A 65484-nucleotide genomic window follows, 5' to 3' on the forward strand; every position below is an offset into this window, starting at 1 on the left:
TTCCTGATGGAATCGGCGAGTCCCATAGTGGACTCGGCAAGTAGGGTCGACTCGGCGAGTCCATTGGGGTACTCGGCGAGTCCTAGCGTCAGAAAGAGCAAATATCGGGATTTCTTGCGGTTTATCTTTGAGATACATGCCTTTATCATATTAGATCAATATAAATCCGATTTTATGATATATATATATATATATATATATATATATATATATATATATATATATATATATATATATATATATATGAGTATATTCTTAATCTAATTGAAGATATTTATCAATTAATAAAATATTTATTTCCTTATGTGATAATTGATTAATTATTTTAATTAAATTGGTAAATTGTTTTGCAAGAAATTATTAAATAAATCAAATATGGATAATTATGTGATTAAATGTTAATTTGGATTATTTGTTATTTGATCCTCCATGTTTTGAAAAGTTTAAAACTTGCCCTCAAGTTTTGAAATTTATTTTTTGTGATTAAAAGTTTAATTTAGACAATTTAAATTTCAAACCCTAGAATTTTACAAGTTTAAAAATTCAACCCTATACTAATATAATATTACAAGATTAATATATATATATATATATATATATATATATATATATATATATATATATGTATATATATATGTATAATTAAAATGCTAGTCTTACCGTTAGTAGGCCTCATTCACGAAGCCGGTCTATAAGGTGGGTATAAGGATGCTGCCTATAAAATGGCGCTTAATGGGTATACATTCACACCCACCGCTTGCTTGATCGGTGGAGGGTCGTTAGCCGAACGGGTAGGATAGGGCAACTTCATCTCTTTATTAAAAGTATAATATGAAATACAAAGTAACTACATGTTTTTCAAAAATTCCCAATCTTAGTTACTTTAGGAAAAGTGAATTGATGCAATCCCATGAAATTACACTTTGCACCCTTGCTAAGATGTTAGTGGAGCGTGTGTGGTTTACCAGCACACTAATTGGTTCTAAGCAAAGGTAGCAAAGGGTGATTTATTGTTTATCATAGTTCGATGGAGCGTGTGTGGTTTACCGGCACATCGAATAGGTGATTGTTACAATGAAGGCACCATGTGAATTTGCATGGTAATTCACACCCACTTTGTGATCCTCGGTATCCCAGTCACAAAAGAGAGGGGCATATCGAGATTTAAACATGTCATTGAAAAGTTTCAATGAATCTCATCCAAACCTAGGAATTCTCAATACATTTAGAACTAAAAGTTATGTTTTCATGGTGGAGAATTAGTGAATCGTCATTCACTTACCTTCAAATTGTTTGCATGTTAGATTACGGCATCCCTTTTCTAATATGTAAATATCGTTGTTGGATCCTAGCCCTAATTTTCTTATTGGGTGATAATTAGGGATTCAAAATTCTAATCTATCTTTGTCCTTTCTATTTGTAGATGTCGAACACGAGCAACGCTGCTGCTAGTTCATTCACATTAATGAGCCTTTGTCAAAAGGTGACTTTCGATGGGACGAAATTTAGCGAATGGATAAGATACATTCGCACAATTGCTCGCTACGAGGACAAGGAGTATGTCCTCGATGAGAAGCTTGAGAAGATCAACCCAGAAATCGCTACTCCGGCTGAAATGACTGCTTTTGAGACTCATGAACGTGATGCAACGAAGGTTCATTGCATCATGATAGCCACAATGAACGCCGAATTCCAAAAGTCCTATGAGGACATGTATCCGTACGAAATGCACCAAGACTTGTTGGAGAGATACCACCAAAACGCGAGGCAGGAGCATTACGAGATTTTCACTAACATGATTTCCGCCAAAAAGGGTCATGGAGAATCTCTTACCATGCACCTGCAAAAGATGCAAAGGTATGTCGATCGTCTTCGCAAGTTGAATGTTGACTTTGGGGAAAACTTGGCGATCGACATTGTGCTTCACTCTTTGCCTTCGTGTTACAATCAATTTAGGATGACCTACCACATGAACAAAGAAGAGGTCACCCTAAGAAGCTCCAAGGTCTCCTTAAAGTTGCTGAAAGCAACCTCAAGGACAAGTCTGTTGCACCCACTCCCAATCCACCCGTTGCTCCTGTTTTGGCCATTGGGCAAGGAAGAGGAAAGAAGAGGAAGGCTCCGTCTAAGAGCCACCGCAAGGGAAAGTCCCGAGATGGTTCCCCTTCTAGTGAGACCAAAGTTGATCCCGCTAAGCCAAACCCTAACTCAAAGGAGGCAGAGTGCCATCATTGCCATAAAATAGGGCATTGGAAGAGAAGCTGCCCAGACTACCTGCAAGCCATCAGGGAAGGAAAGATCAAGCCATATTTCGCAGGTATATACACAATTAAATCTAACGATTCATCTCATTCTATTTCTTGGGACCTTGATACCGGTTGTGGTTACCATACTTGTTCTGAATTGTAGGGACTAAGAAGAAATAGGGATGTGGAGCATGGAAGAATAAATCTAATCATGGGGAACAGAAGATCGTCGCCTGTGACCAAGATTGGAGTGTATTCTTTAGTGCTTAGGAATGGTTTATGTTTAGATTTGAACAATTGTTGCTATTCTCCAGAAATGGCAAGAAACATCATTTCATTTCATGGTTTGTTTAGACAAGGTTTTAGATTTTCTTTTAATAATGAGAATGGTTCTATTCTTGCTTATCTAAATGGTGTCTTATATTTTGAAGCAATACCGTGTAATGGAATTTATGAAACTGTTAGGATTGTAGATAACTTCGGAAATGATGTTTTATGCATGGATTCTTCCAATGGTATGGATAGAGCATCCTTGTGGCATTGTTGTCTTGGACATGTCAACAAGAAGCGCATAGCCCAACTCCAAAAGGATGGAGTGTTGGAGTCATTCGACCTTAGGGGAGATGACACATGCGAGTCTTGTTTGCTTGGAAAGATGACTAAGTCACCCTTCACTAGTACATGTGAAAGGGGTGAGGGTCTATTGGACCTCATACATACCGATGTATGTGGACCGTTTAGATCAACCACAAAGGATGGGAACCGCTTCTATGTGACTTTTACCGATGACTATAGTAGATATGGGTATATCTACTTAATCAAGCAAAAGTCAGAAACGTTTGAAAAGTTCAAAGAGTTCAAGAATGAAGTGGAGAATCAATTGGGCAGGAAAATCAAGATGCTTCAATCCGATCGAGGAGGAGAGTACCTAAGTCTTGAATTCCACGACTATCTCAAGGAGTGTGGAATAGTTTCACAATTGACGCCACCTAGGACACCGCAGATGAATGGTGTGGCAAAAAGGCGTAATCGAACCTTGTTGGACATGGTTCGCTCTATGATGAGTCGTGCTTCACTACCTATCTCTTTTTGGGGGTATGCCTTAGAGACTGCCGCCCACATCCTTAACCGAGTCCCTACTAAGAAGGTTGCCAAAACACCTCACGAGATGTAGACATGGAAAGCTCCCTCGTTAGCACATATCAAGGTTTGGGGTTGCGAGGCTTTCGTAAGACGAGATACTCACGACAAGCTCAAACCTCGTAGTGAGCGATGTATTTTCATCGACTACCCGCAGAAATCCTTTGGATATCTCTTCTATAGGCCGAAGGACACTGTTGTCTTCGTTGCGAGGAGAGGAGTTTTCCGAGAGTGAGAACTCATAAGCCAAGGAGACAGTGGGAGGCAAATCGAGCTTGAAGAGATTCAAGAGTCGGTAGATGAAGGAACCTCTACCGCTGGCACTCAACCCGAGGAGGAAACTCCGGTTGAACCGATTGACGAGTCATTACCTCTTAGACGTTCCGAAAGAGTTAGAGTTCAACCCCAGTTTTATGGTTTTCATATTACTACCGAAGGGGAAACATATATTAGTGATGGTACACTAATAAATCTAGATGAACCTAATAGCTATAAGGAAGCCATGGCAGGCCCGGAGTTTGTGAAATGGAAAGAGGCAATGGACAGCGAGATCCAGTCCATGTATGACAACCAAGTTTGGAATTTGGTTGATAATGTGCCCGGACGTAACACTGTTGGGTGCAAATGGATCTTCAAGAAGAAGACCGACGTGGATGCAAACGTACACACATATAAGGCGCGATTGGTTGCGAAGGGCTTTACTCAAACTCCCGAAGTTGACTATGATGAGACCTTCTCACCAGTTGCGAAGATTAAGTCTATTAGAGTGATGCTAGCTATTGTCGCATTTCATGATTATGAGATTTGGAAAATGGATGTTAAAACCGCTTTCCTTAATGGGAAGTTGGCTAAGGATGTTTACATGGCTCAGCCATAAAGTTTTGTCGATCCGAAGCATCCGAATAGAGTGTGTAAGCTTGAGAAGTCCATTTATGGACTTAAGCAAGCGTCTCGCAGATGGAATCTTTGCTTCGACGAGAAAGTCAAAGAGTTTGGATTTGTACGAAGCGAAGATGAATCGTGTGTATATGTCAAAGTCAGTGGGAGTATAGTAAGCTTCCTCGTTCTGTATGTCGACGACATACTACTCATAGGAAACGACGTGCCGACTCGGGAAGTGCTTCGCTGTGAAGGACCTCGGAGAGGCTTCCTATATTTTGGGAATAAGGATAGTGAGAGAACGAAGTAAGAGACTAATAGGAATTAGTCAGAACACTTACTTGGATAAAGTACTGAAACGTTTTAGTATGGAGAATTCGAAGAAGGGAGAATTACCGATACAAAGTAATGCCAAATTGAGTAAGACTCAAAGTCCGAGTACCGAAGCTGAAATAGCAAAAATGAGTCGAGTACCATGCGCTTCCACAGTTGGCTCAATCATGTATGCTATGACTTGTACTCGCCCTGATGTAGCCTTTGCTTTGAGCATGGTTAGTAGATATCAAGGGAACCCTGGCAGAGCCTATTGGATTGGAGTCAAGAATATCCTTAAGTACCTTCGGAGGACGAAGGAATGGTTCTTAGTCCTCGGAGGGAGTGATGACTTGAAGGTGCGAGGGTATAGTGACGCCAGCTTTCAGACCGACAGGGACAACTACCGTTCGCAGTCGGGCTGGGTCTTTACCCTGAATGGAGGGGCAGTAACTTGGAAAAGTTCCTAGAAGGAAACCGTAGTTGATTCAACGTGTGAATCAGAGTACATTGCAGCGAGCGAAGCGTCGAAGGAGGCAATATGGTTGAAGAACCTCATCGGTGATCTTGGAGTTGTAACTGCCATAAAGGAGCCCATGGAGATTTTCTGTGATAATGAAGGAGCGATTGCCTTGACCAAGGAACCGAGGGATCATGGTAGATCTCGACATATCGACAAAAAATATCACTTTATTAGACATCGTGTAGAAGAAGGACAACTCGTGGTGAAGAGGATATCATCAGAAGATAACCCAGCAGATCCGCTTACGAAGGGACTGAGTAGGGTTAAGCACTTGCAGCATGCTAGGAGTATTGGGCTGAAGGATGATATTAGTATAGATTAGATAGTATTAGAAACGTGTAATAGATAAATGTAATTAACATTTGATGATTAAATAAAAGAGTATTATTTATGAGTAATGTTACTGTCTTATGTTAATTGTTTAACTATTTTTTCACTTTACATGTTTTGACTTCCAGAATAATTGAGTTTATTAAGAATAATCGAATTATTCAAATTGTCCACAATCGTTCATATGTTGGAAGTAGATATGAATGAAGATTTTCATGAACTGGTGTGTAGATTGTCTAAATGGTATTAGACATAGCAAAATTTTGCTGCAACGTTCATGAGTGCTTATGAACTAGTTTTGAGCATTGGAACAAACCCGCACTTGCTGGAATCACCTTATGGAATGTGATAAAAAGGGTGATCGCAAGACGATAATATCATATGATCTTAAAACCAAGATATATGGTTTATTATTTGTTAATTGGTTGTACATTGATAGTGCGAAACCGCATCAGTAACTTGATGTTATAAAACGCATTGTTGTGTATGATTGATTAATGAATAAGTAAATGCATATAAGTCGAAATTTATCTGTTACTTTTATCCTAAGAGGTTAAAAGCGATATCTCGGCCGCTCGATGATTTGATTTGACTTATGTGTCAGGCCCGGTCAGAACTGAATTGATGTGTTCAATTGAGTTCTATGTCAAATAAATCGGAGATCGAGAAACCAAATGCTAGACAAATTAGTTCCATAGAATTGTCAGCATGATATCTAAACAGAGGACTGTACGATCCCTTATCTAAAGGACAAGATTGATTAGATCAGAGTTTAACAGCGTCTTTGAGAGCTACGATTGCTAATCGGATTATACTTGTATATATAGTTACTAGACTTATCCAAGTGGGAGACTGTTGGAATTGTGTCTAAGGCTGCAACTATATTAGGCAAGTATTTGACCCGGTTGTGCATGGTCCTTTTGGGATGCCTTCACCATAGCAACTTGACAAGATGATTTATTATGAGAGAAGAAATATTATTAATATATTATAAGAATAATATAAGGAATAATAATATTATTATTTGATTAATATAAGTCATAAATTAATTAGGAATTATTTTGGTGACTTGAAGAGATTAATTAAATAAAGGGGCATAAACTGTCAATTGATTGATAGTTATACTTTGGGCTATAAATCCCTTATGGATAATGGTGGACGATTTCTAGGGCTTAGGATAGGCTTAGATTTCGTCCAAGGCTTATCAATTAAGGTATTGGATTGCTTAGGGCCTAAGTTATCCAATTAGGGTTTAAGGGTGAAACCCTAGGAGCCTTACAAGTATAAATAGACCCCAAGAGTTAAGGGAATCGGAACTTGTGCTTTGGAAAGAAACCCTGGCCGATTTTCACTTCCCTCTCCTCTCTCTCTCAAATCATCCTCTTGCTAGTTGGTGTTTGTAAGCCATTAGAGGAGTGACAATTGTGACTCTAAAGCTCCAAGGACAAGAAGATCAAGCAAGTGATTCAAGGTAAACTTCTAATTCTGATTTCTTATGTTATTATGCTCTATTAGTCATTAGAAGTCTTGGATTCAATGCATGTTTAATTAGAGAAACCTAGATCCAAGCATTAGGGTTTGCATGTGCACATAGGAATGTTCATATGGCTAAAACCCATCAAAAACGTACTCGGAAAAACATTATACATAACATGATACCATATTCGCGTAAACATAGTTAAGGATCTAGTGAGACATGTCGGTTGACACCTCTAGAGTGTATGATCGTAGCCTGTAGTTATAACCAGAGTCTTCTGGAGGGAGAGCGAGAGTTTGTGTATAGATCTATACGGGGTGACACCCCACACCTAAGTTGTTCACTACAGCTAGACTAGGCCGGTCTAGGGTGACAAACCTTACCTTAATCAAGTCGGCGCCTAAAAACGCCATGACAGGCGAATTCGTCATAATCAAGTATGGCTAAAACGGCTCATCTAAAGATCCTCTCCAACATAATTTTATGGAACACTTATAAAATCTTGTTGATACGAAAACACTTTTATAAACATAAAATATAGGATTTTCTGGGGAAATACACAGCTAAACAATATTTTTTTCTTACAACAGAAAATACAGGATTTTTATCCGGATTACATTTTTTATATACATTCCAAAAACAGAAAACACACATGCATTAATACTTAATTTGACACATTACTTTCAAACTATTTTACAGAAAATATCAGATTTTTTCGCGTTTTACAAACAATACAAAACTTTTCATTCAAACATGCTTATGAACTCACCAACATTATATATGTTGACATTTTCAAAATAACTTGTATTCTCAGTGAATCGTTAAGTGGAAAGGTCAACAAGAAATGTGGAATTTGTTATATTTTGTTATCATGATACATTGAATATTTTGGCATGTAATTTATGATACTATACTTGATGTAAAAAATGTTGGTTGTATTTTGATATGTATGATGATGGTGTTGTCTTGCTTCAATTATATACATTGTGATGATATTATAAGATGAAGGCACGCATAAGCCCCCAGATGTTTTCTGCCGTCTGGTTCGGGGGTGTGACACTAACCACAAATGTGAACACCATCCCAAGGTGTTAGTAATGACTAGTGGTGGAACACTTTCGTAGTCATTTGTGTTGGGAAGCACGGATCACCACAGCCAATCAGTTTTGAAGTAGGTATTGAGGCAAGACTGTCATGAATCTGTCTGTAGATTGTCTAAGTGTTAGACATAGCACAAGTTTGTTGTAGTATTCATGAGTACTCCTGTAATAATATTTGAGTATTGGATTCAACCCACGCTCATCTGAATCACTTCATGGATTTTATCACGAGTGATTGTGAGACGATAATGTCTTATATTCTTGAAACAGAGACATATGAGTTGTAGTTTGCAAGTCGGTCGCACATTAATGATGGGTAAACACACCAGTAACTTGGGGTTATAAAATGTATTGTTGTGTGTGATTTGATGAGTAAATAGAGCAAGCATATGAGTCAAAGTTTATCCGTTCCTTTTACCCTAAGAGGGATAAAACCGATATATGTGGTCCCCTCGATGATTTGGTGATGTCACCCTAAGCGCTTGACCAAGCCTGGACTGATTTGATTTGTTCAATTACTTGGTCGTCATAAATCAGAAATCGGGAAACAACACATGGACATAGAGAATGATTATAATCCATGTCTTATGTCCATACGATATCTAGAATGGAGGACTATATGATCCCTTATCTAATGGATGCATCATTGACTAGGTCAAAGTTCGACAATGGCTTTTGAGAGTTATGATTGCTAGTCGAGTTTTGAATTCGTACTTGTAGTTATAGTTATTAGATTTATCCAAGTGGGAGACTGTTGGATTAGGTGTCTAAGCCCATAACTATAATTGGTATGTACTTGACCCGAGAGTAGTATGGTCCATTTCGGGTTGCCTTCACCAGAACAATTTGACAGGATGGATATTTGAGAAACAGGTTATCTGTGATTTATTAATATATTATAAGTGTAATATATTAATTGAGAAATAATATTATTTAATTAATATTGGTCAAGAATTAATTTGGAATTAATTTAGTGATAAAAAGAGATTAATTAAGTTAAGGGGACCGATTAAGTAAATCAGTACTACATATAGTTTGGGCCAATGATCCATGATTGATTAGTGATGGACTAAGTTTATGTGAGAGTCCATGAAGTGTTTGTCCATAAGGCTTATCATATGGAATATTAGATTAAAGGCCCAAGGAATAAATTAGGGTTTACAAGTTGAAACCCTAGAAATTCCACACTATAAAAGTAACCCCTTAGATCCAAATTTGACACCCTAAGGATTATAAGAGAACCCTAGCCGATTTTGGTGGTTCTAGCCTCTCTCTCTCTCTCAAAGTCCTCCATTTTTTCATGGTGTTTGTGACTTGTTTGAGGCATCACACTTGAGGTGTTAAGCTCTGGAAAGGCCAACAACTACAAGCTACAAATAAGAGGTATTCTTTTAACTATTTTTATGATTCATGTACCAAATTTGTATGCTAGATAGGTTTCATGCTTTAGATAATTTTTTGTTGCATGTATAACTAAAGAAAACTTAGATCCAAAGCATTAGGGTTGTATGTATAACACCGTAAATCTTCAAACAAATTTTTCATTTGAAAATCTCATAATTCTCATTAACACAATTCACAAAAACCAAGTATCAATTTATCAAAACACATATCCATAATTGTTAAATAAAAATCCAAGATCCTCAAAACGTAACTCCATGTCGTGTATACAATCAAGTCGGTGCCTTCCCACGATCCTGAAAAGTACCTGAAACACATATCACACAACATGGTAAGCACGAAGCTTAGTGAGTTCCCTAAAAAGCCATATGCACAAATAGTTAGCCTCTCATGGCTATGTCTCGAGAAGGACCCTCTGGTCATGTGTCTCAGTGAAGACCCTCCGGTCCCACAGCTTGGATCGGACCCTCCAGTCCTAGTATTTCAGTGAGGACCATCCGGTCTCACAACTCGGTTTGGACCCTCCGGTCCTAACTCAATAGAAGCACATAACAACATACCGCATAAATCACAAAGACATAATACATAATATCACAATACTCAACACAAGCACACAAGACCCTCCGGTCACACAAATTACCACTCAAGGTAAGTATAGTGAGAAGACTCACCTCACAGAGTAAAGAAAAATATCCCGCACTCGAGTTGTTGGTCAAATCTCCGCCCCTCCATGGCCTCCAACATCCACAGTTGACCAAAACCTTAAATTCAACAAGAGTCAACAGTCAAAACTGATCCAACTCTAAAAGTCAACGGAAATCCACACTCAAGTCAACAGTCCATGTTGACTCAACCCGCCGAGTACAGCTCATGAACTCTTCGAGTCCCTCAGAACTCAGTAAATCAAGAAAACCTGGTTCTACTCGTCGAGTCCATGCAGCGTCCAAAAGATCAGGAAAACCCCTACTCGTCGAGTTGTCTCATCAACTCGTCGATTTCATTCTGAATCCAAATACGAGTAAAACCCTCTCAACTCGTTGAGTTGTCTCATCAACTCGCCGAGTCTGTCGTGCGTCCAAACCATCGGGTAAACCCTAACCGACTCGTAGAGTCATCTCATTGACTCGTCGAGTCCTTTTAGACTATTTTCTCATTTAGACGATTTTGGACAGAGATAAGGACTAATACTCTGGATCTAACCTCCTAAGACTGATTCGTCACGTAAAGCTGCAACCTTTACATTCATGCATGGCATATAGGGCTCAAGATGCCAAAACAAGCTCCATAAAGGTCTTTGTGCTTAGAGACTTGCCCAAAGCTTGATAAAGCTTGAATCTTTGGGCTCATAGGGACTCATATAGCTCAGATCTGTAGTCTCAACTTCCATGACCAGCTCAACAACTCCAAACCAAAAGATAGATGGGATAAAGCCCTAAAACTCTCTGGAAAGAGATCTAACAAAAGGAATGATCAAGGAGATAGCTTTTTACCTCCAGTTGAAAGCTAGTACCGAAAGAACATTGGATTCAAAGCTTTTTCTCATTCCAAACCTTCTTGCACTTGAACCCTCTTCGAAAAAAATGCACGTGAACACAAGATCTTCAACCTTTCTCTCTCTCACAACGACTACAGCTCATCTAGGGTTTCTCTCTGTGTGTCTAAATGGTCAGGGAGGCGAAAATGAGGGCTTAAGAGCCTTTAAACAGGGTGCACACCCTAAAATTTGGGTTTTCTCAATACATGCTCAACTCGTCGAGTCCAACCTATCAACTCGACGAGTAGGCTTCATGACCCGCGTGGCCAGCTCAGCCCCTACACGACGAGTCGGGACCAACCAACTCGTCGAGTAGGTCCTCCAAAGTGCATTATAACTCTTAATTTCTCATCTAAGATTCGGGGTGTTATAATATGTGCACCATAGGAGTGTTATAGTACTTAAAACCCAAAAACTTACTCCTTCTCCATGATTGTTGTAGTTAACATCAACTCCACCTCTATTAACTTTGCTTCCTAACCCTAATATTACTTATATCTCCTATTTGCACAAGTATCTTTACTTTGAGTTGTATGTCACCTGATCAAATAACTCTAAGATTTATCTATGTCTATGTGCCTCTCTGATATGCATGCCTGACTTATGATTTGAATTTTATCAGTGATCTGGGGTGCAGTCACGAGAAACAGTTCCAATGACTAGGTTGTTACTAGCTACTTCTTCAATAAGTGTAATGCTCGTAGATCCGGGCTAGTATTATGGGTTATATGAGTATTGTTTAACGTTTATATAATAGTAATAATAGCTAGACTATTAATTACTCTCGACGAATAATAGACTAAATTCTAGTGGTAATAATACTAGGTTCCGTCGAAGGAAATTATTTTTAAGAAGCGAAGCGCTGTCTGAGTTCGGAATCACCACCTTTTCTAGTGAGTGCATGGTCCCTTTCGTCTTACACATAGATATGAAGTATATTATATAAATTACGTGTTATGTGTGCATATTATCTATATACTTGCTATCTATGCTGGATGAACGATTTTATACAAGTTTTATATGATTTAAACTGTATATGTATTTATATCTACGTAATATGTTGGGTAAAACATGGGTAGATGAAATATGAGTTGGATGATGAGTTGAGAGAATGAGAGGTTATATAGACAATGAGGTAAGGGTGAGAGGTGGACGATGTGAGAAGCCTTGTTCCTAAATGTTGGCCCCGTCATCTAGCAGAGTATGGATGACAACCACGGACTATTCTAGACAGTCCAGTGGAACACTAGCAGGCTCGCAACCTGTAGGTGTTGTGAATGATGTGTTCACCGGTGTACTCTAGAAACCCATTGACATGTATTGCGAGTGGACTCTCGAAAACGATATTGTCAATAAACGAGATAACCCTAGCAGCTGTGCTCGAAGGACAATAGTGGCAGCTGCGCCTCACATAGAATGTCACAATTCTGGCAGCTGCGCCTAAGCGATAGAACTAGTAGCTGTGTCATTGACAACGATGGACTTCGTACCTATTCCTTAGGAATGAATTAATGAAAAATAGATGATTCTTAGGGTAGATCCTTAAGAGTAAAGAAGATAATGGGGATGGGTAATTGGCTTAACTGTTTGATGATTAAACATAATAATTATATTATTGTGGGTTGAAAACCCTATGTACTCACCAGGTTTCCCAACCTGACCCACTCAGTTTTTTTATATCACGGGTGTTGATATGAAGTCACATTACACTGAGAGATTAAGGAGATATAAATCACTAGTGATAATGAATGTAAGTTTTGTTTATGCTTATGTTTCTGTATTGACGATGACATCACAAATGTTTTAAAATGAATAAAAATATTTTTCTTCGGAAATGCCCTGATAACGTATTTATCATGTTTCACTGGGAACAAATTCCGCACATTTTTATTAAAAAGAGGTACTCTGATTTTATAAAGCATAAACAAAATCGGTCTTTTCTGGCCGTGAAAATGGGGATGTCTCAGTTGGTATCAAAGCATTAGTTTAAGCGAACTAGGAATATGGATTTATTTCTAGACTTAAACTTAGAATGTTAAGATATGATTGTGAGGAGTGTGTCTTAGGTAATACACCTGAATAGACACAAGCACTAGCTTATTTAGGGAAAATGTCTAACATGCTTTTATGTTCTAAATGATTTATGATGCTTTATGATGCTAAATGTATAATCGGATCTATGGTCTGTTTTCGACCAGATATGGAAACTTTATGTGTTCAGATTTCTAAACGTTTAATTACGGTATTAGAACTGGCATGTACCTTTTCGGAGTAATAGGGAGATTTACACGTCGATCGTAAATAAAATATTTCCTATCTTAATTCTCGTCGCTACACACCGAACGTCCGACTTGGTGTATAGATCGACATGGTGAGCACTCGAAGCGGAATTGGAAGTGGAAACCCACAGCCCAAACCACAAGTGACTGAGCATGCACCAGAAGTAGTAGCTGCACCTGGGCCAATCACGATGGCAGGGGTACAGGCAATGGTGCGGATAATGTTGGATCAACAGATGGAAAAAACAAGGCGTTTACTTCAACAAAGTAAAAACGAACTTACTGTGCCAGTACACTAGGCACCTACTCTTAAGGCAGCCATCTGGGTTGAGGTTGGCAAGAAGAGGAAATTTGAGGGAACTTCAAGGTCCAACAAGAACAACATGGTCTTACAGTCTGGAGGAGGAAGAGGTGAAGCAAAATGGTGTTACAAGTATGGAAGGAAACACAATAGGGGATGCCATAAGGAAGTGACCTGCTTCAAATGCGGGAATACTAGTCACTATGCCCCCAAGTGCTCAACCAAGGAGGAAGTTTGCCTTAAGTGTAATGGAAAGGGACACTTCAAGAGAGATTGTCCGATAAGGGCTACGACGCCAAATGTGCCGCTGAAACACTATGAGGGATGCGACGAAGAAGTGACTTGTTACAGGTGTGGAAGAATCGATCACTATTCCAAGGACTGTACACATAGGGATAAAGTATGTTACAAATGCAGAGACAAGGGGCACATGTCTAGGGACTACCCGAAGAAAAATGAAATTGCGAGACCGAATGTGCCGCCAAAGCCGAAGGAAAGAGCATTCCATAGGATCCTTGGCGAAGCTACTGACAATGCAAGGTTTCAGGAGTGAAGGATTGATATCCAAAGATCGAGTTATGAAGTAGCCATAGTAGCGTAGGGGTAGCCTATTAGAGGCATAGTCTAGGGTGAACTTGAACACCTATGTAATCGTTTCAAGAAATAATATAAAACCTTTGTTTTGTTATCTGATGTGTTGAATGATTGTGTGATTTTTTTGCATGGTGACTTGGATAAACTGCGAGACAATACTTGGGACGAGTATGAGTAGGTGTGAACGGTAGTAGAGGCCTATACTACCGGAAGCACAGGACTCACGCTTGGATCAGGGTAAGTCACAAGGTTACCAACAAGCTAGTAATTGATACCGTTTTATTCAAATATGTCGTTACCATCATTTCATTAATGACTAAGAGGATGATTGTTATTCCGACCCTAGTGGTCATATCGAATTGAGTCTGACTATGATAAGTATGTTACGTAGTTCAGATAACCAAGTTTGTTGTAGCATCTAACTTAATCCAGAAGATTGAAATAAAAGATAATCAAAGCGATCGGTAGAGGTATCGCGATAGTTGCTTGTGTTGGATTAGTGTCTTAGGCTGTAACTATATTTGGTAAGTACTTGACCCGATTGTGCATGGTCCTTTTGGGTTGCCTTCACCATAGCAACTTGATAGGGTGATTTAGAGAGAAGAGATATTATTATTAATGTATTATAAGAATAATATGTTAGAGAAATAATAATATTATTTGATTAATATAAGTCATAAATTAATTAGGAATTAATTTGGTGACTTAAAGAGATTAATTGAATAAAAGGGTATAAACTGTCAAATGTGTGAAAGTTGTATTTTGAGCTGATAACCCTTAGGGATATGGGTTGGACGATTTTAGGGATGTGGATCACCTAGAAATCGTCCAAGGCCTTATCTAGAAGAGGATTTGGATTGCTTTGAGGCTAAGTTATCCAATTAGGGTTTTAGGGTGAAACCCTAGGAGCTCACAATATAAATAGACCCATAGGGTTGAGGAAATCGGCCAGCATTGCTATTGGAGTAACCCTAGAGCCAATTTCCCTTTTCCTCCTCTCTCTCAAGTCATCTTCTTGCTAGTTGGTGTTTGTAAGCCATTAGAGGGGTGACATTTGTGACTCTAAGCTCCAAGAAGAAGAAGGTTTCAAGCAAGTAACTCAAGGTATTATTCTAGATCTGTTTTCATATTTTTTAATTGTTTGTTTACATTAGATCTAGCCATGAAAGTCTTGGATGTGTTGCATGTTCAATTAGTGAAACCTAGATCCAAGCTATAGGGTTGTATGTGCACATAGGGAAAGTTCTTATGTCCAAAACCCATCAGTGGTATCAGAGCCATAATTGGTTTCAATTGAATATGATGCTTAACTGTTTTGCTTGTTGAAAATCGTTTTTTCTTGCCCTCTGTCAACCCAAATCGGCGAGTCAGTGATTGGACTCGGCGAGTTGGCCCTACTCGGCGAGTCCAAGGTTTGACTCGGCGAGTCCGAGCGTCAGACACAGGATAATTCGGGATTTTGTTGCTGTTTTGTCTTGGATTGATACCTAAATCGTTTTATTATGTAAAAATCCGAATTTTAACTTAATTTAATGATTATCCTTGACATAAATATAGATAATTTCAAATCTTTTAAATATTGATTATTTATATGATAAATATTGGACTATTTAAGATTACTTGGTAATTATCTAATGACTAAAATCCAATTAGGTCAAATATAGATAACTATGAAATTAATTGTTTAATTTGAATTATTTGTTATTTGATCCCTATTGTTTTGAAAAGTTCAATTTCTATCCCGAAGTTTTGAAATTTGAATTTTGTGATTAATAGTTTAATTTAGAAGAATTTAAATTTCAATCCCTAGAGTTTTACAAGTTTAAAATTCAACCCTATACTATTATATTATTAAAAGCTTAATATATATATATATATATATATATATATATATATATATATATATATATATAAAAGTAAAATTAAAATGCTAGTCTTACCGCTAGTAGGCCTCATTCACGAAGCCGGTCTATAAGGTGGGTATAAGGTTGCTGCCTATAAAATGGCGCTTAATGGGTGTACACTCACACCCACTGCTTGCTTGACCGGTGGAGGGTCGTTAGCCGAACGGGAAGGCTAGGGCAACTCTCTCTCCTCATTAATAAGTATAATGAACATATAAAGTAACTAAACTATTTTATAAAATTCTCAATCTTAGTTACTTTAGGAAAAGTGAATTGATGCAATCCATGAAATTGCACTTTGCACCCTTGCTAAAAAGTTAGTGGAGCGTGTGTGGTTTACCGGCACACTAATTGGTTCTAAGCAAAGGTGGCAAAGGGTGATTCATTGTTTATCATAGTTCGATGGAGCGTGTGTGGTTTACCGGCACATCGAATAGATGATTGTAACAATGAAGGCACCATGTAGATTTGGATGGTAATTCACACCCGCTTTGTGATCCTCGGTATCACAGTCACAAACTAGAGGGGCATATCGAGATTTAAACATGCCATTGAAAGGTTCAATGAATCTCTAAAATCTAGGAATTCTCAATAAAACTTAAGGTTATGTTTTCGTGGTGAAGAATTAGTGAATCGTCATTCACTTACCTCCAAATTATTTGCATGATTGAATTACGGCATCCCTTTTCTAATATGTGAATAATGTTGTTGGGTCCTAGCCCTAATTTTTCATTTTGGGTGTTTAAATAGGGATCCAATTCTAATCAAACTTTGTCCTTTCTATTTGTAGATGTCAAACGCAAACAACGCTGCTGCTAACTCATTCACGTTAATGAGTCTTTGCCAAAAGGTGACCTTCGATGGTACGAACTTTAGCGAATGGATAAGATACATTCGCACCATTGCACGCTACGAGGACAAAGAGTATGTCCTCGATGAAAAGCTCGAGAAGGTCAACCCGGAAATCGCTACTCCTGAAGAAATGGTTGTCTTTGAGACACACGAACGTGATGGAACGAAAGTACATTGCATCATGATAGCCACTATGAACCAAGAATTCCAAAAGTCCTATGAGGACATGTATCCGTATGAAATGCATCAAGACTTGATGGAGAGGTACCACCAAAGCGCGAGGCAAGAGCGCTACGAGATCATCACCAACATGATCACCACTAAGATGGGAAATGGAGAATCATTGACTGTGCACTTGCAAAAGATGCAACGATATGTTGATCATCTTCGCAAGTTAAATGTTAAGTTTGGGGAGGATTTGGCCGTCAACATCGTCCTTCATTCCTTGCTTCATGCTACAACCAATTTAGGATGACCTACCACATGAACAAGGAAGAGGTCGCCCTAAGTAAACTCCAAGGACTCCTTAGGACTGCTGAGAGCAACCTAAAGGACAAGTCTGTTGCACCATCTCCCGCACCAACCGATGCTCCTGTTTTGGCTATAGGGCAGGGAAGGGGCAAGAAGAGGAAGGCTCCGTCAAAGAGCCACCGCAAGGGAAAGTTCCAAGATTTTTCCTCCTCTAGTGGGACCAAAGTCGATCCTGCTAATCCCAACCCTAACCCGAAGGAGGCAGAGTGCCATCATTGCCACAAAATAGGGCATTGGAAGAGAAGCTGCCCGAAATATCTGAAAGCCATCAAGGATGGAAAGATCAAGCCATCTTTTGCAGGTATATACACAATTAAATCTAGTAATTCATCTCACACTATTTCTTGGGTTCTTGATACAGGATGTGGTTACCATATTTGTTCTGATTTGCAGGGACTAAGAAGAGATAGAGATGTGGAGCAAGGAAGAATATATCTAATCATGGGAAACAGAAGATCGTCGCCTGTCACCAAGATTGGAGTGTATTCTTTAGTGCTTAGTAATGGATTAGGTCTAGATTTAAATAATTGTTGCTACTCGCCTGATATGGCAAGAAACATCATTTCATTTCATGGTTTGTTTAGACAAGGATTTAGATATTTGTTTGATAATATGAATGGTTCTATTTATGCTTATCTAAATGGTGTTTTATACTTTGAAGCAATGCCTTGTAATGGAATTTATGAGACTGTTATGGTTGTAGATAACCTAGGAAATGTGTTGTGTATAGATTCTTCCAATAGTATGGATAAAGCATCTTTGTGGCATTGTCGTCTTGGACATGTCAACAAGAAGTGCATAGCCCAACTCCAAAAGGATGGAGTGTTGGAGTCATTCGACCTTAGGGAAGATGACACGTGTGAATCTTGTTTACTTAGAAAGATGACCAAGTCACCCTTCACTGGTACTTGTGAGAGGGGTGAGGGTTTATTGGATCTCATACATACCGATGTATGTGGGCCTTTTAGATCCACCACAAAGGATGGAAACCGCTTCTACGTGACTTTCACCGATGATTATAGTAGATATGGGTATATTTACTTAATCAAACACAATTCTGAAATGTTTGAAAAGTTCAAAGAGTTCAAGAATGAAGTGGAGAATCAATTGGGCAGGAAAATCAAGATGCTTCGATCCGATAGAGGAGGAGAGTACCTAAGTCTTGAATTCCATGACTATCTCAAGGAATATGGAATAGTTTCACAATTGATACCACCTAGGACACCGCAGTTAAATGGTATGGCAGAAAGGCACAATCGAACCTTGTTGGACATGGTTCGTTCTATGATGAGTCGTGCTTCACTACCTATCTCATTTTGGGGGTATGCCTTAGAGACTGCCGCCCATATCCTTAACCGAGTCCCTACAACGAAGGTTGCCAAAACACCTCACGAGATGTGGACAGGGAAAGCTCCCTCGTTGGCACATATCAAGGTTTGGGGTTGTGAAGTTTTCGTAAGACGAGAAACTCATGACAAGCACGAACCTCGTAGTGAGCGATGTATTTTCATCGGCTACCCGCAGAAATCCTTCAGATATCTCTTCTATAGACCAAGTGACAATGTTCTCTTCGTTGCGAGGAGAGGGGTTTTCCGAGAGAGAGAACTCAAAAGCCAAGGAGACAGTGGGAGGAAAATCGATCTTGAAGAGATTCAAGAGTCGAGTGATAAAGGAACCTCTACCGCTGGCGCTCAACCCGAGGAGGAAACTCCGGTTGAATCAATTGACGAATCATTACCTCTTAGACGTTCCGAAAGAGTTAGAGTTCAACCCCAGTTTTTGTTGGATTAGTGTCTAAGTCCATAACTATTTTGGTATGTACTTGACCCGATGGTGCATGGTCCTTTTGGGTTGCCTTCACCAAAGCAACTTGATAGGATGAATTATGGAGAGAAAGGATTAAATATGATTTATTAATATATTATGAGAATAATATATTAAAGGAGAAATCATATTGTTTAATTAATATTAGTCAAGAATTAATAAGAATTAAGTTTGTGACTAAAAGACATTAATTAAACTTAAGGGACTAGAACTGTCAATTATGTGATAGTTGAATATTGAGCTAATGGACTCCATATTAAAGGAGTGGACGAATTCTATGGGGAAACCCATTAGAAATCATCCTAGGCCTTTAAGAAAGGAGTCCATGGGTTGCTTAGGGCCTAAGCATCCGTATTAGGGTTTCCTTGTTAGATAATCCTAATAGCCTCTCTATTTAAAAGGACCCTTATGGCTCAAAAACGTGGTGAACTTGTTGATTAGGGTTTCCACACGTTTTGGGCAGCCTCCTTCTCTTCTCTTCTTCATCCTCTTACTATTGGTGTTTGTGAACCATTAGGGGAGTGACATTTGTGACTCTAAGCTTTCTAAAGTCATTACACGGAGGATTTGAGATTGTTATTGCTACATAACAATCAAGGTAATATCTTAAAACCCATTCTTAAGTTAATTAGATTAATTGTATGCTAGATCTAGGGTTTAAAGTCTTAGATGAATTGCATGTACAATAGAGAAGCCTAGATCCAAGCATTAGGGTTTGCATGAGCACATAGGATGTTCTTATGGCTAAAACCCATCAGTGGAATCAGAGCCTTGATTGGTTTCTATTGTATTGATGTCTTGTATGTTTGTTCAAGTTGCAAAATCGATTTTTAGCCCATCTGCTTGATGAACTCGGCAAGTCCCATTGTGGACTCGGTGAGTAGGCCCCTACTCGGCAAGTCCATAGGGGTACTCGGCGAGTTCGAGCGTCAGAAAGAGGGGATTTCGGGATTTCTTGTTGTTTTACTCAAAGATACTTGCCTTAACTGTTATGGGTCATTAAAATTCGAATTTTAATCATATTTTGAGTGTATCCTTGATCAAACAAAAGATAATACCAATTGATTAGATAATAACTTCCTTATTTGATTAAAGTTTGATTATTTGTATTAATTGGGTAACTTATCTTGCAAGAAATTAATTTTAGGTCAAATTAGATAATAATTAGATTAATTGTTTAATTTAAGTTATTTGCTATTTGATCCTTGTGTTTTGAAAAGTTTCAAAACTTGCCCTCAAGTTTTGGAATTTAAATTTTGATTAAAAGGTTTGATTTTGAAATATTTAAATTCTAAACCCTAATGTTTTGAAATGTTTCAAAACTTGCCCTCAAGTTTTCGAATTTAAAAGTTGATTAAAAGTTTAATTTAGGAATATTAAATTCTAAAACCCTAGTATTGTCTTGAAAAGTTCAAATCACACCCTTATGGTTTTATTAATTAATTAAGGTGTATAATAAAGAGGTTTAATAAATCCATAAAGTTTTGGTTTACAATATAATTGAATTAAAAGTATAATGTTGAATTTGACCACCTACTATTTTAAAAGTGTAAAATACACCCTATATTATATATAACATTAAAAGTCTAACATTATATATATGTATGAGTAAAAGTCTGTCTTACCGTTAGTAGGCCTCATTCACGAAGCTGGTCTATAAGGGGTGTTTAAGGAAAGTGCCTATAAAATGGCGATTGAATGGGTATCCACTCTTACCCACCGCACTCTTAACTAGTGGAGGGTCGTTAGCCGAACAGGTAGGATATGACAGAAACCTTCCATTATAAGTATAATGAAGTACAAAAGTAACTAAATGTTTTACAAATTCTCAATCTTAGTTACTTTAGGCAAAAGTGAATCGATGAAATTCCATGAAATTACACTTTGTGCCCTTACAAAGACGTTAGTGGAGCGTGTGTGGTTAACCGGCACACTAAATAGTTCTAAGCAAAGGTAGCAAAGGGTGACTCAATGTTTGTCATAGTTCGGTGGAGCGTGTGTTGTTAACCGGAACATCGAATAGGTGACTGTAACATGTGGGGGCACCATGTAAGTTTGCATGGTTATTCACACCCGCTTTGTGATCCTCGGTATCTCAGTCACAAACTAAAGGGGCATATCGAGATTTAAACATGCCATTGAAAAGTTCAATGAATCTCAAAAGATCTAGGAATTTTCAATAGATTTAAAACTTAAATTTCTTTTTCGTTTTTCATGGTGGAAATTAGTAAATCGTCATTCACTTACCTTCAAATATTCTGCAACTAGATTACGACATCCCTTTTCTAGGTTGTAGTATATTGTGTTGGGTCCTAGCCTTAATATCTCATTTGGGTGATTTATTAAGGACTTAATCAATCAACTAACTTGAATTTGATTTCTCCCATTTTGTAGATGTCAAAGTACGACAACTATGGTCTTCCCAAATCCCGTGGAACAAGCTTTCCACATGAAGATGATATTCCACGATTCGATCGAGGAACGAGAAATCATGGTTCACTTCCTCCACCTCCTCCAATCATTCTCCCTAACCCACAAGATCGAAGAATTGAAAGGTTCAATGTCACTAAAGCCCTTTTGGAAATGAAACATGAAGATGGTAAACCCGTGTGTGCCCACGTTCTAGGAATGAAATCACACATCGATAGGTTGATAATGTTGGGTGCGTCATTCCCTGATAAGTTGGTTGTGGACTAGGTTCTGCAGTCACTCCCTGAATCATATAATGAGTTCAAAAGAAAGTATCATATGATGGATCATGACGTAAGCCTCATTGACTTAACTTACATGCTCATTGCTGCTGAATCAGAAATGATTTGGCAAGGCAATGGAGCATATTTGTTGGGAAATTCAACCAACCATGCTTCAGAGGACGTTCTAGGAGAACCGACCTACGTTTGCTGCCAAGTGAAAGGGCGTTGGATACAAGTCTGTCCTAAGAGCCTGAAGAGTCCAGAAGATGGGAGATTCAAAGAGTATGGTTGTGCTTCAGGTAAAATCCACTATCTAACTCCATTAAGTTCCTATTCGTTGATTCTTAATACATAATGTGATAAGATTGCATTTGAATGTTTTGCAGGATCAGTGAAAAGAGAGGAAGCTTGATGAAAGAGCAAGATGAGTCTAATCACAAAGAAATGGATCTCGATCGCATGGACTTGAAGATTAGATTTTAAGCTTAGAGAGTTATGATAGAGTTGTTAGGAATATTTGACTACATAGTTCTTCAGTTGATTTTGCATTGTAAGGACAAATGTTTTCTGCTGCTTTTATGAATAAAATAAACTTTGGTTTGACTCATTTATTTATTTATTTATTTCCTTGCAATGAAATCATTATGAAAAATTGATGTTCGTATATTTCTACAACGAGTGGATGTGATTCTTAATTATGTTATTTGTGGAAATGTTGAGAATTTACCAAATAGGGAGAGTTTCTCATCGCCCAAGTTTCAATTGGACAGAAACTTGGAATCATGCAACTTGGTTGCATGATAAATGAGAAATTTCATATTTGGAAATTAGACTAATTCGTTGACAAAGTGTCAAGTGAAGGACTAGGAGATCGAGTACACAAAGTTGTGTGTTGATCAAATCCACCACAAGAATAACAAAGATATTCATCATGATTTACTAAAGGTTTAGTAAATATTATTATACTTATAAGAGTAAGTGTAATTCTGAATTGATTAAAAAAAAGTTTTAAATCAATAGCAAAGTGAATAAGAAGAATCAAGTAGGCAGAAAGATAAAAGTTTCTCTATTCTAAGAAGAAGGGAGAGTACCTTTTATTATGTTTTATGATAGGTCTTAATGATTAAGAACCATATCTCAATTGATCCTCTAAGTGAGTCTTAGTACAATTGTATGTCTGAGAAGAGAAATCAAGAATTGAAGAAATGGTTAAATCAAGAAGTCAATCATACTTTGTTCCAAAACAAGTCTTAAAGTTAAGATTGTGACATTGAGTGACAAGTCTTAAGAAGGTTTATAACATTCATCAAATGTAGAATTTGGAAAAAGGTTTTCTTATTCTTGCACATTTGAAATTGGAAAGTTGTGATGTCTTGGATAAGACAAAGACCAACTAGGACCAATTTATGAAGTGTTTTGTCTTGATAAAAGCTACCTTAACTCTTGAATATTTGCTTGTCAAGAAATGCTTGTTGACAAGAGAATCTTATATGTCAAGGAGTCAGTGGGAGCCTTAATGGTCTTGAAGGGTTTCAAGAACAAATCAAGAATAAACCTTATCGATCATCACTAGCACACGAGTTGAGGTTAGGGATGAAAGTGGGTCCAAACCCGGACCGGATGGACCCGGACCCGGAAAACCCGGAACCGGTTAACGGGATTTTATAGAACCGGAAACCGGACCGGTATATAGGAACCGGTTCCGGTTCGGTTCCGGGTAAAGTGGGTCTAGAACCGGAAAACCCGGAAACATCAAAGTGGGTAGGTTGGAACCGGATAAAGTGGGTTTAGACCCGGAAAACCCGAAAAAACCGGAATTTGTTGGTAATTACTTACTACTTAGTGGATTGAACTTTGAAAATTTTCATATTGATATCCCGACTTTGGGGGGCTGTAACTTATTGAATACGAAACCACAATTAACAAAAGTAGAGTCTAAAATCATGTACAAACTCTAAAATACACTCTGGAAAAACCCGCATGTCAATCCGAATTTAAACGAATGAGATATACTTGTGTTAATATTTTCACATAATACAAAGTACAAAAACAAATAGTTGAAAAGTTGAAAATTTTCAGTTTTGATATCCCGACTTCGGAGGACTGTAAATCATTGAATGTTAAACCAAAAATGACAAAATTATAGTCTAAACTCATGTACAAACTGTAAACTAGAAGTTGGAAAAAACCACATGTCAATCCGACTTCAAACGAATTAGATATGCATTGTTTAAAACTTTCACCGAATACAAAAAAACTAAAAAACTAAAAACTTTCAGCTTTGGTATCTCAACTTTTGAGGACTGTAAGTCAATGAATATAAAACTAAAAATGACAAATTTATAGTCTAGAATCATATACAAACTCTAAACTACATGTTGGAAAAAACCGTATGTCAATTGGAGTTGAAACGAATAAGATATGCATCTTGTAAACGTTTCACAAAAAGTGGTTCCGGCCCTAAAAGTGGTTCCGGTTCCAAAAACCGGTTCCGGATTTTAGACCCGGTTTACCCGGACCCAATGGACCCAAACCCGGATTACCCGGAACCCGGATAAAGCCAATTTTTAAACCCGGAACCGGACCCGGTTCTATATATTCCGGTTCTAACGGGTCCGGTTCCGGTCCGGTTCCGGTTCCGGTCTGGTTTTTCGGTTCTAAATCTCATCCCTAGTTGAGGTTTACAACCTATCGTGTTGACACTATCTTGTTTCTGTGCCATTCCAATCGAGTTAATTATGCATGTGAGTTCTATGACTTCTCATTTGAACGCATAAAAGGAAAGGACCTTGATCAATGGAAAGTATATTGATAGGAAAGGGTGAGCTGCTTAACTACTTGGAAGACATGGTGGGCAACCGTGTTACCATAAGGCAAGAAATCAAGATTGAGAAAGTTTGGTCCATATGAGTTTGAATTTGTCATAAACTTTGGTTTTAACAAATTCACATGGATAGGAACACATACACCATTAAAATCTAAGTGTTATAAGATTCCCTCCTTCATGAAAATGACTGTGAGGAAATGCTTTCACTAAAAGAGATTTTAAGAAGATAGTGATTGTGAAAATTGGATTCTCGGATTCGATTATGGTTACGGTATCCCTTTCCATAATTCGAATTGTGAGATTTGGCAATTAGTCTAAATTTTTTAGACACACATATGAGCTATCTAAGGCAAAGGTGTATAAGTTTAAGAAGGCTTGATAAAAGATTATCAAAGCATTGGGTATTAGAAATATGAACTTAAAGAAATTCAATAGGCATTGTTTTTCTGAAAGTTAAGCTGTTTCTGAATACATGTCAAAGCTAGTGGGAGCATAAGTGTTATGTTTATAATAATCATCGTGATAGTGGGAGCATAAATGTTATGCTTATTAAGGCAAGAATTGCAAGTTAGCAATATTAATTATAGAAAACAAGAGTCATACCTCGCAAAGTTGTAAGGGTTGAATAGTTGTTTTTCTATAATTAATGGAGAGAATATTATGCTTCATTTCAAAACTAAAGGCTTAGGTTGTGGAATATTAATATTTTTAGTCAAGGAAACATAGTGTGTTCTTAAATTTCGATTATGATTACGACATTCCTCTTCATAATTCGAATTATAAGAACGTAGCACATAAAATATTATGGCAGAAGATTGATAAAGTATCAAATCTTTATGTAAGACATTATGCATTGTGTCCCATACGCTTCGGGTATAGGATCGATTGCAAATGCTATAATATTTGACCATTCTAAATTTTTTTCAAATGTCTAGCGCATTAAGAGGGAAAAAGGACAAGAATCGGTTTTGACTAAGATAATTAGACAACTATCAAAGGACAATCCAAAGTTCGCCGAGGATTGGTCGCTTGTGAGTAGTTGGAAGTATAGTATTGGGTGGACCATATTGACATTATTAGGAATAGATAAGATTCTATTGAGAATGAGTTGTCATATGGTAAGTATGGAAAGGTTCCATATTGGGAGTGGGATATTGAGAATCAATGTCTAGATTAGAAACTTTTAGGCAAAAGGATGTTCAAAGGAATGTAACTTGAGTGAGAGACATCACATCTAAGGAATTGTCTTGTAATAATCTCCGATAGAGGACTTTGTAATTTCATTGGCAATGGTCATTGCGACTTTTGTGCTATGACATTACGAAAGGATCATTGCATAAAATGTTAGAATCTAGCATATTCTAGAAGTGGCAAGAATTTGATATTCTTTCACTTGTAGAATGGGTTGGGAGTTGTGAAATGAGTATGATTGGAAATGTGTTCATTTGATCTATTTCACAAAGTAAGAACCATAGGTAAACATTGTGCATGCTAAGAGCATGGGACAAGTGTTGTAATTCAAGTAAGAAGTTGATTACCTGAAACAAAAAATAATGAGTAATCGATATGGTGATAAATAAAAGGTGTTTTATTTATACTCAAAAGTTTGAGGCCATATGGGATTAGTATTATTCTTATGTTTCACTTTGCATGTTTTGACTTCCTGAATAATTGGTTCAGAATAGTCAAATTATTCAAACGGACCACAGTCGTTCATATGTTGGAAGTAGATATGAATGAAGATTGTCGTGAATTGGTGTGTGGATTGTCTTAAGTGTATTAGACATAAGCAAATGTTTGCTGCAACGTTCATGAGTGCTTATGAATATGATTTGAGCATTGGATTAAACTCACGCTCACTTGGATCATTTCATGGATTTAATCACGAGTGATTGGTGAGACGATAACATCTTATATTCTTGAAACCGAGATGTATGAGTTGTATCTTGTGAGTCGGTTACACATTGATAATATGAAAACGCACCAGTAACTTGGTGTCATAAAACATATTGTTGTGTGTGATTCGGTGAGTGAGTGCAAGCAAGCATTGAATCAAATTTTATCCATTCCTTTTTATCCAAAGTAGGATAAAAGCGATATCTTTGGGCCCCTCGATGATTTAATGATGGCACCTAAGCGCTTGGCCAAGCCGGGACTAAATTGATGTGTTCAATTATATTCTGTTGTCAGTCGTCATAAATCGGAAGTCGGGAAATAGTATAGAGAGAATGATTATATTTCATGTCTCATATCTATACGATATCTAGAATGGAGGAATATATGATCCCTTATCTAAAGGACACGCGTATCTTATAAGATTAGAGTTGACAGCGACTTTAGAAAGCTACGATTGCAGATCAGGATCTGAAGTCATACGCAGAATAGTTGTTAGACTTACCCAAGTGGGAGACTGTTGGATTAGTGTCTAAGTCCATAACTATTTTGGTATGTACTTGACCCGATGGTGCATGGTCCTTTTGGGTTGCCTTCACCAAAGCAACTTGATAGGATGAAGTATGGAGAGAAAGGATTAAATATGATTTATTAATATATTATGATAATAATATATTAAAGGAGAAATCATATTGTTTAATTAATATTAGTCAAGAATTAATAAGAATTAAGTTTGTGACTAAAAGACATTAATTAAACTTAAGGGACTAGAACTGTCAATTGTGTGATAGTTGAATATTGAGCTAATGGACTCCATATTAAAGGAGTGGACGAATTCTATGGGGAAACCCATTAGAAATCGTCCTAGGCCTTTAAGAAAGGAGTCCATAGGTTGCTTAGGGCCTAAGCATCCAAATTAGGGTTACCTTGTTAGATAATCCTAATAGCCTCTCTATTTAAAAGGACCCTTATGGCTCAAAAACGTGGTGAACTTGTTGATTAGGGTTTCCACATGTTTTGGGCAGCCTCCTTCTCTTCTCTTCTTCATCCTCTTGCTATTGGTGTTTGTGAACCATTAGAGGAGTGACATTTGTGACTCTAAGCTTTCTAAAGTCATTACACGGAGGATTTGAGATTGTTATTGCTACATAACAATCAAGGTAATATCTTAAAACCCATTCTTAAGTTAATTAGATTAATTGTATGCTAGATCTAGGGTTTAAAGTCTTGGATGAATTGCATGTACAATAGAGAAACCTAGATCCAAGCATTAGGGTTTGCATGAGCACATAGGATGTTCTTATGGCTAAAACCCATTAGCTTTATGGTTTTCATATTACTACTGAAGGGGGGACATATATTAGTGATGGTATGCTAATAAATGTAGATGAACCTAATTGCTATAAGGAAGCCATGGCAGGCCTGGAGTCTGCGATGTGGAAAGAGGCGATGGACAGCGAGATTCAGTCCATGTATGACAACCAAGTTTGGAATTTGGTTGCAATGTGCCCGGGCGTAAGACAGTTGGGTGCAAATGGATCTTCAAGAAGAAGACCGACGTGGATGGGAATGTGCACACATATAAGGCATGATTGGTGGCGAAGGGCTTTACTTAAACTCCCGTAGTTGGCTATGATGAGACCTTCTCACCAGTTGCGAAGATAAAATCTATTAGGGTAATGCTAGCTATTGCCGCATTTCATGATTATGAGATATGGAAAATGGATGTCAAGACCGCTTTCCTTAATGGGAAGTTGGCTGAGGATGTTTACATGGCTCAGCCGGAGGGTTTTGTCGATCCGAAGCATCCAAATAGAGTGTGCAAGCTTGAGAAGTCCATTTATGGACTTAAGCAAGCGTCTCGCAGATGGAATCTTTGCTTTGATGAGAAAGTTAAAGAGTTTGGATTTGTACGAAGCGAAAATGAATCATTTGTATATGTCAAAGCCAGTGGGAGCATAGTTAGCTTTCTCGTTTTGTATGTCGATGACATACTGCTCATAGGTAACGATATCCCGACTCTACAGGAGGTCAAGTCCTGGCTTGGGAAGTGTTTCGCTATGAAGGACCTCGGAGAGGCTTCCTATATTTTGGGAATAAGGATAATGAGAGAACGAAGTAAGAGACTAATAGGAATTAGTCAGAACACTTACTTGGATAAAGTACCGAAACGTTTTAGTATGGAGAATTCGAAGAAGGGAGAATTACCGATACAAAGTAATGCCAAATTGAGTAAGACTCAAAGTCCGAGTACCGAAGCTGAAATAGCAGAAATGAGCCGAGTACCATACGCTTCCGCAGTTGGCTCAATCATGTATGCTATGAATTATACTCGCCCTGATGTAGCCTTTGCTTTAAGCATGGTCAGTAGATATCAAGGGAACCCTGGCAGAGCTCATTGGATTGCAGTTAAGAATATCCTTATGTATCTTCGGAGGACGAAGGAATGGTTCTTAGTCCTCGGAGGGAGTGATGACTTGAAGGTGCGAGGGTATAGTGACGCCAGTTTCCAGACCGACAGGGACAACTACCGTTCGCAGTCGGGATGGGTCTTTACCCTTAATGGAGGAGCGGTAACTTGGAAAAGTTCCAAACAGGAAACTGTATCTGATTCAACGTGCGAATCAGAGTACATTGCAGTGAGCGAAGCGTCAAAGGAGGCAATATGGTTGAAGAACTTCATTGGCGATCTTGGAGTTGTGCCTGCCATAAAGGAGCCCATGGAGATTTTTTGTGATAATGAAGGAGCGGTTGCCTTAACCAAGGAACCAAGGGATCATGGTAGATCTCGGCATATCGACAGAAAATATCACTTTATTAGACATCGAGTAGAAGAAGGACACCTCGTGGTTAAGAGGATATCATCAGAAGATAACCCAACAGATCCGCTTATGAAGGGACTGAGCAGGGTTAAACACTTGCAGCATGCTAGGAGTATTGGGCTGAAGGATGATATTAGTTTAGAATAGATAGTATTAGAAACATGTAATAGATAAATGTAGTTGACATTTGATGATTAAATAAAGGAGTATTATTTATAAGTAATGTTACTGTCTCATGTTAATTTTTTAGCTATTGTTTCACTTTGCATGTTTTGACTTCCAGAATAATTGAGTTTATTAAGAATAATTGAATTATTCAAACAGTCCACAATCGTTCATATGTTGGAAGTAGGTATGAATGAAGATTGTTGTGAATTGGTGTGTAGATTGTCTAAATGGTATTAGACATAGCAAAGGTTTGCCACAACGTTCATGAGTGCTTATGAACAAGTTTTGAGCATTGGAATAAACCCGCACTTGCTGGAATCACTTTGGAGTGATCGCAAGACGATAATATCATTTGGTCTTAAAACCTAGATATATGGTTTATTATTTACTAATTGGTTGTACATTGATAATGCGAAATCGCATCAGTAAATTGATGTCATAAAACGCATTGTTGTGTATAGTTGGTTAGTCGATAAGTAAATGCATATAAGTCAAACTTTATCTATTACTTTTATCCTAAGAGGGTAAAAGCGATATCACGGCCGCTTGATGATTTGATTTGACTTATGTGACGGGCCCGGACAGGACTGAATTGATGTGTTCAATTAAGTTTTATGTCAAATAAATCTGAGATCGAGAAAATAGTTGCTGGACGATGAGTATGACTATGTTTCATGAAATCGTCTGCACGATATCAAAACAGAGGGTTGTACGATCCCTTATCTAAAGGACAGGTTACTGATAAGATCAGAGTTAACAGCGTCTTTGAGAGCTACGATTGCTAATCGGATTGTGTTTGCGTTTATAGTTACTAGACTTATCCAAGTGGTTGACTGTTGGATTAGTGTTTAAGGCTATAATTATATTTGGTAAGTACTTGACCCGATTGTGCATGGTCCTTTTGGGTTGCCTTCACCATAGCAACTTGATAGGGTGATTTAGAGAGAAGAGATATTATTATTAATGTATTATAAGAATAATATGTTAGAGAAATAATAATATTATTTGATTAATAAAAGTCATAAATTAATTAGGAATTAATTTGGTGACTTAAAGAGATTAATTGAATAAAGGGGTATAAACTGTCAAATGTGTGAAAGTTGTATTTTGAGCTGATAACCCTTAGGGATATGGGTTGGACGATTTTAGGGATGTGGATCACCTAGAAATCGTCCAAGGCCTTATCTAGAAGAGGATTTGGATTGCTTTGAGGCTAAGTTATCCAATTAGGGTTTTAGGGTGAAACCCTAGGAGCTCACAGTATAAATAGACCCATAGGGTTAAGGAAATCGGCCAGCATTGCTATTGGAGTAACCCTGGAGACGATTCCCTCTTCCTCCTCTCTCTCAAGTCATCTTCTTGCTAGTTGGTGTTTGTAAGCCATTAGAGGGGTGACATTTGTGACTCTAAGCTCCAAGAAGAAGAAGGTTTCAAGCAAGTAACTCAAGGTATTATTCTAGATCTGTTTTCATATGTTTTGATTGTTTGTTTACATTAGATCTAGCCATGAAAGTCTTGGATATGTTGCATGTTCAATTAGTGAAACCTAGATCCAAGCTATAGGGTTGTATGTGCACATAGGGAAAGTTCTTATGTCCAAAACCCATCAGCTTGTAGATAGAAATGTTACCTTTTAAGATGTGATTAGAACATGAAGAAATGTATAGTCTGTTCTGGAAGACTCTAAGAGACCTGAGTCTAAGCGTGGGAACATACGATGATAAGTCATTAGAATATGACACATCGGTCCATTTTAGTAATAAAATAACTTATCTTAAGTTTGTTAAGAAAAAGAAGCAGTCTCCAGTAAGGATCGAGATTGTGACTTGAAGGTCATAATTTGGAGTCTAACGTGAGATAGGGAGCAAGGGCAAGATCGAGCACCGCCTGCAATCAGGAAGTCTTAGAGTTAGATATTCGTTCGAAGAAACATCGAAGTTACGGTTATTACTTAGGATGAAGAGATAACGTATGGAGTCATCATGCGATCCCTACTTCGTTGATGATTTCGGGACGTAATCATCCTAAGGGGGAGATAATTGTAACGCCCGTAGATCCGGGCTGGTTAATTTAGAGATAATAGGGGTCGAAAACGACTTTTTGACAAAATATTATTTAGAATAAATAAACTTAACCAAGTTGTAGAATACATCTCAAGGGTTCTGTACATATAAATAATTTTGAAATCCGAGTTATAACGAAGAAGTTATGGTCCGTCGAAGTTTTACGGCAAAACCGGCACGACACTGGGAGACGTAAATAGTTAATTTACGATGGAGGACTTTTTAGCCTTATAAATCTAAACAAAATTTGTAGTATACGTTAAACCGAGAACATACAAAAAAAGAACACCCAAATTTGACTTCGTATGAGGAAGTTATGAATTTTCTAAGATTTGGCTTAGCAGTGCACGTCCTGAAACTCGAATTTTAGATCGAGCGGCTTTTGGCCTACACGACCTAAATGAGAATTGAATATCTCATTAATAGAAACTCAACGGTAAAAAGACGAACGGAAACAGAGTCTGTATGTACAAGTTATGAATTTTACGCGAACATTTAACAATATAATCTCCTCGTACTGTTAAATTTAAGATCGGTCGAGAATTAGCCGACAGAATCAAAATGAAAGTTGTAGATCTTATTTTTACCTATGCGTGGATATAAATAACGTCAAAAACGTAGGTCGTATGTGAAAGATACAAATTTTAGAAGTCGGAAGTGTGCTGTGCGAAAATGGGTGATGTGGCACAATCTTGGTCATTGCTTTCTCCCCAAGTCTTGCCACTAGATGATGACATGTGGCACCAAGTTCAGCCATTTTCACCCTATAAATAGAACCTCTCCCACCCTCATTTTTTTCACACATTTCTCATTATTTCTTCTCTTTACTCTCTCTCTCTCTAGAACCTCTCTCTAGCCCCGAAACCCCCCCCCCCCCCCCCCGAAAAGCCTAGGGAACCTCCCTAGCACGAGGTGGAAGCCCCGGAGTGCTCGACGGCTACAAGAAGAAGAGCTTTTCGGCTTGGGAACGCTGCTCCAAGCAAAGCCCGGTTTTCTATAAAACCAGTTGTAAAGTGAGCTACGCCTACGCTATTTTTAATATAGCTTTTATTTAATTATAGTAACGTTATTAGGAACTTATAATAAGTACTTGGGCTATTATTATGGGTTATATGAGTATTATTTAACGTGTATATAATAGTAATAATAGCTAGACTATTAATTACTCTCGACGAATAATAGACTAAATTCTAGTGGTAATAATACTAGGTTTCGTCGAAGGAAATTATTTTTAAGAAGCGAAGCGCTGTCTGAGTTCGGAATCACCACCTTTTCAAGCGAGTGCATGGTCCCTTTCGTCTTACACATAGATATGAAGTATATTATATAAATTACGTGTTATGTGTGCATATTATCTGTATACTTGCTATCTATGCTGGATGAATGATTTTATACAAGTTTTATATGATTTAAACTGTATATGTATTTATATCTACGTAATATGTTGGGTAAAACATGGGTAGATGAAATATGAGTTGGATGATGAGTTGAGAGAATGAGAGGTGATATAGACAATGAGGTAAGGGTGATAGGTGGACGATGTGAGAAGCCTTGTTCCTAAATGTTGGCCCCGTCATCTAGCAGAGTATGGATGACAACCATGGACTATTCTAGACAGTCCAGTGGAACACTAGCAGGCTCGCAACCTGTAGGTGTTGTGAACGATTTGTTCACTGGTGTACTCTAAAAACTCATTGACATGTATTGCGAGTGGACTCTCGAAAACGATACTGTCAATAAACAAGATAACCCTAGCAGTTGTGCTCGAAGGACAATAGTGGCAGTTGCGCCTCACATAGAATGTCACAATTCTGGCAGTTGCGCCTAAGTGATAGAACTAGCAGCTGTGTTTGACAGCTGTGTCATTGATAACGATGGACTTCATACCTATTCCTTAGGATAATCCTTAGGAATGAATGAATGAAAAATAGATGATTCTTAGGGTAGATCCTTAAGGGTAAAGAAGATAATGGGGATGGGTAATTGGCTCAACTGTTTGATGATTAAACATAATAATTATATTATTGTGGGTTGAAAACCCTATATACTCACCAGGTTTCCCAACCTGACCCACTCAGTTTATTTATATCACAGGTGTTGATATAAAGTCACATTACACTGAGAGATTAAGGAGATATATAAACTAGTGATAATGAATGTAAGTTCTGTTTATGCTTATGTTTCTGTATTGACGATGACATCCCAAATGTTTTAAAATGAATAAAAATACTTTTCTTCGAAAATGCCCTAATAACGTATTTATCATGTTTCACTGGGAACAAATTCCGCACATTTTTATTAAAAAGAGGTACTCTGAATTTTATATAGCATAAACAAAATCAGTCTTTTCTGTCCATGAAAATGAGAATGTCACAGTAAGCCTAGAGATTACAATTTCACTTTTCATACTTTCAAACTGGTACATCTTATTGTAGATTGTTTCTAAGTCCCTTTATTTATGTTACTAATGGCATTAATACAACTATAACTCAATTTCAAATGATTTGTTCTGATTTATAGCAACCATAGTCTCATGGTACCTCATTAAATATGCGAGCTATTTTAACAACCAAGTATTGGTGAGTGCTTGTGTGTGTTCATTTGTTTTGCAAATTAATTTAGTTTCCTAAATAGTCAAGAAGGAGGTTATGTGCTCATTTGGCTATACATATATCACCAACTCTTTCTTTGTTTGTATACTCAACATGGTTGATAATGATATACATGAATGTGACTGAACCAATGTTTGCTGACTATTTATTTGGATGGATCATAATCATTTCCAAATTGTTGTTGTATTAAACCTAAAAAAGTGGAGCATTGATCCAATAGGCCATCAGTGTTGAATAGTTAGGGAGTTAAGTCTTTGTATGCAAGATTTCATTGCATTTCATAGAGTAGTCATGTATGTGGATTGAACCTAATATTGCTCCAAAACTCTCCCCTCGATAAGCCACCAGTGTATGATGATAGAAATAAAACATAAACGGATGTAACAATTATGATTTCACCTTTGCTTTTCTTTCAGATGTGTCTCTTTGTTTTGAAGTTTTTATCTATATTGTTGCTTGTAATAGAGCGCTCAAAGACTCTCATCTTTAGGGTTACTGTTTTTTTTTTCCTTTGAGCTGATGGTAGTGTTTCATCTCTTATCTGTGTAGCCTCTCTTCTAACCATATGCTACTGTGTAACTTCTAGGAAAATAGTTTTCTTATACCATTTATTATGTAATTTGAAATAAACAAAGGTAAATAAGAGAATCCCTTTAGATGATTAAACTACCAATTCATAGTCATTTCATTCCTATTCTGCTCAATCATGATTCAGGAATAAAGGTTTTGAGCATTCAACCTTATGATAAAAACAAGCAAGACAAATACAAGAGAATGAATTTATTTATCTCAGAAAGATTGTTTGCGAAAATACATGACTTCCTAATTGCTAAGAATAACTTATTTGATGTGTAACTTACTGAATAATGCAATATTTAAATACTAGTATGTAGTCATCTAACATGGTTGTGGTATCTTGTTTAAATTTGGTAAAAGAATTCAAAATTGGCAATAGAAAGTAGTAATTTGAGGCATTCACAAATCACAATGCCTTTTTCCTTGTTTATGGAGAAATTTTAACGCCCCTTTTTACTTGCGTGAGATTTTTCAAGATGAGGAAATGCACTCAAAATGTTGTGTGCTCTCAAGTCCTGCCTGGTCAAGATTCCAACCACTGGTGGCACCTGCAAAACATCAGGTCAGTAAGCAATTTATATTATTATTATTATTATTATTATTATTATTATTATTATTATTATTATTATTATTTCAAAAATAAAAATAACTTACCCCATGGCCATGGTACTTTGGTAAAACAAGCATGTGGCGAAGCCCCACCTGCCTGAATTGCACTAAAGCCTTTGCAACAGACATGGTTTCAACAACCGTATAAGGGGTAGTATTGGTAAGTGGATGCAAATCCACATACATTTCCATTTCTTCTTTTGTAACTGCCACCTCCTCTATCGTCCCCCACCTCTCCGCCACATCAACCCAAGTGAACTTTTCTCTCACTTCCCACTCCTCGGTTCTCCTTCTCTCTTGTAAAAACCATTTCTTTTTCAACACCAGTAAAAGATGAGCTCTCAAAACAAGCCCATGCACTTCACTCACCTGTCCCACACTGTCCACAACAGCAAAGCCATTGTGGGTGGTGTTCCTCAAAACATCCACAATCCGGCCCACCGTTTCAATCCCTGATAACGTGACAACTGGCGGCTTAACATCTGCCAACTCACCAACCGTTATATTTCTCATCCATGGCTCAGGGTGGGCTTCCAAGAAAGGCAGCCCTTTAAGCTCTAGTATGATCTCGTATATACTCGGGTTGAAACAGTCTCCAACACTTTTGGAAATTAGAAGGACAAGCATTGTTATCGGAAGCAAAAGAAGATTGTTTGTCAGCTCAAGAAATATGACACACAGGGAAACAGTCATCCGCATGGACCCCGCCATTAAAGAAGCCGCACCCAAAACGGCATAAAGTCCTTGGTCAATAGACGCGTACGACCCCATCGCCATGCCAAGTAAGCGTCCGTAAGCGGACCCCATGAGTATAATCGGTAGGAAAAGTCCAGATGGAACTGCAATCCCGAACGTGAAGAGTCCCAATATGCAATAAAGTATAAAGAAAATGACTAAGGAGAAGACACGATATTCACTGGGAGTGTTGGTGGAGAAAATGTTGCGTACAGCATCATCGTTTGTTGTAAGGAGGAGAGTCGCCAGGTCATTGTAGTGTCCTTTTGGACAGTTAAACTGCTTGAAGTTCCCCATTCTTCCTGTAGACGGACACTCGGAATCTACTACAGATGGATCGCATGGCGTACAACTGGCAAGAAACGGGAGTCCGTATAAGCATGCTGACGTGAATAATGATACTGCCAGACTCAATGAAATCTTGGCTAATTTCCCTTTGGCGTTGATGAGATTGTAGAGACGAAGGACCTTGTGAAGAAGGTAGTTGTAAAGGCTACCTAAAACTCCACCAATGATTCCAATTACAGTTACAGGGATGAGATCAGCTACATGGTACCTCACCGGAACACCGCCGACATCAAACATAATCAACCCACCTTGTCCAAAAAGCCCACAGGCTCCATCTTTACAATACTCCATGAAAGCTCTGAGCACCACCACCACAACCGCTGTACTAAAGAAGGTTCTCCAGAGAAGAGCGCTTCTCCACCATGTGGCCACCTCCTCAAGTGCAAACAGGACACCTCCTACTGGGGACCGGAAAGCAGCACATACACCTGAGGATGCGCCACATGTGATTATATCTCGGCGATCACGGTCGTTGTTGAAGTAACGAATCCATCGCCATTTGATCCGGTAGTCATCGGGCCCACCTTGACCTAGTAATGAAGCAATGCAAGCACCAATGTGAACCAGTGGCCCTTCTTTCCCTAAATCCAGACCTGCAGCCACAGCTCCTATACTTCCAACGATCTGTAATTACAATTTTCATGAATATGATTTTCTTTTAAATTTATAAAAAGATAGCAAAAGTATAAAAAAGAGAAGAAAATCCCCCAATAGAAACACAGGTATTACTATTGTTGTGAAAAACTAAAAGTATACGCACCTTAACAAACATGGTGGTAGCACCATACATATTGGGAGTATCCACCCCGTTTAGGTAAGCTTTGATTTCAGGAATGCCCGGACCCGCTGCAGTAGGTGCGAAAAACACACATAGAACTGTTGCGATTAGTGTTAATATGAAATTAACCCCAGTCATGTACAAGAACCCCATCATGTACCTGATCATAAGTCATAATAATAATATTAAATTACTGAAATCGTCCATATGGTTTGATCAAAATTATATTTTTGGTCTATAACTTTTATTTTGCAATCGGACTGTCCTGTGATATGATTTTGTTGCGATTTTAATCAATTTTAGTAGCAAAAAGACTATTATACCCTTTATTATTCTTTTTAGATTTTCTTTTTATTATTTTGATTTTATTAAATAAAATATTATATGATAATATGATTCTCACACCTTTTACAGATTACCCCGATCCCCTTTCAAATAGAGACTCTAATCGTAGTCCCCCTTACGCCTTGTTCCCGAGTTTTTTTTGTAATTCATTAAAGGAAAGGGAAGGAAAATTTTGACAGAAAGAAAGGGAGGTGAAGGAAAATATTCATTATTTTGTGTTCCCGAGTTCAAAGGAAAAGAAAGGAAAATTTTTAGTTTTTATATTCCCGATTTAAGAGGAAAAAGAAAATAAAACTTAAAATTTTCCTTCCCCTTACTTTTTACCAAAATCCGCCCAATTTGGAAGGAAAATATGACTCAAAAATCTTTACCCTCCCCTTATTTTCCTTCCATTAATGAAACTCGGGAACACGATTTTCCTTCGACACCCCTCACTTTTCCTCTGTATCCTCCCATGTCTCTCCTTAACACCCTGCTCCCGAGTTCAACTTAAGGAGAGAAAATAAACGAAATGAGTGGAAATGAGAGGAAAGTAAGAGAGATTGATGCTCCCGAATTTCATTAAAGAAAGGAAGTGGAAGGAAATAGAATGATCATTTTGTCTCCTAACTTTCCTTCCGATTTAAGAGGATTTAAAAAAATTATAATAAAATGTTTAACTTTCCTTCCATTTCTTTATAACTCGGGAGCACAAAACAAAAGACAAATTTATTTTCTTTTAAAGGGAAAATGACTTGAGAGGGTAAGATATTTTTTGAAATAGCCCAGCGGTATCAGGTGGTGCCTTCCCTCTTTGCGGTCGAGGGTTCAAATCCTGTCGTAGACATAGGTGGAATAGGTGTTGTTAGCTTAGTGCCGGTTAAAAAAAATATATAATAAACTGTAGTTCTTATTTTTATTATTATTATTATTATTATTATTATTATTATTATTATTATTTTACTCTCTACCGTCGGAGCTACTGCCGGAGTTAGTGACTCGCCGTTACATAAAAGCTTCGACTCCCAATCTCTTTCGTTCTATTCTAAAACCCATTCCTCCCTTACCCGTTTAGTCCTCTCACCGTTAAACTTAAAATCCAAGCCCTGTATTTCCTCGTCCTCATCATCACCGGCGGCATCACATGGACAGTCAAAGCCCAAGCCCTAAATCGCCACCTTCATCGTCTGAGAGTCAATCGGCAATCCCATCTCTGAAGAGTCAATATCCGCCATGAAAGAGTCAAAGTCCAAATGTTTCTCGTTTCTGTAAATCCGGCTACTTCATCAGACTCTTACCGTGATTAAACACACTATTCCCATACACAAACAGTTTATGGATTTCAGGTTTGCTTTCATCTGAAGAGTCAATTTTGATTTTAGGTTTGATTTCAGGATTTGTATAGATTTATGGACCCATCTTCTTCCTGGGATTGTTTGAGAATTTTTTGGGATTGTTCTTATGGTTTAGATTTATAGAAACGAAAAACGAAAATCGATGAACAATTGGATTTATAGAAAACGAAAATTCTTTCTGGGATTGTTTGAGATTTTTTTGGGAATTTTCTTCCAGCAGTTTTTCTTCGACCTCATGGACCAGAATCGCAATAAAATCATAGGTCCGAGTGCAAAATAAAAGTTAGGGTAATTTTTACGAAATCATAGGACGAACTATGATTTCAGTAATTTAGTCTAATAATAATAATAATTAATAAGCAATGTGGAAATGAATTTATTAAGTATTTGAAAATACCTTTTATTGTCTATGTATTGAACTACAGCAAGGAGTTTGTATCCTGCAATGTTTTCAACTGCAAGATTGATGAGAGTGGCAATGAGACCAGTTAATAGCCCGACTAGGAAAGCCAATAACCATTTAAGGAATATATACTGCAACACTTGCGCTTGCGATCTGCTTCTCCAATCGTGCTTGAACAGATCATTCTCATTGATCCTGCAAAAAAAAAAAAAAATTATTTATTTCATAAAAAAAAAAAAAAGAAACTCTTGTTTCATGAAGACAAAATCTGTAATGACAACTTACTCATAATCCAAGCTTTCGATATAGGAAACTTTGGCTCCAACAAGGGCTAGTGGACTTGAAGAAAGGGCCGTTAGATTTCTCTTGAGGAGTGGCTGATGGAGTGAATTGCTCTCCATGTCTCTTTCTTGTTGATTTGTGGTCTCTGCCATTTGCTCTGAATCTTTCTCCATTTTATCAGTGCAGTTGTAGAGAGCTCACAGGTTTGATTCTGGCAGAGTACTGCTCTTCTCTCTCTTTCTTTCTGTTTGGTATTTATAGTTTGATTGAGATTCAATTATTCATCATGTGTTGTTGTGTTTCATGGGGATTTCGTGATGCACCATTCTTTTTTATAAGATTTGGATAAGAGCAAGGAGTTTGTGACGTTTACTAGTGTAACTATAAAATAAAAAAAAATAAAAACTAAGGGTCCATATCAGATGTGCTAGTTGATAATGATTTGTTTTAGGATTTTGTTAATATATGAAGCAAAAGTGAGACCTTTATTTAAGTGCTCACAAAATCTAAAATATTAAGACCACTTCTAGGATACTCCACTACAAGTAGAAGCACCAGCCAAAATGCCAAATCATGTAGCATGAAATGTAATGTGTGAACTTATTCGATAAAGTTAGCCGGCCTTTACTTATTTTAAGATTGAAAAATAACAACCATTTATTCCTAAAGTCATGGAACAATTGCTATTAATATATAGAGGTCTGATGAAAAAAAAAAAAAAATGAATGTACATAACATGGAAAAGGGGTCAAATACATATAGTTATAGAATTAACAAGTAAAGAAATGGTTTGTGATTAATAATCAATCCAATCATCTTTGAACAATTGTTTAAGAAATGAAATTGGAGATCTGAAATCGGATGGCTGGAAGAAAAATGGCTCTTGGGGTAAGTGGAAGGGCAGTGAGTGAGTTTGTCCAGGTGTGCATCAATTATCGTTTTCGATTAGCTGCATGTTCAATCAAGACAGATCGGACGCTTAAACATGTGTATTGCTGTTGGTCCACGTGGCCTACACAAGTAGGCCAACCGGTTTTTGTTATTAATTTCCCATGAGAATCACAACCATTGAACCTTTAGTATTTTTGTTTTTTTGGACCACAACCATCTAGGCCTTCCCATTCATATATAATTATTAAACAATCATAACATAAAAAAAGTTTATAGATCTAGATTGTTGTTATTATTATTTATTACAAATGGTATTATTATTATTACAAATTGATAGATTTGTTATTATTATTATGTAACAATTGTGATAATGAAGCATTTTCCTTGACGATTGCTTTATAGAAGAAACTATGGCGTTTATATAAAAAATATTATATAATATATATTCTTGTGGATCATGCTATGTTATTCTATATTTGACTATTAGATCTGGGCATGTAAGCGAGATATGTTATATTATAATTTACAAGCCTTTTCAGACAACTGGTTTGAAGCGATTAGGATTTAGGAAAAGCAAATAGAGCCCCGAAGACTAAGGATCTCAAACATAAATATTATAATTTATACGAACATAATAATAAATCATGTATCCTAATTTCCCACCGCCTTGTATTCTTTATGTTTTTTTTTTTTTTTTTTTTTTTTTTTTTAAAAGCGTTCGATTCATTAAATAACATATTTTAGAGATGATGGTGTCAGAATATGAAGAGCATATGCTCATTCTCATTGGAAACTTATATGTAGGTTTATACAAAAACCAAGTGTGTTTTTTTTATGATTTATTCTTTATGTTATATCTTTTTCTTTACATTAAATTTTTATTCCTTTATCATTAATCTATACAGGTCTTTTTCATGTAAGTTTTAATATGAAATTGAATTAGCGGTCTCTCGTATTGATTGGTTTTTTTAAATGTTATACTACGACTCAATGTTTTTAATTATATGAAGAAATTAAATTTCTAATTATACAAAATAGATATGCATGGGTAGATAGATGTTAAGGATTATTTGCAAAATGTTCAGGAACATTTTATGGGTGTGATTAAGTTATAAATGTCCCAACAATATCCATCTATTGACGTTATATATTGTGTATCGTAAATGTATGGTGTTGATTGAATATGGTTGGTTGTCTGTCATGCCCATGTTCATTTGATTGTGTTTATCTGAGTTCATGTAGTCTCGGGATAAAAATAAAAAATGGTCGGCCATATGACAACTGCAACAATGGATGTGGAGACATGTGTTATTTTTAATTTTAATGTATACAATTTTTTTTTTATAGAATATGATTGTTAGCATCCGAGATCCGACTTACTATTTCCAGTTTCCAAATGAATGAAATGTCTAATGAAACTCATAATGTGGCGATCACTGTCATAAAGGTTAACATAGAATAAAGAAAATAATATAAAATGTGGCTAAAGACAGGTGTATGTTATATTGTTTGTCTTATTATTGGGAATCTATAATTAAAATACAAAGTTACAACTATAATAATAGATAATTGTTATAGGTTTCTTAATCATTCTACATAATTAAAATATAAAAGTTACATAATTATTATAGGTTTCGTAATCATCCTACGCAGCTTTGGATAAACGTTCATTGCAAGTGGTTGATATTGGTGTATGCACAAACATATAATACAATAATATTTTTATTATAATCATCAATAATAATTTTATAATTGAGTTGACATGTCCATAAGTATCATCTCAAGTACACGGCAACAATGAAGGTTTTTCTTATTTTTTATTCGTCCAAATCTTTTGCTAAAAGTGTTTAAAAACAACCCATCTAAATGAGATTTTATTTAGTTTATTTATAAAATGATGATGCATGATATTAGTCGTTTAATTTGTACTTCAATTGTTATCAACGTAAAAAATGATTAAAAAATAAGGTAACAGATGATTTGTATATGACTCAATGTTAATTGAAGGTAAGTTGATAATCAAAACAAGGAAAATATGGCACGTTTCTTAATCATACTACGCATGTCTGGGTACACACTTATTGCAAGTGGCGGATAGATTAGACGATAACGATAATTTAGATGTATCAGGATTTAAACTATCGATTTATTGTATGAAATTTCATATTTCAACCATTAGGTTTTTATCACAAAAGGCCAATTTCTTTTAGTTTTAGACTCATGGTGACCCTCTTCAGGTTTTATCACTGTAAATAATTTTTCACTCGGACAATCATTGTGGTTTGGTTTTGTTTGTATTGATTTTGGTTGCAAACATTTTTATCTTTTTAAATTGTGTGTAATATTATAACATATTGGTGTGTCAATCATTGTGGTTTGGTTTGGTTTGTATTGATTTTGGTCACAAACATTTTTTTTCTTTTTAAATTGTGTGTAATATTATAACATGTTAGTGTGTTAGTATCACACCCTACACCCTATTTTCACCCCTACCATTTCCCTTTCCTTTGTCCTTCCCCTTCCATCGCCGCGAGTCTTGCGTTTTTTCTCTTCTTGTTTGTTCTCGAAGTACCACACCCCACACCCTACCTGCACCCTTACCATTTCCTTTTCCCCTTTCATTCCCCTTCCACCGCCTTTATAGTCATAACATGTCTCCCTTCATCGCTACCACCTAACCATCAATAATCATTCGCCACCGACCAAGAAATATACTTATTTTTTTAATTTTATTAAAACATCAACAAACTCCTTTCTACCTTACCTTAAATCTTTACCATTTCATCCTCGACATAAATAAGCAAAAATATTGAAGAAATCAAATGAGACGATAATTAGATCACAGAGGTAACATACTTTTATAAACTCATATCTAGAAATTCGAAAAATTAAAATGTACATTTAAGTTATTTAAATATTTATATTTAAGTTATTTCAAAATGAATATCTAAGTTAATTACACATAAAAATATAGAATGCAAAACTTAAATCAAAATATCAAATTAACACGAGAAATGACCAAAAACTAATTTGTTAGAATAATAAAAAAAAATGAGAAATTGACTTATTAAGGTACCTAACTTTTCGATTTATTCATATCTGACTAACCATTTTTTTATACACATCTAGGTAACGAATTTTTTGGAAGCGTTTACATATGGCCATTATGATTGGATGTATATATGACGGACTGTAGCAGGTTGCATCCAGTCATAATGGTCATATGTTAACACTTCCAAAATGTTCATTACCTAGATGTGTACAAAAAAATAGTTATCCAGACGTGAACAAACGAAAAAGATAATTAGCATCACAAGTCAATTTCTTTTATTTTTTATTTTACCTTCTAATTTTGATTTGATATCAAATTTAACATAATAAAACCACACCATTTTGGTAAATATTTTTTTAAGATACACTACTTTGGTTTAAAAAATAATAAATAATAAATAATAAAAAAAAAAAAAAAAACTCTAGATTTGACATGGATAAAAGCACATCCTCATTTTATAAACTTTTATTGTTAAGATATAAAATATAAAAATTTAAATTTACTAGAGACTAAAAGTATCCGAAATATAGACCAATATATATATATATATATATATATATATATATATATATATATATATATATATATATATATATATATATATATATATATTGTAACGTCCGGGTTTCGGGGCTAAGCATTTTTAGACAATGTAACAGTCTAGATCAACTATTGTAAATCTTTTTGAAGTAATAAAGATGAAATATTTGAATTCTATGTGAATTATGTATATTTGTGTGCTTATTACTTAATTATAAAGATATAATTAATAAAGGATAAAAATAAGCGTCAAATTAAAGTTTGAGATAAGCCAGATATCTTTACATAAAGTTGTAGTTGTTGAAACAAGGATTCCGGAGATATAAAGAACGCCGAAATCCGAGTTATAACGAAGAAGTTATGACCCGTTGAAGTTTCGTGATGAAACCGTCACGATACCGGGAAACGTAAAAAGTGAATTTACGATAGAGCGAGTTTTAGTCTTAGCGATCTAAACGAAAGTCGTAGAATACATTAAACCGAGAGCATCCATAAAAAGAACGCCCAAATCTAACTTCGTATGAGGAAGTTATGATTTTTCGAAGTTTCGGCTTAGCAGTGTACAGCTCGAAGTTCGAATATTTGATCAAACGGCTTTTAGCCGACACGACCTAAACGAGAATCGAAGATCTCGTTATTTGTAGCATAACGATAAAAAGACAGACGAAAACGGACGTCGGATGAAGAAGTTACGAATTTTTAACGGACCAATCCTGTCCCGGCCTGTTAATAATATAACTTTTAAAATAAAGTCAAAATTAGCCGACGGAGTCTATGCGAAAGTTGTAGAGTACGTTCTTGCCTTCGCGTGGATATAAATAACGTCAAAAATGGAGCTTGTATGCGAAAGATACGAATTTTTAAAGTTTGTAGTCGAAATGGCGAAGTCTGATAATAACTTGATGACGTGGCAGCATCTGGCCCATCCGATGTTGGTTCAGGAGTCGCTTTGGATCACGCCATGTAGCCTTCGCTATTACGCCCCGCGTCCGAGGATGGTACGCCCAGCGTACCATCGGTAGGTGATGTGTGATAAAATGATGTAATAGGTGATGTGTGATAAAATGATGAGAGGCCTCAATGTTGATGTTGTTGATTCTGTCATCTAGCGGAGTATTGATGACGACCACAGACTCTTCTAGATAATCTAGTGGAACACTAGCAGGCTCGCAACCTGTAGGTGTTTGTGAATGATGTGTTTACCGGTGTACTTCATCCCCTACATGGTTGCCTTTAGGACATTTATTGCTGAGGAACCCCCTTAGCAGTAGTGTCCATCCCGATGATGATCCTTAGGATAGGTTGATGGGTTTTAGCCATATGAACATTCCTATGTGCACATGCAACCCTAATGCTTGGATCCAGGTTTCTCTAATTGAACATACATTGAATCCAATACTTCTAATGTCTAATATACAATAATAACATTATGAAATCAAAGATTAGAAGCTTACCTTGAATCACTTGCTTGATCTTGTTGTCCTTGAGGCTTTAGAGTCACAATTGTCACTCCTCTAATGGCTTACAAACACCAACTAGCAAGAAGATGATTTAGGAGAGAGGAGGGAAGAGAAATTTGGCCAGGGTTTCTTCTCTAAGCACAAGTGCCGAAATCCCTTAGCCCTTGGGGTCTATTTATACTTGTAAGGCTCCTAGGGTTTCACCCTTAAACCCTAATTGGATAACTTAAGCCCTAAGCAATCCAAATCCTTTCCATGATAAGCCTTGGACGATTTTATGGCTATCCTTAGCCCTAGAAATCGTCCACCCCTTATCCATAAAGGATATATAGCCCAAAGTGCAACTATCAAACAATTGACAGTTTATACCCCCTTTATTTAATTAATCTCTTTAAGTCACCAAATTAATTCCTAATTAATTTATGACTTATATTAATCAAATAATAATATTATTATTCCTTATATTATTCTTATAATATATTAATAATATTCCTTCTCTCATTATAAATCATCCTGTCAAGTTGCTATGGTGAAGGCAACCCAAAAGGACCATGCTCAATCGGGTCAAATACTTGCCTAATATAGTTGCAGCCTTAGACACTATTCCAACAATCTCCCACTTGGATAAGTCTAGTAACTATATACAGGTATATTCCGATTAGCAATCGTAGCTCTCAAAGACGCTGTCAAACTCTGATCTAATCAATCTTGTCCTTTAGATAAGAGATCGTACAGTCCTCTGTTAGATATCATGCTGACAATGTCTATGGAATAATTTGTCTATCATTTGGTTTCTCGATCTCCGATTCATTTGACATAGAACTTAATCGAACACATTAATTCAGTTCTGACCGGGCCCGGCACATAAGTCAAATCAAATCATCGAGCGGTCGAGATATCGCTTTTACCCTCCTGGGATAAAAGTAACAGATAAACTTCGACTTATATGCATTTACTTATTCATTAATCAACTATACACAATAATGCGTTTTATAACATCAAGTTACTATTGCGGTTTCGCATTATCAATGTACAACCAATTAACAAATAACAAACCATATATCTAGGTTTTAAGACTATATGATATTATCGTCTTGCGATCACCCTTTTATCATATTCCATAAGGTGATTCCAGCAAGTGCGGGTTTGTTCCAATGCTCAAAACTAGTTCATAAGCACTCATGAATGTTGCAGCAAACTTTTGCTATGTCTAATACCATTTAGAAAATCTACACACCAATTCATGACAATCTTCATTCATACCTACTTCCAACATATGAACGATTGTGGAAAATTTGAACAATTCGATTATTCTTAATAAATTCAATTATTCTGGAAGTCAAAACATGCAAAATGAAACAATAGTTAAACAATTAACATAAGACAGTAACATTACTCATAAATAATACTCTTTTATTTAATCATCAAATGTTAATTACATTTATCTATTACACGTTTCTACTACTATCTAATCTATACTAATATCATCCTTCAGCCCGATACTCCTAGCATGCTGCAAGTGCTTAACCCTACTCAGTCCCTTCGTAAGCGGATCTGCTGGGTTATCTTCTGATGATATCCTCTTTACTACGAGTTGTCCTTCTTCTACACGATGCCTAATAAAGTGATATTTTATGTCGATATGCCGAGATCTACCATGATCCCTCGGTTCCTTGGTCAAGGCAACCGCTCCTTCATTATCACAGAAAATCCCTATGGGCTCCTTTATGGCAGGTACAACTCCAAGATCACCGATGAAGCTCTTTAACCATATTGCCTCCTTCGATGCTTCGCTCGCTGCAATGTACTCTGATTCGCACATTGAATCAGCTACAGTTTCCTGCTTGGAACTTTTCCAAGTCACTGCTCCTCCATTCAGGGTAAAGACCCAGCCCGACTGCGAACGATAATTGTCCCTGTCGGTCTGAAAGCTGGCGTCACTATACCCTCGCACCTTCAAGTCATCACTCCCTCCGAGGACTAAGAACCATTCCTTCGTCCTCCGAAGATACTTAAGGATATTCTTAACTGCAATCCAATGAGCTCTGCCAGGGTTCCCATGATATCTACTGACCATGCTCAAAGCAAAGGCTACATCAGGGCGAGTACAATTCATAGCATACATGATTGAGCCAACTGCGGAAGCGTATGGTACTCGGCTCATTTCTGCTATTTCAGCTTCGGTACTCGGACTTTGAGTCTTACTCAATTTGGCATTACTTTTTATCGGTAATTCTCCCTTCTTCGAATTCTCCATACTAAAACGTTTCAGTACTTTATCCAAGTAAGTGTTCTGACTAATTCCTATTAGTCTCTTACTTCATTCTCTCACTATCCTTATTCCCAAAATATAGGAAGCCTCTCCGAGGTCCTTCATAGCGAAGCACTTCCCGAGCCAGGACTTAACCTCCTGTAGAGTCGGGACGTCGTTTCCTATGAGTAGTATGTCGTCGACATACAGAACGAGGAAGATTAGTATACTCCCACTGGCTTTGACATATACACACGATTCATCTTCGCTTCGTACAAATCCAAACTCTTTGACTTTCTCGTCGAAGCAAAGATTCCATCTGCGAGACGCTTGCTTAAGTCCATAAATGGACTTCTCAAGCTTACACACTATATTCGGATGCTTCGGATCGACAAAACTTTATGGTTGAGCCATGTAAGCATCCTCAGCCAACTTCCCATTAAGGAAAGCGGTTTTAACATCCATTTTCCAAATCTCATAATCATGAAATGCGACAATAGCTAGCATCACTCTAATAGACTTAATCTTCGCAACTGGTGAGAAGGTCTCATCATAGTCAACTTCGGGAGTTTGAGTAAAGCCCTTCGCAACCAATCGCGCCTTATATGTGTGTACGTTTCCATCCACGTCGGTCTTCTTCTTGAAGATCAATTTGCACCCGACGGTCTTATGTCCGGGCACATTATCAACCAAATTCCAAACTTGGTTGTCATACATGGACTGGATCTCACTGTCCATTGCCTCTTTACATTTCGCAGACTCCGGGCCTGCCATAGCTTCCTTATAGCTATTAGGTTCATCTAGATTTATTAGTGTACCATCACTAATATACGTATCCCCTTCGGTAGTAATATGAAAACCATAAAACTGGGGTTGAACTCTAACTCTTTCGGAACGTCTAAGAGGTAAGGACTCGTCAATCGGTTCAACCGGAGTTTCCTCCTCGGGTTGAGTGCCAGCGGTAGAGATTCCTTCATCTATCGATTCTTAAATCTCTTCAAGCTCGATTTGCCTCCCACTGTCTCCTTGGCTTATGAGTTCTCGCTCTCGGAAAACTCCTCTCCTCGCAACAAAGACAACATTGTCCTTCGGTCTATAGAAAAGATATCCAAAGAATTTATGCGGGTAGCCGATGAAAATACATCGCTCACTACGAGGTTCGAGCTTGTTGTGAGTATCTCGTCTTACGAAAGCCTCTCAACCCCAAACCTTGATATGTGCCAACGAGGGAGCTTTCCCTGTCCACATGTCGTGAGGTGTTTTGGCAACCTTCTTAGTAGGGACTCGGTTAAGGATTTGGGCGGCAGTCTTTAAGGCATACCCCCAAAAAGAGATAGATAGTGAAGCACGACTCATCATAGAGCGAACCATGTCTAACAAGGTTCGATTACGCCTTTCTGCCACACCATTCAACTGCGGTGTCCTAGGTGGCGTCAATTGTGAAACTATTCCACACTCCTTGAGATAATCGTGGAATTCAAGACTTAGGTACTCTCCTCCTCGATCGGATCGAAGCATCTTGATTTTCCTACCCAATTAATTCTCCACTTCATTTTTGAACTCTTTGAACTTTTCAAAAGTTTCCGACTTTTCATTGATTAAGTAGATATACTCATATCTACTATAGTCATCGGTAAAAGTCACATAGAAGCGGTTCCCATCCTTCGTGGTTGATCTAAACGGTCCACATACATCGGTATGTATTAGGTCCAATAGACCCTCACCCCTTTCACATGTACTTGTGAAGGGTGACTTAGTCATCTTTCCAAGTAAACAAGACTCGCATGTGTCATCTTCCCTAAGGTCGAATGACTCCAACACTCCATCCTTTTGGAGTTGGGCTATGCGCTTCTTGTTGACATGTCCAAGACGACAATGCCACAAGGATGCTCTATCCACACCATTGGAAGAATCCACGCATAAAACATCATTTCCTAAGTTATCTATAATCATAACAGTTTCATAAATTCCATTACATGGTATAACTTCAAAATATAAGACACCATTTAGATAAGCAAGAATAGAACCATTCTCATTATTAAAAGAAAATCTAAAACCGTGTCTAAACAAACCATGAAATGAAATGATGTTTCTAGCCATTTCTGGCGAATAGCAACAATTGTTCAAATCTAAAGATAAAACATTCCTAAGCACTAAAGAATACACTCCAATCTTGGTCACAGGCGACGATCTTCTGTTCCCCCTGATTAGATTTATTCTTCCTTGCTCCACATCCCTATTTCTTCTTAGTCCCTGCAAATTGGAACAAATATGGTAACCACAACCGGTATCAAGGACCCAAGAATTAGCATGAGATGAATCATTAGATTTAATTGTATAAATACCTGCGAAAGATGGCTTGATCTTTCCTTCCTTTATGGCTTGCAGGTAGTCTGGGCAGCTTCTCTTCCAGTGCCCTATTTTATGGCAATGATGGCACTCTGCCTCCTTAGGGTTAGGACAGGGTTTAGCAGGATCAACTTTGGTCCCACTAGAAGAGGAACCATCTTGGGACTTTCCCTTGCGGTGGCTCTTAGACGGAGCCTTCCTCTTCTTGCCTCTTCCTTGCCCAATGGCCAAAACAGGAGCAGCGGGTGGATTGGGAGTGGGTGCAACAGACTTGTCCTTGAGGTTGCTTTCAGCAACCCTAAGGAGACCTTGGAGCTTGCTTAGGGTGACCTCTTCCTTGTTCATGTGGTAGGTCATCCTAAATTGATTGTAACACTGAAGCAAAGAGTGAAGCACCATGTCGATCGCCAAGTCTTCCTCAAAGTCAACATTCAACTTGCGAAGACGATCGACATACCTTTGCATCTTTTGCAGGTGCACGGTAAGAGATTCTGCATGACCCATTTTAGCAGAAATCATGTTTGTGAAAATCACGTAACGCTCTTGCCTCGCGTTCTGGTGGTATCTCTCCAACAAGTCTTGGTGCATTTTGTACGGATACATGTCCTCATAGGACTTTTGGAATTTGACATTCATGGTGGCAATCATGATGCAATGTACCTTCGTTGCATCACGCTCGTGAGTTTCAAAAGCAGTCATTTCAGCCGGAGTAGCGATTTTTGGGTTGATTTTCTTGAGCTTCTCATCTAGGACATACTCCTTGTCCTCATAGCGAGCAACCGTGCGAATGTATCTTATCCATTCGCTAAAGTTCCTCCCATCGAAAGTAACCTTTTGACAAAGGCTCATAAATGTGAATGAACTAGCAGCAGCGTTGTTCGACATCTACAAATAGAAAGGACAAAGATAGATTAGAATATGAATCCCTAATTATCACCCAATAAGAAAAATTTGGGCTAGGATCCAACAACAATATTTACATATTAGAAAAAGGATGCCGTAATCTAACATGCAAACAATTTGAAGGTAAGTGAATGACGATTCACTAATTCTCCACCACATAACTTTAAGTTCTAAATGTGTTGAGAATTCCTAGGTTGTATGAGATTCATTGAAAACTTTTCAATGGCATGTTTAAATCTCGATATGCTCCTCTCGTTTGTGTCTGGGATACCGAGGATCACAAAGTGGGTGTGAATTACCATGCAAATTTACATGGTGCCTTCATTGTAACGATCACCTATTTAATGTGCCGGTAAACCACACACGCTCCATCGAACTATGATAAACAATGAATCACCCTTTGCCACCTTTGCTTAGAACCAATTAGTGTGCCGGTAAACCACACACGCTCTACTAACTTCTTAGCAAGGGTGCAAAGTGTAATTTCATGGGATTGCATCAATTCACTTTTCCTAAAGTAACTAAGATTGGGAAATTTTTGAAAAACATGTAGTTACTTTGTATTTTATATTATACTTTTAATGAAGAGATGAGGTTGCCCTATCCTACCCGTTCGGCTAACGACCCTCCACCGATCAAGCAAGCGGTGGGTGTGAGTGTACACCCATTAAGCGCCATTTTATAGGCAGCTACCTTATACCCACCTTATAGACCGGCTTCATGAATGAGGCCTACTAACGGTAAGACTAGCATTTTAATTATACATATACATACATATATATATATATATATATATATATATATATATATAAATCTTGTAATATTATGTTAGTATAGGGTTGGATTTTAAACTTGTAAAATTCTAGGGTTTGAAATTTAAATTGTCTAAATTAACCTTTTAATCACAAAACATAAATTTCAAAACTTGAGGGCAAGTTTTAAACTTTTAAAAACATAGAGGATCAAATAATCTTAATTAACAATTAATTCCATAACTATCCATATTTGATTTATTTAAAGATTTCTTGCAAAACAATTTACCAATTTAATAAAATAATTAATCAATTATCACATAAGGAAACAAATATTTTATTAAATGATAAATATCTTCAATTAGGTCAAGAATATACTCATATATATCATAAAATCGGATTTATATTGATCTAATATGATTAAGGCAAGTATCTCAAAGATAAACAGCAAGAAATCCCGAAGTTTCCTTTTTCTGACGCTCGAACTCGCCGAGTACCCAGATGGACTCGCCGAGTTGAGCCTACTCGCCGAGTACCACCTTGGGACTCGCCGATTTCATCAGGCAGAGGAAAAAAAAACGATTTTTTCAGCAACAAACAAGCAATCAAAGTATGAATTCAATAGAAACCAATTTAGGCTCTGATACCACTGATGGGTTTTAGCCATATGAACATTCCTATGTGCACATGCAACCCTAATGCTTGAATCTAGGTTTCTCTAATTGAACATACATTGAATCCAAGACTTCTAATGTCTAATATACAATAATAACATTATGAAATCAAAGATTAGAAGTTTACCTTGAATCACTTGCTTGATCTTGTTGTCCTTAAGGCTTTAGAGTCACAATTGTCACTCCTCCAATGGCTTACAAACACCAACTAGCAAGAAGATGATTTAGGAGAGAGGAGGGAAGAGAAATTCGGCCAGGGTTTCATCTCTAGGCACAAGTGCCGAAATACCTTAGCCCTTGGGGTCTATTTATACTTGTAAGGCTCCTAGGGTTTCACCCTTAAACCCTAATTAGATAACTTAAGCCCTAAGCAATCCAAATCCTTTCCATGATAAGCCTTGGACGATTTTATGGCTATCCTTGGCCCTAGAAATCGTCCACCCCTTATCCATAAAGGATATATAGCCCAAAGTGCAACTATCAAACAATTGACAGTTTATACCCCCTTTATTTAATTAATCTCTTTAAGTCACCAAATTAATTCCTAATTAATTTATGACTTATATTAATCAAATAATAATATTATTATTCCTTATATTATTCTTATAATATATTAATAATATTCCTTCTCTCATTATAAATCATCCTGTCAAGTTGCTATGGTGAAGGCAACCCAAAAGGACCATGCTCAACCGGGTCAAATACTTGCCTAATATAGTTGCAGCCTTAGACACTATTCCAACATAGGTCCCTTATGATAGGTGTTTAGGGACGTAAAGTGAGGATAACGGAAACGGGTAATCGGGTTATTGTTGATTGATGAAATTAAATAACTTGTTTATTGTGGGTTGAAAACCCTATGTGCTCACCAGGCTCCCAAGCCTGACCCACTGAGTTTCATGTATTACAGGTAGTGGCGCTCGAGCATAGATATGATGTTTTGGATGAGGGATTACGGATATAGTCCTGTAGATATGAAATAATGTAGTAAGGCTTATATTGTACTATTTATGCTTTTGATCTGTATCGAACATGACATCCCAAGTCTTTTAATGAAATACATTTCTTTGGGAATGCTTTTGATAAATCTTTATCATATTTTGTTTTGGGGCAAGTTCTACAACACTTTTGTTTAAAATGTTGCTCTGATTTTCAAACAAAACATAAACAAAATCGGTCTTTTCTGTCCGTGAAAATGGGAATGTCATAGTTGGTATCAGAGCATTAGTTTAAGCGGACTAGGAATTTGTAGGATTTCCAGACTTAAACTTAGAATGTTAAGCGATGATTGTGAGGTGTGAGCATTAGCTTATTTTAGGAATTATGCCTAAAATGCTTTTATATGCTAAATGCTTTGTGCCTTATATGTTGTTATTTATTCGGATCTATGGTCTGTTGCCGACCGGATCTAGAAACCTTATGTGTTTATGATTCTAAATGTACGACTACGATATTAGAACTAGCATGTAAACGTTTTGGAGGGATAAGGATGATTTAAATGTCTATCCTAAATAAAGATCTAAATTCACCTTATTCGGTGTATAGATCAAAATGACAAGAACCCGCAGTGGAGTTGGGAATGCAAAAGGGAATAGGAATCAACCCCCAGTGATTCAGCAAATACCTGTTGTAGCAAATGCCCCCGAACCAATTACCATGGCTGGAGTACAAGCCATGATTCGTGCTATGTTAGCAGAACAAAGGGAGGAAATGAGGCAGATGTTGCACGAAAATAGGGACGAACCTACTATGCCCATTGAGCAACCCGAGCAATCAGAGGAAGGGAACTACCACCGCCAAGTGAGTCAAGTGGGAACTCAAGGTGAACGAAGGGATGGCCCAGAAAAGAGAAACGACAAGGATGGGCGAATGTACAATAATTTCTTGGGTGTAAAACCACCAAGTCTCTTAGGAAGCCCAAAGCCTATTGAGACTATGGATTGGATCTCCGAGATAGAGATGGTGTTTGAGAGCTGCAACTATAGCGAGAAACAAAAGACCATCTTCGCTATAAGACAACTGAAAATCGGAGTCTTGAGCTAGTGGAAACTATTGGCGGATACAATATCGCGAGGAGAAGCTCTGAAGATGTCATGGGATGAGTTCTTAGAACAACTAAAGGCGCAGTACTGTTCGGAGATAGATCTGATTGATCTGAACAATGAGTTCCAAAACTTGAAGAAGGGGAGAATGAGCAACGATGACTGTGTTGTTTGATTAGTGTCTAAGTCCATAACTATTTTTGGTATGTACTTGACCCGATGGTGCATGGTCCTTTTGGGTTGCCTTCACCAAAGCAACTTGATAGGATGAATTATGGAGAGAGAAGATTAATTATGATTTATTAATATATTATGAGAATAATATATTAAAGGAGAAATCATATTGTTTAATTAATATTAGTCAAGAATTAATTGATAATTAATTTTGTGACTAAAAGAGATTAATTAAACTTAAGGGACTGGAACTGTAATTATAAGATGATTGCATTTGGGCTATGGATCACCTTGGAATAATAGGTTGGACGAATTCTATGGGGAAACCCATTAGAAATCGTCCAAGGGATATTCTAAAAGGGTCCATGGGCTACTTAAGGCTTAAGCAGTCAGATTAGGGTTTCCTAGTTGAAAACCCTAATAGCTTACATGTATATATAGTACCCTTAAGCCCCAAAAACGTGGCAAAGAGTTCATCTAGGGTTTTGGACGTTCTTGGGCAGCCTCCTCTCTCCTTGTTCTTCATCCTCTTGCTCTTGGTGTTTGTGAACTATTAGAGGAGTGACACTTGTGACTCTAAGCTTTCTAAAGTCATTACAAGGAGGATTTGAGATTGTTATTACTACATAACAATCAAGGTAAGATCTAAAAACCCTTTCACATGTTAATATGATTAATTGTATGCTAGAACTAGGGTTTAAAGTCTTGGATGAATTGCGTGTACAATAGAGAAACCTAGATCCAAGCATTAGGGTTTGCATGAGCACATAGGATGTTCTTATGGCTAAAACCCATCAGTGGTATTAGAGCCTTGATTGGTTTCTATTGTATTGATGCCTAGTACATTCATTCATGTTGCAAGATCGAGTTTTTGGCCATCTGCCTGACAAACTCGTCGAGTTCCAATGTGGACTCGTCGCGTAGGGTGAACTCGGCGAGTCCATAACGGGACTCGGCGAGTTTAGCTGTCAGGCAGGCAGGTTTTAGGGATTTTTACCTTTTTTTGACTTAGGATAATTGTCATAATTGTTTAAAATTAATAAAATTCGAATTTTATTGGTTCCTTATGATTATCTTTGTCAAAATAAAAGATTTTGGTCATCTAATTAGATAATTGTTACCTTATTTGATAAATGTTAAATTATATGAATTATTTGATCATTATCTTGCAAGAATTTGAACTAGATCTAATTAGATAACGACCAATTAATTGTTAATTGCCTTATTTGAATTATGTGATCTAGAATATTCTTGACAAAGTTTGGAAAAGTTTCAAATTAATCCCTTTAGGTTTTATAGTTTAAATTAGAACTTAAAAGTTTTGTTTTTGAAATTTAAATAAGTTAAACCCTAATGTTTTGAAATGTTTCAAAACTTGCCCTCAAGTTTTGGAATTTAAAAGTTGATTACAAGTTTAATTTAGAAATATTAAATTCTAATACCCTAGTATTGTTTTGAAAAGTTCAAATCACACCCTTATGGTTTTATTAATTAATTAAAGTGTATAATTAAGAGAGATTTAATAAACCCATAAAGTTTTGGTTTACAATTTAATTAAATTAAAAGTATAATTATTAAATTTGACCACCTAGTATTTTAAAAGTGTAAAGTACACCATATACTATATATAACATTAAAAGTCTAATAAATATGTATGAGTAAAAGTCAGTCTTACCGTTAGTAGGCCTCATTCACGAAGCTGGTCTATAAGGGGTGTTTAAGGAAAGTGCCTATAAAATGGCGATTGAATGGGTATCCACTCTTACCCACCGCACTCTTGACTAGTGGAGGGTCGTTAGCCGAACGGGTAGGATAGGACAGAAACCTTCCATTATAAGTATAATGAAGTACAAAAGTAACTAAATGCTTTTACAAATTCCCAATCTTAGTTACTTTAGGCAAAAGTGAATTGATGCAATTCCATGAAATTACACTTTGTGCCCTTGCGAAGACGTTAGTGGAGCGTGTGTGGTTAACCGACACACTAAATGGTTCTAAGAAAAGGTAACAAAGGGTGACTCAATGTTTGTCATAGTTCGGTGGAGCGTGTGTGGTTAACCGGCACATCGAATAGGTGACTGTAACATGTGGGGGCACCATGTAAGTTTGCATGGTTATTCACACCCGCTTTGTGATCCTCGGTATCCCAGTCACAAACTAGAGGGGCATATCGAGATTTAAACATGCCATTGAAAAGTTCAATGAATCTCAAAAGATCTAGGAATTTTCAATAGATTTAAAACTTAAATTTCTTTTTCGTTTTTCATGGTGGAAATTAGTGAATCGTCATTCACTTACCTTCAAATATTATGCAACTAGATTACGGCATCCCTTTTCTAGGTTGTAGAGTATTGTGTTGGGTCCTAGCCTTAATATCTCATTTAGGTGATTTATTAAGGACTCAATCAATCCAATAACTTGAATTTAATTTTTCTCCCGTTTTGTAGATGTCAAAGTATGACAACTATGGTCTTCCCAAATCCCGTGGAACAAGCTTTTCACATGAAGATGATATTCCACGATTCGATCGAGGAACACGAGATCATGCTTCACTTCCTCCACCTCCTCCTATTATTCTCCCTAACCCACAAGTTTAAAAGATTGAAAAGTTCAAACTCACTCAAGCCCTTTTGGCAAGTAAACATGAAGAAGGAAAGTCAGTGTGTGCACACATCCTAGAGATGAAGTCACACATTGATAGATTAAGAATGTTGGGATCTGTTGTCTGTGAGGAGCTGGCTGTTGACTGGGTTCTTCAGTCACTTCCTGACTCATATAGTGAGTTCGTAAGAGAGTACTATATGATGAACCACGACGTAACCCTCATTGATCTCACCTATATACTTATTGCTGCTGAATCAGCAATGATTTGGCGTACTGGAAAAGCAAAGTTGATTGGTGGATCTACCTTCCAGACCTCTATGGATATAGGCAATGGCAACGAAAGGCATGTCATGATCGAAAAAGTTTGATCATAAGAGAAAGGCAAAGTCAAAAGTAGTTCTGTGTGTTGTTCCAAAAGAGTCAATTTGCTTTTATTGCCAAGAGAAGGGGCATTGGAGACGAAGCTGCCCTATTTACCTAAGAGATCTAAGAGATGGGAGAGTTAAAACGTATGGCTCTGCTTTAGGTAAAATCCATTAACTAACTCTTTTAAGTTCCTATTCTAAATTCTTAATACATGATGTGATAAGACTACATTTTGATGTCTTGTAGGATCGAAGAAAAGAGAGGAAGCTTAAGGGAAGAAGTGAGCGGAATCTAATCGTGAAGAAATGGATTTTGATCGCATTACTTGAACATTAGAATCTTGAGCTACTACTTGGAGTTAGAATAAGATTGCTAGGTAATAGGTATTAACATAGTTTTTCAATTGAATTGCATTGTAAGGACAAATTTTTCCGCAATAAAATAAATTTTGATTTTTTATATTATTTATTTATCCTTGCAATGGCGTGTATGAAAAATTGATGTTTGAAAGTTTCTATTATTAGCAATAATGGATTTGATTCTTAATTATGTTATTTGTGGAAAGGTCAAGAATTTACCAAATAGGGAAAGTTTCTCATCGCCCAAGTTTCAATTGGATAGAAACTTGGAATCATACAACAAGTATTGCATGATGAATGTGAAGTTTCATATTTGGAAATTAGACTAATTCGTTGACAAAGTGTCAAGTGAAGGACTAGGTGATCGAGTACACAAAGTTGTGTGTTGATCAAGTCCACCACAAGAGTAACAAAGATATTCGTCATGATTTACTAAAGGTTTAGCAAATATGATTATACTTATAAGATTAAGTATAATTCTGAATTGATTGAAAGAGTTTAAATCAATAGCAGAACGAATAAGAAGAATCAAGTAAGCAGAAAGATAAAAGTTTCTCTATTCTAAGAAGAAGGGAGAGTACCTTTTATTATTTTTATGATAGGTCTTAATGATTAAGAACCATATCTCAATTGATCCTCTAAATGAGTCTTAGCGCAATTGTATGTTTGAGAAGAGGAATCAAGAATTGAAGAAATGGTTAAATCAAGAAGTCAATCATACTTCGTTCCAAAACCAAGTCTTAGAGTTAAGATTGTGACATTGAGTGACAAGTCTTAAGAAGGTTTATAACATTCATCAAATGTGAAATTTGAAAAAGGTTTCTTATTCTTGCATATTTGAAATTGGAAAGTTGTGATGTCTTGGGTAAGACAAAAACCAACTAGGACCAATTTTGTGATGTGTTTTGTCTTGATAAAAGCTACACTAACTCTTGAATATTTGTTTGTCGAGAAATGATTATTGACAAGAGAATCTTATATGTCAAGGAGTCAGTGGGAGTCTTAATGGTCTTGAAAAGTTTCAAGAACTAATCAAGAATAAACCTTATCGATCATCACTAGCACACGACTTGAGGTTTACAACCTATCGTGTTGACACTATCTTGTTTCTGTGCCGTTCCAATTGGGTTAATTATGCATGTAAGTTCTATGAGTTCTCATTTGAACGCATAAAAGGCAATCACTTTAATCAATGAAAAGTACATTGATAAGAAAGGATGAGTTGTTTAACTACTTGAAAGACATGGTGGGCACTCGTGTTACCATAGGGCAAGAAATCAAGATTAAGAAAGTTAGGTCCATAAGAGTTTGGATTTGTCGCAAACTTTGGTTTTAGACAAATTCGCATGGATAGGAACACATACACAATTAAAATCTAAGTGTCATAAGATTCCCTCCTTCATGAAAATGACTGTGAGGAAATGCTTTCACTAAGAGAGATTTTAAGAAGATAGTGATTGTGAAAATTATATTCTCGAATTCGATTATGGTTACGGTATCCCTTTCCATAATTCGAATTGTGAGATTTGACAATTAGTGTGAATTGTTTAGACACACATATGAGCTATCTAAGGCAAAGGTGTACAAGTTTGAGAAGCTTAGATAAAGGATTATCAAAGCATTAAGTATTAGAAATATGAACTTAAGAAATTCAATAGGTATTGTTTTCTGGAAGTTAAGTTGTTTTCTGAATACATGTCAAAGTTAAGTTGTATGATTATTAAGGCAAGTATTGCAAGTTAGCAATATTAATTATATAAAACAAGAGTTATACCTTGCAAACTCGTAAGGATTGAATAGTTGTTTTGCTATAATTAAGGGAGAGAATATTATGCTTCATTTCAAATCTAAAGGCTTAGGTTGTGGAATGTTAATAGATTTAGTCAAGAGTACATAGTGCGTTCTCAAAATTTCGATGGTGGCATCCCTCTTCATAGTTCGAATTGTGAGAATGTGACACATAAAATATTATGGCAAAAGATTGATAAAGTATCGTATCTTTATGTAAGACATTATGCATCGTATCCCATACGCTTCGGGTAAATGATCGATTGCAGATGCTATAATATTTGACCATTCCAAAATTTTCCAAATGTCTAGCGCATTTAGAGGGAAAAAGGACAAGAATCGGTTTTGACTAAGATAATTAAACAACTATCAAAGGACGATCCAAAGTTCGCTGATGATTGGTCGCTTGTGAGTAGTTGGAAGTATGGTATTGGATGGACCATATCGACATTATTATGAATAGATAAGATTCTATTAAGAATGAGTTGTCATATGGCAAATATGGAAATGTTTCCATATTGGGAGTTGGATATTGAGAATCTATATCTAGATTAGAAACTTTTATGCATGAAGGATGTTCAAAGGAATGTACTTTGAGTGAGAGACATCATATCTATAGAATTGTTTCTGATAGAGATTAGCCAAGTCTTGATGATTTTGAGCTATGACTTTACGAAAGAATCATTGCATAAAATGTTAGAATCTAGCATAAGTAATAAGAATTTGATATTCTTATACTTATGATAAGGTTTGGGAATTGTGAAATGAGTATGATTGGAAATGTGTTCACTTGATCGATTTCACAAAGTAAGGACCGTAGGTAAACATTGTGTGCATGCTGAGAGCATGAGACAGGTATAGTAATAATTCAAGTAAGATGTTGATTACCCGAAACAACAAATAATGAGTAAGCAATATGGTGATTAAATAAAATGTTTTATTTATACCCAGAGTTTGGGGCCATATGGGATTAGTATTATTCTTGTGTTTCGCTTTGCATGTTTTGACTTCCTGAATAATTAATTGGTTCAGAACAATCAAATTAGTCGAACGGATCACAGTCATTCATATATTGGAAGTAGGTATGAATGAAGACTGTCGTGAATTGGTGTGTGGATTGTCTAAAGTGTATTAGACATAATCAAATGTTTGCTGCAACGTTCATGAGTGCTTATGAATATGATTTGAGCATTGGATTAAACCCACGCTCACTTAAATCACTTCATGGATTTTATCACGAGTGATTGGTGAGACGATAACATCTTATATTCCTGAAACCGAGATGTGCGAGTTGTATCTTGCGAGTCGGTTACACATTGATAATATATAAACGCACCAGTAACTTGGTGTCATAAAACATATTGTTGTGTGTGATTCGGTAAGTGAGTTCAAGCAAGCATTGAATCAAAGTTTATCCGTTCCTTTTATCCAAAGTAGGATGAAAGCGATATTTGTGGGCCCCTCGATGATTTAGTGATGGCACCTAAGCGCTTGGCCAAGCCGGGACTAATTTGATGTCTTCAATTGTAGTCTGTTGTCAGTCGTCATAAATCGGAAATCGGGAAACAACACATAGATGAGAGAATGATTTAAAGCCATGTCTCAGTCTATACGATATCTAGAATGGAGGAATATATGATCCCTTATCTAAAGGACGCGTATCTGATAAGATCAGAGTTGACAGCGGCTTTTGAAAGCTACGATTGCAGATCAGGATCTGAAGTCTTACGCAGAATAGTTATTAGACTTATCCAAGTGGGAGACTGTTGGATTAGTGTCTAAGTCCATAACTATTTTTGGTATGTACTTGACCCGATGGTGCATGGTCCTTTTGGGTTGCCTTCACCAAAGCAACTTGATAGGATGAATTATGGAGAGAGAAGATTAATTATGATTTATTAATATATTATGAGAATAATATATTAAAGGAGAAATCATATTGTTTAATTAATATTAGTCAAGAATTAATTGATAATTAATTTTGTGACTAAAAGAGATTAATTAAACTTGAGGGACTGGAACTGTAATTATAAGATAATTACATTTGGGCTATGGATCACCTTGGAATAATAGGTTGGACGAATTCTATGGGGAAACCCATTAGAAATCGTCCAAGGGATATTCTAAAAGGGTCCATGGGCTACTTAGGCTTAAGCAGTCAGATTAGGGTTTCCTAGTTGAAAACCCTAATAGCCTACATGTATATATAGTACCCTTAAGCCCCAAAAACGTGGCGAAGAGTTCATCTAGGGTTTTGGACGTTCTTGGGCAGCCTCATCTCTCCTTGTTCTTCATCCTCTTGCTCTTGGTGTTTGTGAACCATTAGAGGAGTGACACTTGTGACTCTAAGCTTTCTAAAGTCATTACAAGGAGGATTTGAGATTGTTATTACTACATAACAATCAAGGTAAGATCTAAAAACCCTTTCACATGTTAATATGATTAATTGTATGCTAGAACTAGGGTTTAAAGTCTTGGATGAATTGCGTGTACAATAGAGAAACCTAGATCCAAGCATTAGGGTTTTCATGAGCACATAGGATGTTCTTATGGCTAAAACCCATCATATGTTGTTGCATTCACAGAAAAGATGAAGTTGTTTCCATACCTAGTGCCAACCGAACTCTCCAAAATTGAGAAATTCGCAAATGGACTGCCAGTCGACTATGGCCCAACAGTCAAGATGGCAACCACTCTGAAATCAGTTGTTCAAGTGGCTAAGAATATGGAGACCCAGCAGAAAGAAATGGGTCTGTAGAGGGCCGAGGTTGGTGAGAAAAGGAAATTTGACGGATCCTCGAGGTCCGGAAAGAAGAGTAAATTCTCGAAATCTGGTTCGAGAGGAGGAGCAGCCGAAGCAAAATGGTGCGACAAGTGCAAGAAGAAGCACCAGCGGAAATGTGACGGAGGAGTCACTTGTTTCAAGTGTGGAGAGCCTAGGCACTATGCCAACGAATGCATATTCACTAAGAAGGTCTGTTATGAGTGCAACGAGGAGGGGCACATTTCGAGGGACTGCCTGAAGAAGAAGGAGGCAGGAAGACCCAACATTCCACCGGAGCCGAAGGCAAGAGCCTTCCAGATGACGCTCGAGGCTGCGAAGGGGGCAGCAGACGTCGCTTCAGGTACCTTTCTTGTAAATGGTTTGCCTGCCAATATACTATTTGATTCCGAAGCCAACTACTCCTTTGTGTCGCATAAATTTGGTGGGAAATTAGCATTGCATGTAGAAAAACTTGATAATGCCCTGATTGTAGAAGTTGCCAGTGACAAATTCGTACCTGCTAGTGATCGTATTAGGAACATCGTCATCAACCTAAATGGAAACGAATTCCACGAAGAGATATTACCCATAGAGTTAAACGGTTTCGACATCGTTTTGGGTATGGATTGGCTTAGCGCCAACGATGCTGAGATTCAATGCCGAAGGAAGATAGTAAGGGTAAACCCACCCGGAAAGGAATCATTTATGGTGTACGGGGACAAACGCAGAGTGAGTTTGAAACGACCATAAAAATGCAACCAATTTTAACTTTTCAAAAACAACCCGATTTCATTAAGTTATTACAAAAAGGTTTTCAATACAAATGATTTAGAGTACTCCCAGAATCACACCACAACATAAACATGAGGAGCGGTACGATCACGCCTTTGCCTTGCCACGGTCTCCTGAAGAACCTGAAAAACATTAAACCACAACTGTAAGCCCAAAAGCTTAGTGAGATCTCCCCAAAATACCAACCACAAATACCATACACGCATAACATGCCATATCATATCCGATCACAGAACAGCCATGCACTTCGGGTCTGCTGTGTGACTGGTCCGCCGCACCGGCCAACAGTCCACCTGGTCCACCCTTCGAGTCTAGCCATATACATCGAGTCTACAGTGTGATTAGTCTGCCCGCTCCGGGCCTTCAATCCACCTGGTCCACTCTCTGAGTCTACAGTATGACTGGTCCGCCCGCACCGGACCTTCAGTCGGCCTGGTCCACTCTCCGAGCCTCGGCACGTCTGGTCCGCCCTCTTGGGGCCTACAGCATATCCGGACCGCTCGCTGGGCCTTCGGGACAACCGGTCTGCCCTGGGTATCTTGGCCTACAACACAAAGTAGGACCCGCCTCAACCCAACCCCAGTCCAACAACCATGTGCACATAAACATACAATCATATACCAATTCACAGCCAACAAGCCGATCTAGCAGATCACATAACATATCATCATCCTAACCAGGATACCGACCTAACCGGTCACTAGCATAGCATCATCCTACATAACAGGATACCGACCTCAACCAGGTCTCTAACATATACCATCCTAGCTACCAGGATGCAACCATATCAAAGCAATAACATAACAACAAATACCCGGATCTCAATCCGATAAAGGGCCGGCCTTGGTGCCTTAGACCCTGTTGATATAGTGAGGATAACTCACCTCGCACTGCCGAAACTCTGAACTGAAGAAGCAGATTCCCGAATCACCGCCTCACCAAAAATCCCGAACTAGCCATCATAGCACAGATAATCATTAGACTAAGCACAATACCCTTCCAGGGATAAATTGACCAATTTACCCTTAACTCATTCCAGCCCAACACTAGATAAACTCTTAAGCCCACTAATGGCCCAAAGTCCAAAAGTCCGAAGAAAAGCCCACTATTGGCCCAATTTACTAAATTGGGCCCACCTCACCAAATGGTCCTAGACCCATGGTCCAATACAACTAATGGGTCCACAATACTCTATCCATAATGTCCAGTCACGACCCAAAATCCAGCAGCCCAATAACAACCCAATCCCTAAGGCCCAAAATGAAAAACCCAACAGAGGGAGTACGCTGGGCGTACCCTCCTTGGTACGCGGGGCGTACACGCTGACTCGCAACTGGAATCGGGGCACTGACCCGCTACGCGGGGCGTAACTTCGCTGTTCATTAAGTCCCCATAACTTCTTAATGGCTTAATCTCTTAAGCCCAAACTTCAGATCCTTAGGCCAAATATGCCCAGGATTCATAAAGTCTCAAACTTTATCACTTAGGACGTCCATAAAGCTCTTAATCCAAGGTCTTAATCCATTAAGACCTACATATCTCACACATGGAACAACCACAGCCCTTGGGACCTCATTTTTCTCACTCAAGACCTCTCCAAAGGTCTGAAAGGACAGATAATCTCGACCAACTCAAAACATGCATCAAGATGAGGAATTTTGGGACAAGAATGATGCCAAAACTTCACAACACTTAGATCTATGCAATATAAATGACAAGCAAGAAGCTTTATACCACAAATAGGCTCCAAAGGATGATATCTTTCCAAATCTATAAACTCCAACCACTCAACTCCTTCTTTGACAACTTCCTCTTTCTTCTTCTAGCCTCTCCTTTGCCAAAATAAGCTTTCCAAGGCCAAACACACCCAACAATGGAGGTGGAACGGCTATCTAGGGTTTCTGAGGTTAAGAGAGAGCTTATGGAGGCTAGGGTATGAACCAACATGTTCCTTATATAGTGGCTGACCCTAATTTTAGGGTTTTAGAACTCTGAGAGTACGTTGGGC

General features: G+C 37.4%; 1 protein-coding gene across 2 annotated transcripts; it reads right to left on the reverse strand.

Moving 5' to 3' along the window:
• Positions 1–35068: 35068 nt before the first annotated feature.
• Positions 35069–40084, reverse strand: LOC111921445 (chloride channel protein CLC-a). Of its 2 annotated transcripts, none has more exons than XM_023917030.2 (5): positions 39719–40084; positions 39428–39628; positions 37334–37511; positions 35536–37197; positions 35069–35429 (listed from the first exon to the last, which is right to left on the reverse strand). In XM_023917030.2, exons 1-5 carry the CDS (start codon positions 39886–39888, stop codon positions 35322–35324), a joined length of 2319 nt encoding a protein of 772 aa, XP_023772798.1. In that variant the 5' UTR covers positions 39889–40084; the 3' UTR covers positions 35069–35321. The 2 variants fall into 2 exon arrangements, with proteins under 2 accessions (XP_023772798.1, XP_023772804.1); XM_023917036.2 differs by lacking the exon at positions 39719–40084 and adding an exon at positions 37757–38510 and having other exon boundaries at positions 39428–39565.
• Positions 40085–65484: the final 25400 nt, after the last annotated feature.

Source organism: Lactuca sativa, chromosome 4 (assembly GCF_002870075.4).
Source record: "Lactuca sativa cultivar Salinas chromosome 4, Lsat_Salinas_v11, whole genome shotgun sequence".
Taxonomy (NCBI): Eukaryota; Viridiplantae; Streptophyta; class Magnoliopsida; order Asterales; family Asteraceae; genus Lactuca; species Lactuca sativa.

Coding starts and splice junctions, on each gene's coding strand:
- LOC111921445 (XM_023917030.2), bottom strand. CDS start 39,888: ATGGAGAAAGATTCAGAGCAAATGGCAGAGACCACAAATCAACAAGAA. Junction 37,512..39,427: donor CAATACATAGACAATAAAAG/GTATTTTCAAAT, acceptor ACTTATGATCAG/GTACATGATGGGGTTCTTGT. Junction 37,198..37,333: donor CTACCACCATGTTTGTTAAG/GTGCGTATACTT, acceptor TTGTAATTACAG/ATCGTTGGAAGTATAGGAGC.